Here is a 72,089-nt window from a genome sequence, read left to right as displayed (position 1 = left end):
ATAGTGATTCCAATTTTTTGGCATATACCCTGGAGAGAGATTGCTATATCATATAGTAATTCTATTTTTAATTTCTTGTGACACTTCCATAGTGTTTTCTAAAATGTCTGTACTAATTGACATTCCCACCTACAATGTACAAAGGTTGTCTTTTTTCATTTCCTCACCAACATTTGTTATATTTCATCATCCTGACAATTGCCAAAGTAGCAGGTGTGAGCCAATATCTCATTATGATTTTAATTTACACTTCTCAGATGATTAAAGATGTTGAAGAATTTTTTCATATGTCTGTTGGACATTTGTATGTCTTATTTTGAAGTCCTTTGCCCATTTTTTATGTTGTTACTTATACTCTTGTAATTAAGTAGTGCTGAGACCAGCTCAGTCGTGGAGACCATAACCCTGTGGCACTAGAGGAATTAAAGACACACACACAGAAATTTAGGGTGTGGAGTGGGAAATCAGGGGTCTCACAGCCTTTAGAGCTGAGAGCCTTGAACAGAGACTTACCCACGTATTTATTGACAGCAAGCCAGTGATGAGCATTGTTTCTATAGATTATGGATTAACTAAAAGTATTCCTTATGGGAAACAAAGGGATGGGCTGAAACGAAGGGATGGGTCTGGCTAGTTATCTGCAGCAAGAACATGTCCGTAAGACACAGATCACTCATGCCATTGTTTGTGGTTTAGGAACACCTTTAAGCGGTTTTCCAGGTGTTCCTTGCCCTCATCCCGGTAAACCCACAACCTTCAGCGTGGGCATCATGGCCATCACAAACATGTCACAGTGCTGCAGAGATTTTGTTTATGGCCAGTTTTGGGGCCAGTTTATGGCCAGATTTGGGGGCCTGTTCCCAACAAAATAGTTTGAGTCTTATATATTTTTTAAGCATGTCACAATTAAAATCTTATTTTAAAAGTGTTATTTTGGTACTAAAAAAAAACTACACAGACATAAACAAATAACCTCCATCAGGTGATGATGATTCATTGGGTGATGGTCATATACATAGGGAGAGAACAGGAAAGCATCTTCCTTATCTATTCACAATTCTAAATTCAAGTGCATCTGCTTCAGAAAGACACCATCAAGCTCCAGGAACTTTTCTCCTCTCTCTTTTTTCCCACTGGCTTCCCATTACATAGTCACCACTTTGAGTGTCAGTAATCACTTCTTCAAAGAAAGGTTCCTGTGTCTCACATATCACAGAAAACCTCATTTTTAGAAGTTGTCAGATAGTTTATCTACAAGATCCCACTAAAGCCTTTTTGGAAGGCAGGGATTCAAGACATTAGAAGGAAAGATTGAGAGACACCAATGACAAGGAACATAAGTCATATTTCTGCATTTAGGAGAGCGTTTCCATGTGCAAGGAATCCTTCTTTAAATTTTCACATGACAACTATACCTTCAAGACTTTGAGAGAACCCTGTGATAATGAAGTTATTTTATTCTATAGACTCCATCATGAATTTATTGGGAGCGTGTGTTCTGCTGGGATTTCGTTGTGGAATTATTGTTGTAACCGAGCGAGTTAGAGAGAAATGCCACACTTTGAGACAAATTCAGGAGTCCTTTATTAGCTGGCGATCGAGAGACAGCTAATGCTTGAAATTCTCTTGGCCCCGAAGAAGGGGCTTGATTTTCTTTTATACTTTGGTTTAGAAAGGAGAGTGGGGAGCTTAACTGTAGCAATCTTACAGAAGTAAAATGGGCAAAAAAGTTAAAAAGACAAATGGTTACAGAAAAGCAAACAGTTCCAGGTGCAGGGGCTTTAAATCCATCACAAGGTGATAGAGGCTGGGCTACCAACCAGACATGAACGCGGGGGCTTAGGGTGCTATCATCTGGACAAATTACTGGGAACTTTGGACCTAGCTTGCCATAGCATCTTATCAGTTATTTGCATTCTTTGATGTGCTGGAAGTCAGCTTGCAGAAGTTAAGTCCTTGAGGAAGGGGGTGGGTAAGGAGCCCTTGTTATCTTGCAAATGAAGGAGCCAAAAGGAATCCCTCCGCTTTCTCAGCTAAGAGGGAGTGATTCAGGTTAATATAAGTTAGGGTATCACATTATAGTGCTGAATGACAATTCCAACAGCCACAGAATAGATATCATCATGGTCATAGGTGGGCTGTGAAAAAAATAATAACTTTATATACCTGATAGATTAAGCCAATCTCTGCTGACACTGACCAAAAAAAGTCAGAATGGCAGTCCATTAAGGATACACAGTAGATGCGCACAAGGAGTGACCCACTGAAAAATGGCAAGCACGTTGATGAGCTCTAACGCCTCATGGTGAGAGACTCAAAATTGTTCTAACGTGATATTACAGGCACAGAGGACACAGTGCTGAGCAGCAAAACCCAAAATATTACTATGAAAGCATCACCTCCTAAACAACTTGTAAGCTGGTTTCACTGAGATTAGACTGCCCAGCAGATTTCTCAGAAAGATATCAATGTAAACATTTAAACTTCCCAAATAAGAGCACATAATGAGGCAAGAACCCAACACCCTGTTTCCACACAATAGTCTGAATAGAAGTTAGAATGCAATGACTACATAGCTTATATGTATGACATCCGAACATGCTATTAACTTAAATGAACCTCTACAACCTGAAAGTCTAGTTGCAAACACAGTCAACATCCAAAATTATAAATTACGCTTCTTCTTCACTTAATATATTCATGAAGAAACACAAAAAACCCATTCCATTTTTTAAGTAGCTAACAGCAGAGTTGACCAGAGTAACAAGTAATCCAAAGAACACATTTTATGAAAGCCACAAAACATCTACTTCTGCAGTGACTGATCAAGAATGATTTCTATGATCACTATCCATGAGATTAGAAAGAGGAGTGGAGGAAAAAAATGAATACTCAATTGTTCTGGATTAAAGAATTGGATGTGGAATGCAGCCTACAGAGACTATTGTTCATATTTCTAAGATAAGGGCAGAAATTCTCAAGTACACCTTTTTCTAAGTCTGTAGAAAGCAGCCAGTCTAGTGCAAACATTCAGCTACCTCTATGCCATACCTGACTTCCTTCTCAATAGTTTTTCTGAATTGTATCTTATAAAATTATTTCTCCACATATTTTGTATTTTTGTTATTTCTAGTTTGATCTTAAGGTATTCCTCTGGACAGTGTCTATAAACTCCAGCCCTGCCCAAAGGAGACTTAATACAATTTGGTCATGGATGTCTACTATGTACTTTTCACAGGATACTCCTTTATCCTCATAGATGGCCAAATGCATAAGTATCTGACCTGTGATCAGGTGTCCCTATCACAGGAAACTTGATTATATTGGAAGATTCCCTCATGGTTCTTGTGTGATCTGTGTATGCTTTACCCATGCCAAAGCTGCCATGCTGTCAGGGAGCTTTGGCTGGGAAAACACTTAGGCTCAAGTGTGTTCATCAAGATAAGACATAGAGGAGGCAACTCAGCAAAACACATGAAATAGCACGAGCAGTGCATTCCTTACACATCCCAGAGAGAAGAGGTCAGCATGCCTCACGTGACCAATGAGAAGGAGGGAGCCTTCCTGGACACACACTCACAACAAGCCAGTAGGGAGCAAAGAGAGAGAGTCAGAGGGAGGCCCAGGTGCTGAAGCCTTTATTGGGATCCACTGCATTACACATGCAGGTTTCTCATGGGGAGTTCTAATTTCTGGGTTTGCAGGAAACAAGCATGAGTTCCACAGAGTCACACTATGACTCACAGGGGGCTACTGCTGCATATCTGCTCAGTTCACATAGAGTAGGAGTACTGTGTGGGACAAGTCAATGTAACTGTATCAACAACTTTCAGGAACTGGGAGGAATTGAGGAAACTGAAAGTGTGTCAAGGATGACTGAGTCCTGCTTCTGGTATATGCAAGTTAAGTGTTATACAAAATAGATGCTGAGGCAAAGTAAAATTATCAGAATTTGAAACATATAAAATAGGAATTCCAGTAATCCACTATTAACTCCCTAAGAGCCATGCAGAAGGTAAAAGGACTTGGTTAATTTATATGAAAATATATTTGAGCATGTTTCCTCAATAAAAGAACAAACTATAGCAGATCAACAACCATAATATTCCACTGAGAAATAAGCAGTCACAGAGAAAAATAGTGTATCCACTAATGCTAAAATGCACGTTTTCACACCTTTCAAATAGAGATCCATCTAAAAGTTCATAGTATCAAAACACTGCTGGCCAGGACACAAACTTTATGTGATTGTCTTTGTATGTGTCACCTGAATCTGGTCTAAAAAGCTTCCTTGACAGCTTCCAATAATATCGTCAACATCAAAACTTGCAGAGTAGCAGTGGATTAGAAAGATAATCTCACAAAAAGTATCATAGGAATCTCACAAGGAATGCAGCATCACCAGATGCTCCTAATTAGCACAGACAATAAGGGGGGAAAAGTCAGGCAAGATGAGATTAAAAGTGACTCAGAAGAGTTTGATCCAAATGGAAGAAATTTAATAATACTTTTCTTAATGTATTTTGCATAATTTTTCATCTCCCTGAATAAGAATGATATAACACAAATATCCACATTTGTATAAGTTGAAAAGAGATATCATCGATAATTATGAGGTAAATATTCTAAGTTATAAGAAGTATTTGTGTCACAGTTTGTCAATGGTTTTATTCTTTCATTGTGACAAAAAATAATGGTGCATTTCACAATTGATGCAAATGATACACCTTTCACTTACATAGAAAACACTGTCAGTATTAGCAATACTGACTTTGCAGTTGGCGTATTGACCAGCCATTAGTCTACAAGTGTTATGTATCTTTAGTTCATTCAATTCTCACAACATCTTAAGAGTTAGGCCTATTACCCCTCCCATGATACTGAATCTGAGCTAAAGCCCTACAGGAAAAGAAGTACCTTGAGGTTGACTGTGTTTGTCTCTAGAGTCCAGATATTTATTCAGCTTGCTGACGAAGGACACGTTTTACAACTTCAAGCTTTCCTGGTAATATATAGTCTTGTTTTTGTTTTGGGTTTGTTTGTTCGTTTTGGCATAAAAATACCTTTAACATTTGTTTGCAGTTTTCATTTTTTAATCTCACATAAACATCATCTAAAAGCAAGTTAACATTTTTGCATTCTCTATTCATGCCTTTCTTTCCTTTATTTAAAAATGTATTCATAATTTTTAAATATACTTTCAATTATTTTCATCTTTTCAAGTATCGTTTTACTAATTGAATGGAAATATCACTTTTATTAGGAAAGACAAATGTTACACATTATTTATTTTAGTGTTCCACAGAAATTTGCTCTGAAATACCTCTGGTTGAAAAGGAGACAGATAGAGACTTTTCTGAAAATTACAAGTCAAAATTTGCTCAGAATCACATGCTTAAAAAGAGCTGTGATTGTTTTCATTACGTGGCTTCATTTGTTCTAATTATGAAAGGTACACAAGGAATTAATTTGTGTATACAGAACACTAAGATTATTATTCTGAATGCAGTGAAAGTCACTTTGCTGCTCTGGAAGTTAGAATGTCCTCATATTGTTTGCTTTTTGTCTTACTCAAACACTATAGACATTGGCTAAGTCTTTCTTTGATGCCTTCCAACTTGTTTTTGTGAATACATGTCTTTGTACAGATAATCCATAATATAGATATGTGTCCTTTTCCTACTCTTTGATGAGAGATTACCAAAAATTGTTTCTGGTTTGCCTTGAAATAAAAATGCCACTCAGGTGGTGCTGTCATCTATCTCCAGCCTGCATATAGTTTAATACTATGGTCTTGTAGGAAGAGAATTACAAACTTTATTGATTTTCTATTATCAACTAGCAAAATATTTTTAAAAGGTTTTCATGCTTAAAGTTTTTTACGTTTTTATTTTCCTTGATTCAATCAATATTTTACCCACCTTTGTATTTCACTTCTATGTTGTTGTTTATTGTTTTAAGCTGAACGTTTGATACTCCTCTGAGTGAATCGATGGCTGAGTGTCCTGAGTAGTGAATATGGGATTCCTCAACCTGGATTAAACAGGGATTGCCACCTGAAGAAACAATTCAGGGCTCCAGAAAGCAGTCTGGGACTTCTTTAGCACGTGAAATGTGGACTGTGCAAATACCAACAAGATTGTATTGAAAGGAACACATTTTCTAGTGAAGGATGCATTCCTGCAGGGTGAGTCTCCAAGACTCAGTAGCAAATGGCTGCTATACAAGTAACAAAAGACTCAATCTGATGATCTCTTTTTTTTTTAATTTTATTATTATTATAATTTAAGTTTTAGGGTACATGTGCACAACGTGCAGGTTAGTTATATATGTATACATGTGCCATGCTGGTGTGCTGCACCCATTAACTCGTCATTTAGCATTAGGTATAACTCCTAATGCTATCCCTCCCCCTTCCCCCACCCCACAACAGTCCCCAGAGTGTGATGTTCCCCTTCCTGTGTCCATGTGTTCTCATTGTTCAATTCCCACCTATGAGTCAGAATATGCAGTGTTTGGTTTTTTGTTCTTGCGATAGTTTACTGAGAATGATTATTTCCAATTTCACCCATGTCCCTACAAAGGACATGAATTCATCATTTTTTATGGCTGCATAATATTCCATGGTGTATATGTGCCACATTTTCTTAATCCAGTCTATTGTTAATCCAGTCTATTGTTGGACATTTGGGTTGGTTCCAAGTCTTTGCTATTGTGAATAGTGCCGCAATAAACATACGTGTGCATGTGTCTTTATAGCAGCATGATTTATAGTCCTTTGGGTATGTACCCAGTAATGGGATGGCTGGGTCAAATGGTATTTCTAGTTCTAGATCCCTAAGGAATCGTCACACTGACTTCCACAATGGTTGAACTAGTTTACAGTTCCACCAACAGTGTAAAAGTGTTCCTATTTCTCCACATCCTCTCCAGCACCTGTTGTTTCCTGACTTTTTAATGATTACCATTCTAACTGGTGTGAGATGGTATCTCATTGTGGTTTTGATTTGCATTTCTCTGATGGCCAGTGATGATGAGTATTTTTTCATGTGTCTTTTGGCTGCATAAATGTCTCTTTTTGAGAAGTGTCTGTTCATATCCTTTGCCTACTTGTTGATGGGGTTGTTTGTTTTTTTCTTGTAAATTTGTTTGAGTTCATTGTAGATTCTGGATATTAGCCCTTTGTCAGATGAGTAGGTTGCGAAAATGTTCTCCCATTCTGTAGGTTGCCTGTTCACTCTGATGGTAGTTTCTTTTGCTGTGCAGAAGCTCTTTAGTTTAATTAGATCCCATTTGCCAATTTTGGCTTTTGTTGCCATTGTTTTTGGTGTTTTAGACATGAAGTCCTTGCCCATGCCTATGTCCTGAATGGTAATGCCTAGGTTTTCTTCTAGGGTTTTTATGGTTTTAGGTCTAACGTTTAAGTCTTTAATCTATCTTGAATTAATTTTTGTATAAGGTGTAAAGAAGGGATCCAGTTTCAGCCTTCTACATATGGCTAGCCAGTTTTCCCAGCACCATTTATTAAATAGGGAATCATTTCCCCATTGCTTGTTTTTCTCAGGTTTGTCAAAGATCAGATAGTTGTAGATATGTGGCGTTATTTCTGAGGGCTCTATTCTGTTCCATTTATCTATATCTCTGTTTTGGTACCAGTACCATGCTGTTTTGGTTACTGTAGCCTTGTAGTATAGTTTGAAGTCAGGTAGCGTGATGCCTCCAGCTTTGTTCTTTTGGCTTAGGATTGACTTGGCAATGCAGGCTCTTTTTTGGTTCCATATGAACTTTAGTTTTTTCCAATTCTGTGAAGAAAGTCATTGGTAGCTTGATGGGGATGGCATTGAATCTGTAAATTACCTTGGGCAGTATGGCCATTTTCACGATATTGATTCTTCCTACCCATGAGCATGGAATGTTCTTCCATTTGTTTGTATTCTCTTTTATTTCATTGAGCATTGGTTTGTAGTTCTCCTTGAAGAGGTCCTTCACGTCCCTTGTAAGTTGGATTCCTAGATATTTTATTCTCTTTGAAGCAATTGTGAATGGGAGTTCTCTCATGATTTGGCTCTCTGTTTGTCTGTTATTGGTGTATAAGAATGCTTGTGATTTTTGTACATTGATTTTGTATCCTGAGACTTTGCTGAAGTTGCTTATCAGCTTAAGGAGATTTTGGGCTGAGACAATGGGGTTTTCTAGATATACAACCATGTCATCTGCAAACAGGGACAATTTGACTTCCTCTTTTCCTAATTGAATACCCTTTATTTCCTTCTCCTGCCTAATTGTCCTGGCCAGAACTTCCAACACTATGTTGAATAGGAGTGGTGAGAGAGGGCATCCCTGTCTTGTGCCAGTTTTCAAAGGGAATGCTTCCAGTTTTTGCCCATTCAGTATGATATTAGCCGTGGGTTTGTCATAGATAGTTCTTATTATTTTGAGATACGTCCCATCAATACCTAATTTATTGAGAGTTTTTAGCATGAAGGGTTTTTGAATTTTTTCAAAGGCCTTTTCTGCATCTATTGAGATAATCATGTGGTTTTTCTCTTTGGTTCTGTTTAAATGCTGGATTACATTTATTGATTTGCATATATTGAATCAGCCTTGCATCCCAGGGATGAAGCCCACTTGATCATGGTGGATAAGATTTTGATGTGCTGCTGGATTCTGTTTGCCAGTATTTTATTGAGGATTTTTGCATCAATGTTCATCAAGGATATTGGTCTAAAATTCTCTTTTTTGGTTGTGTCTCTGCTTGGCTTTGGTATCAGAATGATGCTGGCCTCATAAAATGAGTTAGGGAGGATTCCCTCTTTTTCTATTGATTGGAATAGTTTCAGAAGGAATGGTACCAGTTCCTCCTTATACCTCTGGTAGAATTGGGCTGTGAATCCATCTGGTCCTGGACTCTTTTTGGTTGGTAAGCTATAGATTATTGCCACAATTTCAGCTCCTGTTATTGGTCTATTCAGAGATTCAACTTCTTCCTGGTTTAGTCTTGGGAGGATGTATGTGTCAAGGAATTTATCCATTTCTTCTAGATTTTCTAGTTTATTTGTGTGGAGGTGTTTGTAGTATTCTCTGATGGTAGTTTGTATTTCTGTGGGATTGGTGGTGATATCCCCTTTATCATTTTTTATTGCATCTATTTGATTCTTCTCTCTTTTCTTCTTTATTAGTCTTGCTAGCAGTCTATCAATTCTGTTGATCCTTTCAAAAAACCAGCTCCTGTATTCATTAATTTTTTGAAGCGTTTTTTTTTATCTCTATTTCCTTCAGTTCTGCTCTGATTTTAGTTATTTCTTGCCTTCTGCTAGCTTTTGAATGTGTTTGCTCTTGCTTTTCTAGTTCTTTTAATTGTGATGTTAGGGTGTCAATTTTGGATCTTTCCTGCTTTCTCTTGTGGGCATTTAGTGCTATAAATTTCCCTCTACACACTGCTTTGAATGTGTCCCAGAGATTCTGGTATGTTGTGTCTTTGTTCTCATTGGTTTCAAAGAACATCTTTATTTCAGAATGATTATGGTGGGCAATTGTTTGAGATTTATGAGATGTGAGAAACCAAGAGACCAAGAGTATTGATACATTATGGATATTTTTTTCTGAATTAATAGATAGACATTTATTTGCCAGGCAATGTTGCAGGGACTCTAGTTTCAGTCTTCTATACAGAGAATTTAAAGGGCAGACTTTAGTTTTATCTACAGTACCCTTCACCTTTACTCTATTTAATAACCTGGCACCCCTAACCTTAATTTCCTTGCAAATTAAGAGTAACGCAGTGCTCCATGCAAATTGTATAGACTGTGGCATTTATTCAGTGAAGAACAGGCACAAGATGATTCTTAAGTTGGAAAGAAACTGGAAGTTTTCTAGGGAAACAAATAGAGGAAATAAGACATAACAGTTTTTCCTTGTTTGCATGAGAAATTTGTTCTGTTCTTATAATAGAAAACTCGGCCAAACGCAATGGCTTACCCATCTAATCCTAGCAGTTTGGGAGACAGAGGCAGGTGGATCACTTGAGGCCAGAAGTCCAAGACCAGCTTGGGCAATATAGTGGGACCTTATCCCTACAGAAAAAAATTAAAAATTAGCTAGGCATCATGGCACAAACCTATACTCCTGGCTACGCAGGAGGGTGAGGAAGGAGGATGACTTGAGCCCATGATTTGAAGGCTACAGTGAGCTATGATCACACCACAGCACTCCAGCCTGGGTGACAGAGTGAGACCCCTATTCCCCACAAAAAAGAAAACTCCCTTTAAATTACAGATGCTCTCTGAACTTACTTTGGGATGACATTTGCGTAAACCCATCATAAGTCGAAAATGCATTTAAATCACCTTACTAACCTAACATCATAGCTTAGCCTAGCCTACCTTAACGTATTCAGAACACTTACATTAGCCTATAGTGGGTCAAAATTGTCTAATATGAAACATATTATATAAGAAAGTATTAAATAATTCACGTAATTTAGTGAATAAATCTGTGAAAAACAGAATGGTTACGTGGGTAATTGAAACGCGGTTTCTATAGAAGGTGTATTGGTTTTCTGCCGTCCTACAGTCAAAATATCTTAAATCAAACCATTGCAAGCCAGAGAGCATTCATTTTAAAAAATGTAATCTTTGTCACCCACAAATGACAACATATGGTAAGAAATGTAGATTTGGGTCCAGATGTGGTGGTTCAACCTATTTATACACATTTCCTTCAATTCTAATCTTTCACTTTTCATATGGGCTTGTTGCAAGTGAATCATGCAACAAGTTGTGTTGCATGATTTTGTCATGTGAATGCCTCTTTCTGCAGACATTAATAAGATGAACAGGTGGAAGACCAGGTGTATTCAAATGTATTTTCAAGCATCTTTGTTTTTTTCTTGTGGACTGCTACCACAGTGAAATTAGGCAAACTTGCTTTTCCAGACCCTCAGTTTAATCGTATCAACACAAAAAGTCTCCAAACATCCTTGCCACATCACAGCAGGAAACTATCTTGAAGAAGTACCTTGAGGCGATAGTAGGTCTCATGTCACTATTTCATATCCCACAGGTATCACTGTCCTTCATTGCTTCATGCACAGTGTCTCACAAACCATTGTTCACATAATTTGTCCAGTTTTTTTGCATTTGTTAAGGCATATTAAACCCTATGAATTTTAATACAATATTTTGATTCCAGGCCGGGCGCGATGGCTTACACCTATAATCCCAGCACTTTGGGAGGCCAAGGCAGGCAGATTACGAGGTCAGGATATCAAGACCATCCTGGCCAACATGGTGAAACCCTGTCTCTACTAAAAATATGAAAATTAGCTGGGCATGGTGGCACGCACTTGTAATCACAGCTACTAAGGAGGCTGAGGCAGGAGAATTGCTTGAGCCCAGGAGGCGGAGGTTGCAGTGAGCCAAGATTGTGCCACTGCACTCCAGCCTGGGGACAGAGTGAGACTCTGTCTTTAAAAAAAAAAATTGATTCCTACCTTCTGCAATTACTCAGTGATTACTGTATCCCTGACTATTTGCTTCAATTTGCCAAGGTGAAAAAATAATGAAAGTGAAATGCTCAGAGAAAGATAATTGAACTGGCATTTGTGACACTAAAGGGGAGGTCAGATTGGTCTTGCACAGTATCAGCAAGAGTCTCAATGGGTGTCAGCCACTGTGTGTCAATGAATGAAATATTTAAGATGCACCTAAAAGAAAGGATAATGTCCCTGTTGATTTAAACTACAGTCATGTCTCACTTCATGAAGAGGATACATTATACATTCTTATAAATGTTTGTTAGGCAGTTTTGTCATTCTGGGACCATCATACAGTGTACTTACGCAAACTGTAGTAGGTTGTGCCATCTACTACACACTTAGGCTATATGGTATAGCCTATTGCTCACAGACTACAAATGTATGTAGCATGTTGCTATACTTAATACTGTATGCAGTGCTAACAAAATAAGTATTTGTATATCTAAACATACCTAGATGTTAGAAAAGTCACAGCAAAAAATACAGTACAAAATCATTTTTAGGGCCAGGCGCAGTGGCTCATGCCTGTAATTCCAGCACTTTGGGAGGCCAAGGCGCGGGGTATCACCTGAGGTCGGGAGTTCGAGACCAGCCTGACCAACATGGAGAAACCCCGTCTCCTCTAAAAATACAAAATTAGCCGGGTGTGGTGGCGCATGCCTGTAATCCCAGCTACTCGGGAGGATGAGGCAGGAGAATTGCTTGAACCGGGGAGGCAGAGGTTGCAGTGAGCAGAGATCACGCCATTGCACTCCAGTCTGGGCAACAAGAGCGAAACTCTGTCTCAAAAAAAGAAAAACTATATATTTTTTAAATTGTACACCTGTATAGGGCACTTATCATGAATGAAGTTCACAAGACCGGATGTTCCTCTGGGTTAGTCAGTGAGTATGAAAGTGAGGGCCTATGGGATACTTTACGCTACTGTAAACTATATAAACACTGTACACTTGGGCTTCATTAAATTTACTTTAAAAATAAAGTAATTGCCTCTCCCTCTCCCTCTCCCCCCTCTCCCTCTCCCCCCTCTCCCTCTCCCTCCTCTCCCTCTCCCTCTCCCTCTCCCTCTCCCTCTCCCTCTCCCTCTCCCCTCTCTCCCTGTCCCTCCTCTCCCTCTCCCTCTCCCTTCTTCGGTCTCCCTCTGTTGCCGAAGCTGGACTGTGCTGCCGTGATCTCAGCTCTCTGCAACCTCCCTGCCTCAGGCTCCTGTAACTCTCCTGCCTCGGCCTACCAAGTGCCTGGGATTGCAGGCGCGCACTGCCACGCCTGAATGGTTTTTGTATTTTTGGTGGAGACAGGGTTTTGCCGTGTTGACCGGGCTGGTCTCCAGCTCCTGGCCTGGAGTGATCTGCCTGCCTCGGCCTCCTGAGGTGCTGGGATTGCAGACGGAGTCTCGCTCACTCAATGCTCAATGGTGCTCAGGCTGGAGTGCAGTGGCGTCATCTCGGCTCGCTACGACCTCCACCTACCAGCCTCCTGCCTTGGCCTCTTAAAGTGCTAAGATTACAGCCTCTGCCCCGCCGCCACCCCATCTAGGAAGTGAGGAGCGTCTCTGCCTGGCCGCCCATCGTCTGGGATGTGAGGAGCCCCTCTGCCCGGCCGCCCCATCTGGGAAGTGAGGAGCGCCTCTGCCCAGTCGCCCAACGTCTGGGAAGTGAGGAGCGCCTCTGCCTGGCCGCCCCGTCTGGGAGGTGAGGAGTGCCTCTGCCCGGCCGCCCCATCTGGGAAGTGAGGAGTGCCTCTGCCCGGCCGCCCCATCTGGGAGGTGAGGAGTGCCTCTGCCCAGCTGCCACCCCATCTGGGAGGAAGTGAGGAGCACCTCTGCCCAGCTGTCCCGTCTGGGAGGTGAGGAACACCTCTGCCCGGCCGCCCCGTCTGGGAGGTGAGGAGCGCCTCTGCCTGGCCGCCACCCCGTCTGGGAGGAAGTGAGGAGCGCCTCTGCCTGGCTGCCCCATCTGGGAAGTGAGGAGCTCCTCTGCCCGGCCGCCCCGTCTGGGAAGTGAGGAGCGCCTCTGCCCGGCCGCCCCGTCTGGGAAGTGAGGAGCGCCTCTGCCCGGCCGCCCCGTCTGGGAGGTGAGGAGTGCCTCTGCCTGGCTGCCACCCCGTCTGGGAGGAAGTGAGGAGCACCTCTGCCCGGCTGCCCCGTCTGGGAGATAAGGAGCACCTCTGCCTGGCCGCCCCATCTGGGAGGTGAGGAGCACCTCTGCCTGGCTGCCACCCCGTCTGGGAGGAAGTGAGGAGTGCCTCTGCCCGGCCGCCCCATCTGGGAGGTGAGGAGTGCCTCTGCCCGGCCACCACCCCGTCTGGGAGGAAGTGAGGAGCACCTCTGCCCAGCTGCCCCGTCTGGGAGATGAGGAGCACCTCTGCCCGGCCGCCCCGTCTGGGAGGTGAGGAGCGCCTCTGCCTGGCCACCACCCCGTCTGGGAGGAAGTGAGGAGCGCCTCTGCCTGGCTGCCCCATCTGGGAAGTGAGGAGCGCCTCTGCCCAGCCGCCACACCGTCTGGGAAGTGAGGAGCGCCTCTGCCTGGTCGCCCAGTCTGGGAAGTGAGGAGCGCTGCTGCCCGGCCACCCTGTCTGGGAGGTGAGGAGCACCTCTGCCTGGCCGCCACCCCGTCTGGGAGGAAGTGAGGAGCGCCTCTGCCCGGCCGCCCCGTCTGGGAGGTGAGGAGCGTCTCTACCGGCCGCCCTGTCTGGGAAGTGAGGAGCGCATCTGCCCGGCCGCCCCGTCTGGGAAGTGAGGAGCGCCTCTGCCTGGCTGCCCTGTCTGGGAGGTGAGGAGCGCCTCTGCCCGGCCGCCCTGTCTGGGAGGTGTACCCAACAGCTCCGAAGAGACGGCGACCATCGGGAGCAGGCCATGAGGACGATGGTGGTTTTGTTGAAAAGAAAGGGGGGAAGTGTGGGGAAAGGAAGGAGAGATCAGATTGTTGCTGTGTCTGTGTAGAAGGAGGTGGGCATAGGAGACTCCATTTTGTTCTGACTAGGAGAAATTCTTCTGCCTTGGGATGCTGTTGATCTATGGCCTTTCCCCCAGCCCCGTGCTCTCTGAAACATGTGCTGTGTCAACTCAGGGTTAAATGGATTAAGGGCGGTGCAAGATGTGCTTTGTTAAACAGATGCTTGAAGGCAGCATGCTCTTTAAGAGTCATCATCACTCCCTAATCTCAAGTACCCAGGGGCACAAACACTGCAGAAGGCCGCAGGGGCCTCTGCCTAGGAAAACCAGAGACCTTTGTTCATGTGTTTATCTCCTGACCTTCTCTCCACTATTATCCTATGACCCTGCCATATCCCCCTCTCCCAGAAACACCCAAGAATGATCAATAAATACTTCATAAAAAAAAAGGTGGGGGTATTAAGAGTCATATTAAAAATAAAAGAGCAAACTGCTGTTAATGCCATAAAAACCTGCTGACTCCAGTCAGTCACTGGCTGCCTGGGGGAAATAACGGGCACCAGAACAGCTGAGCATTTGAACAAGAGGCAGCAAAATGTCTTTTATGAGGATATTAACATGCCTCTCAATTACAGAGTAACCTGAGAAACAGACTGCACTCAACTGCCAAAAGTGTGCATCGTCTCCCTTTATAAAACAACTTCTAAACCATATTTTTCTGCTCTCAAAAAACAAAGCAAAACAAAGCCCTCTATCAAGGAGAGCAAAGCTCCTCACCATATAACCATAACCCACTCCAAGGAAAGATAAAGTATTTAAATATAGGAACTATTCTTATTTTTTAATTTTCCTAATTCTTGTTTCCCAACCAACTACATCCTGCTGAAATGAGCTTGCCTATATAGAAGACCTTTTGATAGTTATAAAACAAATTTACCTAAAACTAACCTCAGTATTATCTTTGAGGACAGTTTCCCTTTTAATCCCAGTCTCAAAATGGCAATGTTTAAAAAGATGGCAGATCTTAAGTATAGGTGTATATATCATTTTCTCAAAAGCCACCAAATTTAAATAAAAGAACTCTCTATTAGAGCTCTCCCTCCTTTCTACTGGCCCCCATGCCTTCCTGGTATCTTATTCCACATCCAAAATCATGAAGAGTCAACAGGTGACCCAATGTGCACTCTTCACATAATTTCCTTTTATTCAGATGCCATGGATTTTATGGGCAATGCTGAGTGTTTATATCAGGATGTCTGACAAACTGAATAGATTTACAACGAAGATTAAGTTGCTGGCTGACTGCATCTGAATTTCAGCATGGTTATTTTTTCCACTACTTTCTTCATTACAGGAATTCTGATATGGCATAAAATAAACCGGTATAATTACAGCCAGCATTTACTGGGTGTTTACTATGTGCCAGGTATTCAACTAATCGCCTTACAAATGTGCTATTTTATCTAATGATATGAAATACATTTTCTGAAAGTTGTGCATTCCTACAAAAAATAAAAATAAAAAAATAAAGTAATTGGCCAGTTGCAGTGTCTCACGCTTGTAATCCCAGCATTTTGGGAGGCCCAGGTGGGCAGATCAGTTGAGGCCAGGAATTTGAGACCAGCCTGGCCAACATGGCAAAAACCCATCTCTACCAAAGATACAAAAAAAAAAAAACAAAAATTAGCTGGGCATCGTAGCACACAACTGTAATCTCAGCTACTCTGGAGGCTGAGGCATAAGAGTCACTTGAACTCAGGAGGTGGAGGTTGCAATGAGCCAAGATTGCACCAGTGCCCTCCAGCCTGGGTAATACAGCGAGACTGTCTCAAAAAAAAAAAAGTAATTTTACTACGACAAATGCCTACAACATCATTAGGAGATAGTACTTTTTTTTAGCTCCATAATAATCTTGTGGAACCACCATTGTATAAGCAGTCTCTCATTGAAAATTGCATTATACTTTGTAGCAGAAAAGTGTATTATACACAAAAGGGCCTATTTTACACTGCTGGAAAATGCCCCTCTAGAACTATAGAAACTTGAATTTTATTTACATAAAACTGAAAGCAATATTGAAATTAATTTATAAATGGGTTTGCAAATATCTTAAAATTCTGACTATGATGGTTCCAAATCAGATTTTAATCTAGGGCTATGAATATTTTAACATCACCCTCAGTGGCCTAAAGAGTAAAGGCAGGCTAGGTGTGGTGGCTCACACCTGCAATCCCAGCACTTTGGGAGGCGAAGGTGGGCAGATCACGAGGTCAGGAGTGTGAGACCAGCCTGGCCAATATGGTGAAACCCCGTCTCTACTAAAAACACAAAATCAGCCAGGCATGGTGGTGCATGCCTGTAATCTCAGCTACTCAGGAGGCTGAGGCAGGAGAATTGCTTGAACCCGGGAGGCAGAGGTTTCAGTGAGCCAAGTCGCTCCATTGCACTCCAGCCTGGGCAACAGAGCGAGACTCTGTCTCAAAACACACAAACACAAAAGTAAAGGTGATGAAACATTTTTTAACAAAAGAAGCTGCGTCATTGTGTGATTTCCACTTTTCCCATTGACACCCATTATGCAAATTCTGATGCACATGATCTTACAAGAAGATGACAGTGCAAAAGTTCAGGACAAATTCATCTATGTACAATGAAAATGAACAATGAAAATGAAAACCAAGTAATGACTGCCACCAGGATAACAGCTACTGTGATAAAATTTGAAGGAAAATTGGCAAAAATGGTGAAATACAGCAGCTAGCAAAAATTTGGAAATGTTTATCAAGGAAGTCATATTAATAGAGGTGAATCTTGGAGAACAAGACAATTTTCCTCGGTTTCTAAGAAGGCAACACTGTCCAGAAGCACAGAAGAGGGGCAGATGAGGAGGATAGAGTAAGCAACCTGGCCCATGAGAGGGGCTCTGCAGTGGATTGAGGCTGGAGAGGCTGGAGAAGAGGCTGAGGGTAAGTCAGGGATCACGTCCTGACCTGAGTACAGAAAGGGGCACAAGAAACAGGTTCATCTTCAAGTTCAAGTCATTTCAGATTGAAAGAGAGTTGTACTTTATTGTTAATTAGGTAAGAATGTAGTTAAGCATTTGACTGATCCATTAATTCATTTGTGAGATTTAATATAATGGAGAATGTTCTGTGTTGCTTTTTGTTTATCACATGTGAGGGACTCACAGAGGAGCAACATAGACAAAAGTTTCCATTTTCTCTGGTATTTCAGCAAGTAGTGATTCAGAAAATGTAACAGAAACTAAACTGTAGATGATAGATCAGCTCCTCAGAACTCAGGGGATAGGTGTCAGACCTGGGATGGGATGGACAAGGGAGGCCTCCAGGAGGAGGAGCATTGCAGGAGATTCTGGAGAGTGAGGAGCAGTGAGTACAACAGACAGGGGAGGGAAAGGGAAGAGGAAACAGTGTGTCCGTGGCACAGGCCAGGCCGTAAGAAGAGAGCAGTGGATTGGAAGGACCGCTGGGATGAGTAATGTGTGAGGAGGCAGAAGGGCAGACCATGGAGGGACTGGGCAGGGGAGGAAGGGCCGCTTCTTGAGGACTGCATTCTGTGGGGAGGGATTTGAATGACTCAGTTTTCTTCTTTGAAATGTTCCCATGCTGGGTGCGGTGGCTCACGCCTGTAATCCCAGCACTTTGGGAGGCCGAGGCAGGCGGATCACAAGGTCAGGAGATCGAGACCATCCTAGCTAACACAGTGAAACCCCATCTCTACTAAAAATACAAAAAATTAGCCGGGCATCGTGGCGGGTGCCTGTGGTCACAGCTGCTCGGGAGGCTGAGGCAGGAGAATGGTGTGAACCCAGGAGACGGAGCTTGCAGTGAGCTGAGATTGCACCACTCTACTCCAGCCTGGGCAACAGAGCGTGACTCCATCTCAAAAAAAAAAAAAAGAAAAGAAAAGGAAAGAAATATTCCCCCAAGTCCATGAGGTCATCCAATCAGAAAGACAGTCAGAACATGTGAGGATGGTCCCTGTCCACTGTGGAGAGGGGACCAGAGGAGTTGGTGCTGAGGAGGAGTGAGGGTGGAAAGGACAGAGAGGTTCCTGTCTGCTCAGTCATTTTGCAGGTGTCGGTGGGATCCAAGGATCTGAAAATTCACAGTGGCTGGTTCATGGCCACCTGGTATCAATACACTACAGGGTGAGAGCAACCTCACAGGCAGCTGGAAATAAGGGGGTCCACACCTGGCCCCAGAAGAAACCCAATGCAAGGCACACAGGCACTGCAGGAGGGGAAATGCAGAGAGGGTGGGGGTGGGTGGGGTGGGCAAGCCTTTATGGGACTTTCTCCAAGGACATGCACATGTTCACCCATCCATCAGTGCCTGCATGTCCCCTCACATGTTCTTCGATATTTTCCTACAAAATCTCATGATTTTTTCATGTTTCTTAGTGTGTCACATGTATTTTGACTCTCTTCTCACACCCTTTACTTTGTATACATAGCAATACTTACTTCAATTTATTTTTGGTGGGTTATTCATAATTAATGTATTTCCCAACTTTGGAACCAAATTAATTTGCCCTGCTTTGCATGCTTAGGTTGATCATAGATTCGTGTCTCCTAATTTCAGAGTGGATCACCTCTGCATGACCCTAAGCAAGTGTTCAGTTTGGGGTATTGCATTTTCTTAGGTAACATTCGACACGTTTATGCTCCATAAACTATTAAGCTGTCACTGGTCATTTAAAAATTCCAGTGGGCTTTATCTTTACTTTCGTTTTCTCTATATTGGCATATTATATTTTTCTTCCATTTACTTTGGATTTAACTCGATACACTTTTCTTTAAAGGTTTCTAAGGTGAAAATTTTGATGACTAATTTATATATATATATATAATTTTTTTTTTTTTTTGAGACGGAGTCTCGTTCTGCAGCCCAGGCTGGAGTGCAGTGTTACGATCTCAGCTCACTGCAAACTCCAACTCCTGGGGTCAAGCGATTCTCCCACCTCAGCCTCCTGATAGCTGGGATTACAGGCGCATGCCACCATGCCTGGCTAATTTTTGTATTTTTAGTAGAGATGGGGTTTCACCATGCTGGCCAGGCTGGTCTCAAACTCCTGACCTCATGATCCACTGGCCTCGGCCTCCCAAAGTGCTGGGATTTCAGGTGTGAGCCACCGCGCCCGGCCAGATTTCTTCTTTTCTAATATATATATTTGATGCTATAATATCCCTCCAAGCTCCCTGATCACACCCCATGAATTTTGATAAGTTGTGTTTTCCTTTAAATTTAGTTCAAAATATATTTTTAAATTTCTCTTGAGATTCCTTCTTTGACCCATGTGATAGTTAGAACTGTGTTATTGAATATCCATGTATTTTACCAGTTATCATCCCTTGATTAATTTCAATTTTAATTCTATTTTGACCTAAGTGCATATATTATATGATTCCTATTCTTTTACATTTGTTAAGGTGTGTTTTATGGAGGAGAATGTGGTCTCTCTTTTGATGAGCGGTTCATGTGGGCTTGAGAAGATTGTATGTTCTGCCATTGATATGGTTTGGCTGTGTCCCCACCCAAATCTCAACTTGAATTGCATCTCCCAGAATCCCCATGTATTGTGGAAGGGACCCAGGGAGAGGTAATTGAATCATGGGAGCCGGTCTTTCCTGTGCTATTCTCGTGATAATGAATAAGTCTCACGAGGTCTGATTGGTTTATCATGGGTTTCCGCTTTTGCTTCTTCCTCATTTTCTCTTACTTGCCACCATGTAAGATGTGCCTTTTGCCTCCCACCATGATTTTGAGGCCTCCTCAGTCATGTGAAACCGTAAGTCCAATTAAACCCCTTTTTCTTCCCTGTCTTGAGTATGTCTTCATCAGCAGCATCAAAATGAACGAATACACCAATCGTTGGGTAAAGTAGTCTGTAGATGTCAACTGTACCCCAGTACGTTGATGGTGCTGCTGAATTCAGCCAAATCCTACCAATTCTGCCTGTTGGATCTATTTCTGATAGAGGAGTGCTGAAGTCTCCAACAATAATGGTGGATTCATCTATTTCTTGTAGTTTTTAACAGTTTCTTCTTTACATAGATTGATGCTCTTTTGTGACTTACATACTTGTTAGGGATTGTTATACCTTCTTGAATAATTGACCTCTTTATCATTATGTAATGTTCTTCTTTATTCCTGATAATTTTCCTGGCCTAATAGTCCACCCTTTCAGAAATTAATATAGCTATTCATGCTTTCTTTTCATTCATGCTTTCTCCGCCCCCCTGGGTTCAAGCAATTCTCCTGCCTCAGCCTCCCAAGTAGCTGGGACTACAGGCGTGTACCACCATGCCCAGCAAATTTTTGTATTTTTAGTAAAGATAGGATTTCACCATGTTGGCCAGGCTGGTCTCAAACTACTGTTAGCATGGCATATTTTGTGTCATTCATATACTTTTAATTTAGGTGGGTCTTCACATTTTTTAATTGGCAGATATAATTGTATGTATTTACTGTATACAACATTATGTCTGAAGTATTATATACATTGTGGGATAATTCTAGCTAGTTACTATGTGCATTACCTCACCTATTATCTCAGAGATGTGAGATGATAGCTCACCATGGCTTTAATTTGAATTTTCTTTTATTTGTCTTTATATCTAAATGGGTTTCCTATATAAAACATACAGCTGGGTCTTTTTTTATTCACTTTGCTAATCTGTGTATTTTATTTTATTTTATTTTTGAGACAGTCTCACTCTATCATGCAGGGTGGAGTGGAATGATAGGATCTTGGTTCACTGCAGCCTCTGCTTCCTGGGTTCAAGCAAGTCTCATATCTTAGCCTTCCAAGTCACTAGGATTACAAGTGTGCGTCACCACTTCTGGCTAATTTTCGTATTTTTAGGAGAGACAGGGTTTCACCATGCTGGCCAGGCTGGTCTCAAACTCCCGACCTCAGGTGACAGTGCTTCGGCCTCACAGAATGCTGGGATCATAGGCATGAGCGACTGCTCCTGGCTGACAATCTGTGTATTTTAATTGTTTTATTTTTACAATTGGTATTCGAAGTGATTACTGATATAGTTGGATTGATATCTACCATATTTGTTACTGTTTTCCATTTGTTGCCCTTGTTCTTTGGTCCTATTTTTGTCTTCCACCCATTTCCTGCCTTTTGTGGTTTAAATTGAGAATTGTATATTATTCCATTTTCTCTTCTTTAACATTTTTTTTTTACATTTTTAGTGGTTGCCCTAGGGAAGAAAAGCTTTTATATTCCTAGTAAAATCTAACATAACAGTTTGATGAAAGAAATGACAGCAACAATGTATTTGATGATGTATTACTAGGTATATGTTTTGTGTGTGTGTGTGTGTGTGTGTGTGTGTGTACATATGAATGCTTATATACAAGTGAAATGTCATGACACTGGTGGGTGTTTGATTTAGTATGTCTCATTAGGTCTGGAGTAGGGCATGGGTCAAACCCAGCACCAGGTTGGACCCAGCCAGTCTCAGTGAACTTAGCCCATTAAAGTCTTATCAGCCTGGGCTTGCCCTTGTCCTTGCAGCTCATTTTAAAGCTCCTTTCTTGAAGTTATGTGAAATTACTGCTTGATATTTTCTTCTTTTTCCTATGACCACTCAGCCTTCCTATTTTATGCCTGTTTCTTTAACTAGGGGGTGGAATAATCATTAGGTATTCTGGAAAGGGAGGGGATTTCAGGGACCCCTGGTTACTGTACCCTTTATTCCTTACTTGGGTTTGCTGGGAAGGGTCATGGACATGTCACCCTGACAAGGATTTTGGTCATTTTCTCTCCCGTATTTTGGGGTTTCCCTCTGGTTTATTCGCCTCGTTCATGTTTTAGCTGTTATTTTGGTTTTTCGTCCTCTTGCCACAACCCAGTGCTATTCCTATATCAATGAGGCATCAACAATATTAATAATATTTTGTTCATTAAGTTGGGCAAAGACTTAAGAAAAAAATAAACTTTTTTAGAATAGTTTATATTCACACAACACTTGCCAAGGTAGTACAGTTTCCCGTATTAAACTCTTAGTTAACTATTTTTATTATTAGTGTGGGATAATAGTGGTAATTAATGAACAAATATTATACATTATACTTATCTGACTTATGTTTTATTTATTTCTTTATTTATTTATTGAGGCAGAGTCTCACCCTGTCACCCAGCCTGGAGAGCAGTGGTGCAGTCTTGGTTCACTGCAACCTCTGCCCCGCTGGGTTCAAGCGATTCTTCTGCCTCAGCCTCCCAAGTAGCTGGGACTACAGGTGTGTACCACCATGCCCTGCTAATTTTTGTATTTTTAGTAGAAATGGGGTTTCACCATGTTGGCCAGGCTGGTCTCGAACCACTGACCTCAGGTGATCCACCTGCCTTGGCCTCCCAAAATGTTGGAATTAGAGGCATGAGCCACTGCACCTGGCCCACATGCACATTTTATTTAGATGCCTTAGCTTTCACTTAATGTCCATGTTCCGTTTCAGAATCCCATCCAGGACCCCACATCACATTGAGATATCATGTGTCTCCTTGGGCTCCTATGCCTGTGACAGTTTCCCCTACTTTCCTTGTTGTTGAGGACACTGACATCCCTAATTGGGGATTTCTCTGATGTTTTCCTCATGATTTTACTGGATTTCTGGGTTTAAGGGAGGAAGAACACGGAAGGTAAGTGTCATTCTCATCATATCATGTCGAGGGTACACACTATCAACATGCTTTATCACTGTTGATAGTAATTTTGTTCCCCTTGGCAAGCAGTTGTAGTCAGATTTTCCCACTGTAAAATTATTTTTCCCCTTTATTTTTATATTTTTGAAAATAAGTCACTATACGTAGCACATATTAACAACTAGGATTCATGTTCCACTTCCTTATGAACGGAGTATCTTAAAAAATAGTTGGGAATTCTTCACCATGTACAATTTGTCGATTCTTTGCTATTTATCACATATTAATTCAATAATGTATCTATACCATAGGGAATATTATATGAAATTATGAATATTTATTTTATACTTTACTTATACTCATGTGTATTATTGCTCACATTGATCCATTCTTGACCATTGGAAAGTCTTTCAGTTGGCTACTGTATCATTTAAAATTGCCAACATCATTTTGGTTTTAGTTTGTTTGATTGATTGTGCTGCAGTTTCACGTTTTCTTACTTTCAGGCAGTAGAAGGTACTCCAGGCAAAATTTTGATCACTCCCTAACAAAGCCTAGTATCCATCATCTCTTCAAAGCATCCTAGTTTATTTCACTGGAAAGTGGAATTAGAAATGATCTGCCCACCAAGTATACTCATTGCTACTGGAGTGTCTGTAGATTCAAAGCCTTGTCAGCTGACACAAAAAAGAAATGTACATGTGTATACAAACCTGCCTATATAAACATCTGTGTAAATATTTCTACATTTTCCCATATATATCTACGTAAAGTTAAACATGAATTCCTACTGATATCTCCAGCACCACATGATTTCATCCTGCAACACATGAATCTCTCTACCCATTCCCACTATTTATGTGTAATCTCCTACTCTAGAGAAAGTTGGCCTCCTTTATGTAATAATCGAGTCCCATAATACATGCACGGTAGCTTCAGAATTGTCAATCTATACTCCCATAGGAAACAACATTACCAATTAAAATACACTGCTCATAGACAACTCCTTTGGCCATTAGACTCAGAATCTCCACTTATTTCCTAAGTTGCTTATATCAGCTCCTTTTTCCCCCATTCCATCCATGGGATTATTTTCATACATTTGTAATGCATTTTTCTTATCTTGCCTGCATTTCTTCATGGAATTCCCCCAACCTAAAAATAATGTGTTTTTTTTAAATTTTCATATATTTAGATTCACTCTTTGACTTATAAAATTCTGTAGGGTTTCAAAAACTATATGATGCGTGCATCGTTACAGGATCATGCAGAATGTCTTCACTGCTCTAAAAATATTCCATGTACTTCACCTATTGAGCCTTCTTCCTGCTTAGAAAGTTCCTAGTAAGCACTAATCCGTTTACTATCTCCATTGTTTTATCCTTTCCAGAGTATCATATTAATGGAGTTACATACTCTGCAATCTTTTCAAAGTGGCTTCCTTCACTTTAAAATACGCTTTAATTTTGTAAAGCGCTTTTTTTTTTTTTTTTTTTTTGTGAGACAGTATCTCACTCTATTGCCCACGCTGGAGTGCAGTGGTGTGATCTCACCTCACTACAACCTCCACCTCCCGGATTCAAGGGATTCTCCTGCCTTAGCCTCTCGAGTAGCTGGGATTACAGGCACCCACCATCATGCCTGGGTAATTTTTGAATTTTTGTAGAGACAGGGTTTCACCATGTGGGCCAGGCTGGTCTTGAACTCCTGACCTTAGGTGATCTGCCCACCTCGGCCTCCCAAAGTGCTGGGATTACAGGCGTGAGCCATCATGCCTGGCCATAAAGTGTATCTTATGGTGACTTTTTCCCTAAGAACTAATGGCATTAATCAACTTTTCATGTGTTCATTGGGCATGTGTATTGCTTATTTAGAGAAATGCTTATCCAAACAGTATACCCATTTTTAATTTGGATATTTGACCTTTATTTGGAATTGAGAGAATCATTTCTATATTCTGTACAGTGGACACTGATCAGCTACATAACTTGCAAATATTTTTTCCCATTCTTCCAGTTGTCTTTCAACTTTTTGGTAGTTTGTTGAATCACAACTTTTAACTGTGATGAAGACAAACTTACCTGTTTTTTCTGTCACTTTTATTTTTTGATGGTAACATCAAAAATGGTATCTTAGAAACCACTGTTTAACCTTGGCCATAAAAACATATTTCCATGCTATCTTCTAAAGGTTTTGTAGTTTTAGAGCCTGTGTTTAGGTGTATGATATATTTTCAGTAAGTCACGTATATGGCATGAGGGAAGAGTCCAATTTAAACGTGGATATTAGCTTGTCCCTGCAAAATTTGTTGAAAAAAATATTTTTCACCAATTAATTGCCTTGGCAACTTCTAAAATCATTGACGATAAATATCAGGGTTAATTTTTGGACATTTCTATTCTATTTCATTGATCTATGTGGCATTCCTTATGCCACAGGATTCTTGCGGTGTCACTTCACCAGCCGGAAACCTCTGTGGCCAGCAGCACCTTCTTCCTATTGCTGGCTCCTGCTAGACTCATTCCTCCTACTTGGCCCAACAGACTGAACTCAGCTCATGCTACCATCCCAGATCCCAAACCTGGCAAGTGTGAGCCAGGCACAGACTGGCGAGAGGTGTGTGCATCAGCAAGTGCAGTGTCTGGCCATTGTGCACAGCCAAACATGCTGGCTGCTGCAGAGAGACAGGCAGCTCCAGGTACCAGCACAGGCGCCAGCTCTATGCAAGGCTGTGGCTGGACCACAGCTACTACACGTGGCTTCTCCTGGCAGCACTTGCATCTGGATTAAGAAAAAAATGGTAGCATCTGGAAATTTCAGACACTGGGAATGAATGAGGTACACAACGTGGAAAAAAAGCATAATTGAGCAACAGAGCTGTTCCTAGGAGAGAACCTGCAATGCGCAGCACCTTTCTGCACGCAGATCATCCCCACGTCTCTGGGTCTTGCTGCGTCCAGCGTCTTTACGCGCCCAGTGGTGTCAAAGTGCGTCCTGATTAGTGCCCCAGAGTCCACGGACAAACTCTGACAAAGTTTTCAAACCTGGCTGCAGCCTCCACCCACAACTGGCAAGTAAGGCTTCAGGGTTCATAACATCCCGGGCTTAAATGTGCAGTTTCATGCAGAACCCATCTGATCCCTGGCTTGCAAGTTGGGTTCCGCGCAGATGCACCTTTTTCTCTCCAAAAACCCGTCTGCCTCCCCTCCTCCTCACCACCCCTGCATTTCACCCCAAACTCCCTTCAGCACCCCCCCACCCCGAGCTCCTTGCTACCCAGTTTCCAAAGGGGCCAAGACAGCAACAGGTGACAGCGTGGCAGAGCCATCACAAGCATGCACACACACCCAGCCGCGTCGAGATGTGTCCAGAGTTGGTTCCTTCCAGTAAATTCGCGGTCTCCCTGACTTCAAGAATTAAGCCAGGGACTTTCGTGGTGAATGTTACAGCTCTTAAAGGTGGCACAAACCCAATCCGTGAGCAACAGCAAAATTTATTGTGATCAGCAAAAAAACCAAGCAACTACAACTCAGGTCGAAGTGAGTTGCGGCTGCGGGCTGCGGGGCAGGGGCCAGCTTTTATTCCCTTATTAGTCCCCGCCCACATCCTGCTGATTGGTCCATTTTACAGAGTGCTGATTGGTCCATTTTACAGAGCGCTGATTGGTCCATTTTACAGAATGCTGATTGGTCCATTTTACAAACCTCTCACTAACTACAGAGTGCTGATTGGTGGATTTTACAATCCTCTCATAAGACAGAAAAGTTCTTCAAGTCCCCACGCGACCCAGAAGTCCAGCTGGCTTCACCTCTCAGTGATAGCTCCTGGGCTTGGCTTCAACTTTTTTCGGAAATCAGAGCTGGCGCCAGGAGTGGGGAGGAGCAGGAGCAGGGCCTTCTGAGCTTGTTGGGTTAGGAGAGCTTCACAGACACTTGAGAGTGCAGGGATGCCCTTATTTAGAGAAATGCTTATCCAAACAATATACCCATTTTTAATTTGGATATTTGACTTTTTGTCAAAAAGTTCGGAGCTGCAGCTGGGGGGCTGCAGCTGCACCTGGGAGCACGGGGTTCCCACCCTGCCAGCTCTGTGGAGCATGCAGCCCCAGCGGCACCTCCCCATGGGCAGCTGGCTTCCCCACAGTGGCAGCCACTGCCATCACCTATACTAGTACCAAAATCCCTTGATTACTACCAGTTTGTCACTTTGCATTAGGTATTGAAATCTGATAATCCAACTTTTTTTTTCAAGATTATTTTGGCTGTTCTGGATCTCATGGATTTTTATTGAAATTTTAGAAACAGCTTGCCAGTTACTACAGAAACACAGAGAGAGAGAGATTTCCATATCACAACCACAGCACTGTGCTCAGCAGCAGCAGAGGTTCCAGGAGCCATGCCTACAGCACCTACAAAGCTGTGGAGCTGCAAACTGCTCTCTCATAGACATCCACACAGCCAAGACTCTTCTTTTATGGTCTGTAATCATGGAGTATATTCTCTCTACCAGGTTCAAAGCTTCAGTGAGAGAACAGCTCCTGGGATCTTGAGACCTGGGATGACAGATACAGCTGACCTGGACCGTGTTTCTCACTTCTGTCATCAGAGTAGCATATTCTTGGGTACTTTTTATTTTGGCTTTTGTAAGCCAAGAAAGCTTCTCACTTCCCCAAGCTCACATTTCACTCCTTGAGGAAAAACAAACTCATTTAAATTCCTCATCTTCCGGAAAAATAATAATAATAAAGGGAAGAGTAATTGTAATAAGCCATAGATGAGGACAAGGAGGGACCCACCTCAAATGACAAGAGAGTCGATGAGCTCCAAGTGCTCACTGTAGGAGAGGACTGTTGATACATAGAGGACTGTGCTAACATGATGTCACAGGCACAGAGGACACAGTGCTGAGCACCAAGTCCCTAAACGTTGCTCTCTAATAGCATGGAAGATATTATTTTCTACAATTTACTAAACCATCAGATTTCACAAACCCTTGGTCTTGCCATCAGAAGTCTTGAAAGATGACATTGCTAATGTTCCAAAGTCTTGAACCACATTAGGCAAGAATCCACCACCCTGTCTTCACACTGTAGCTTAAACAGAAGGTAAATTCCAGAGGATGCATGGCTCATACACTGAGATCAGGGCTTCTTGTCCATTTAATTGTGCCTTCCTGGAGACAGAAAATCTAGGTGTAAATTCATTCAACATCCTTAATCATAAATTGCATGTGTTTTTCCTTCACCCAATATATACAAGAGGGGACACCAAAACCCATTTCAATATCAGTATCCAAAAGCAGAATTGACCAGAGTAGCAAGGAAGCAGACCAAAATGTTTTATGAAAACCATAACGAATCTACTTCTGCAGTGACTTATCGTGAAGTGATTTGTATAATCGCCACCCACATGATTAGAAAGATAAATGGGAAAGAAGAAGATAGATAGATATACAAAGATTAAGGATTAAAGAATTGAGGGTGGAATGTAGCTTACAGGGAGCATTGCTCATATTTCTATGGCAGAAATTCTCAAGACACACCTTTTTCCAAGTCTTTAGAGTGCTACTGCTGCAGCGCAAACTTCAAGTAAATTTTGAATTTATATCTCCTTCTCAATTGATTTCTTTTCTTTTCTTTTCTTTTTGAGTCAGGGTCTCACTCTGTCACCCAGGCTGGTTTTCAGTGGCACAATTACGGTTCACTGCAGCCTTGACTTCCCGAGCTCAGGTGACCTTAGCGCCTCAGCCTCCCAAGTAGTTGGGACCACAGATGCATGCCACTGCACCCAGCCAGTTCCTCGATGGGTTTCTTAAGCCACAGTTTACAAAGCCCTTACCTCTTCACACTTAAAATAAGAATTCCAGTACTCCACTAGTAAGTCTAATATCCATAATAGGTAGGTAGAAGAAAAATGGAGTTGGTCAACTTACATGAAAATATGCTTAAGCTTGTTTCATCAATAACCAATCAGAATATAGCTGAAGAGTCACCCTGATTTAACACTGATAAATGGATGGTCACAGTGGGAAAAGGTGTATTCCATTAATGTTGAAGTGCACATTTCCACATTTTTCAAAGGGTTGTGTTTAAATATGGGTATTGTGAGAAAACGACTGGCCAGACAGCATGATACGGTTGCCATCTTGTGCACAGGCCTGAAGTTGGTCTAGAAACCTATTATTGTCACCCTCTGGTAATATTATCATCAAAACTTTCAGAGTACCTGTCAGTAGGTTACAAATACAATCTCACAGAGAATAATATAGAACTCTCTAAAGATATGAGGCAAAGCCAAAACTTATGATAAGCACAGGTGATGATAATTTGAGGAAAGTCATGAAAAAGATGAGTTGAGAAGTGATTCAGAAGAGTTTGATCTCAGGAGAGCTATTTTAGGATTATCTTTGTTAATGTGTCCTGTTTTAATTTTTCATCTCATGTACTCATAGGAGTGATATAAGACAAATAACATGTTGAATACACTTCCTGTGTATATATTCCCAGAAGTGGAATAGCTGGATAATATGATAGTTCTATTTTTAGTTTTTTGAAACCTTCAGTTTTTTACCACAATGGCTGTACTAAATTGCATTCCCACCCACGGGGATTCCATTTTCCACATTTATTTAAGTTCAATAAAATCGTAATCAATAATATAAAAATTCTAAGTGATAATAAATATTTGTGTCACAGTTTTTCAGTGGTTTTATTTTTTGTGGCAAAAAAATAATGGTGCATTTTACCAATGATGCATCTTGTAATTACTTAGGAAAAGCTGTCAGTATTAGCAAATTCTAATTTAGTTGTTAGTATAGACCTGCATTAGTCTATGTGCTCCATGTATTACTAGTTCCTTTAAACCTCACAACATCCCAAGAGGTAGGCAATATTATCACTTCCATGCTCCAGTTCTGAATCTTAGCTAAAGCACTTCAGGAAAAAAACAAGAGATGCTGGAGCTTGACTGGGTCTGTCTCCAGAGTCCTTGCTCACATTAGCTATGTTACAACATATTTTGTGATAAGTACCTTCTAGATCTAGTATCAGAAATCTTATATACCCCATGGTCATGAAGCTATTCTCCTAAATTAGGTCCTAAATACTGTATTAATTTTTTTAAAAAAAAATCCAAGTCCGGCCAGGCACAGTGGCTCACGCCTATAATCCCAGCACTTTGGGAGGCCAAGGTGGGCGGATCACAAGGTCAGGAGTTCGAGACCAGCCTGACCAACATGGTGAAACCCATCTCTACTAAAAATACAAAAATTAGGCATGGTGGCGTGCACCTATAATCCCAGATACTCAGGAGGCTGAGGCAGGAGAATCATTTGATCCCGAGAGGCAGAGGTTGCAGTGAGCTGAGATTGTACCACTGCATGCCAGCTTGGGTGACAGAGCAAGACTCTGTCTCAAAAAATATATATATCTAGGTCAGTGATCCATCTGGAATTGATTAATTTTGAAATGTGAGATCAAATGTCTATTTTATTTTCTCCTATGGATATTTAATTTTTTGGAACATACATTGAAAAATCAATATTCCCTATTTATCTTTCTTTACACTATTTTCTTACATATTCTTTTGTCTGTTTTTGAGCTTTCTTTTTTCATTTGTTTATTTCTCTATTTTTCTGCAAATACCAAAGTAACTCAGTTACTGAGAGACTTCGTTTTACTCAAGAATTTTCCCTCCAGAGCCCATTCTCTTCATCACTGTGCTGTTCTAGAATGAAGAAATGAAAGAGTAGCATCCTGCATTCCTTGCACCCCAACCAAAAATACCAGCTGTAGTTTGTTTTTTTTTTTTCAATAGAGTTTAAGACTTCAGAACATTACTGCTGACACTAATGTCTCTAATGTCTTTGTGACTCTCAGACAACCCCAACCAACCTCACTACCACTTTATTTTTTAGTACAAAATCAGTGAATTTTATGTGATTTTGTGCCTTCTCTTCCACCACTCTGGGCTTTCTCTATCCTTAGAAACATTGGCAGGAACTTGGAGAGTCATCCCTGGGTGCATCCCACCCATGTGGATGACCCTCAATGGACTTGGTCTTACTCCTCTGGACCATGACCCATCAAAGTCCTGGCTGTGGCAGGCAAAGCTGAGCTGAGGGCTCTCTGTGAGGCCTGCATGGGCAAAACCAGCTGCTCCCAACACTCCCTAAGTGATCTGTTTGGGTATTCATTCTGTTTTTAATAAAGAATGAGTTTGTTCAACAATGAGTGAGCTTGCTGACCAAGGATAATTACCCTTCAGACCTTGTCTGATAATGTTGGTTCTTGCTTTTGCTTTGGCACACAGTTTTCAACACTTTGTATTAATTTTTATTTGTTTTGGTCACATAACAATTTCTGCAACCAAATTCATATTTTTGTCTTGTGTATTAATCATTATTGTATATAATAATGCACTTATACCCATTTTTCATAAAACCTTTTCAATTATTTTCATCTTTTCAGTCATAAAATTTTCCTAAATAGAATAGAAATATGACTTTTATTAGGAAAAGCAGATGCTACACACCCTTTTTTCATGTTTTCCAGGAATTTCCACTGAAGTACCTCTGGTTGAAAAGGAGAACAGAGACTTTTCTCACAGCCACAAGACAAAATTTGTTCAGAATTAAATGCTGAAAAAGGAGCTATTATTGTTTTCATTGTATGGCTTAGTTTGTTCTAATTGTGGAAGATGCACAAGGCATTAGTTTATATAGCCAGAATACTGAATCTTCCATTCTGAATGCAGAGAACAGCCACTTTGTCACTGAGCAAGCGTAAATATCATACTGTTACTCTTTATCCAAAAGCTATAGACATGGCTGAAGTCTTTGATTCCTTCTAACTTGTTGTAAATGTATGCATGTAATTTCCTTGTACACATGGACCATAATATAAATATCTATAGTTTTCTTGCAATTCAGTGAGTTACTACTAAAACTGTTTACAGTTTTCAGTAAAATAATAAATGTAACTCAAGAAATCTGTACATACATCTCCAGGAAGCACAAATTCTTGTAGAAAGGGAATTTCCATCTTTACTTATTTTTTTGGTTATCTCCTAGCAAAATATTTTTAAAGGTTTTCATGCTTATGAGTTTTTTAGATTTTTGTTTTCATTGGCTCAGTGAATAATTTTCCCATCCTTCGATTATTTAACTGGTCTGTTGATGTTTATTATTTTAGGCTAAACTTTTGACACTCTTCTGACATAATTTGTATGTGAATAGATTTGCTGAGTGTCCTGGATAGTGAAGATGGGATTCCTTGACATTCATTAAGTAGGAATTTTCCCACCGGTAACCAATAAGAAATACAAAAGTAAGAAGAGGACAGAAACAGTTCAGGACTCTAACAATTAAGAATAGATTTCCTTAATTTAAAGTTTACAACGTGGAGGGCACTAATGACAGCAAATTATGTGGAAAGGAAAACATTCACTAGTGAAAGTACCATTCCCACAAGGTAGGTCTCAGACTCAGTAGCATCTATTTGCTATGCAAGTAAAGAAATTCTGTAGTTGAATTCAAGATGGCTGACTAGACGTGCCAGGAGAAACTTCTGCCTCTGAGAGATAAGGACATCAGGAATACTGGCACACTCCGAGCAGATCTTCAGAGAGAAGGCATTGAGAGTGAACAGAGGGAGAATATAGATGCTGGGCTGAAGGGAAAGGAAGCTGGGAATATCACACAGGGCTGCCATGCCCTGGGACTCGTTTCTGACTCCCAATAACTCAACTCTTGGGGAAGGGGTGAGTTGAACAGGCAAGGAGCAAGGCACTTTCACCATGGGCCTCTGGAATCCTGGCAGCTGGAGACCCCACGACCCCCATGGACACTGGAGTTAGCAGACAAAGCGTCTTAGAGAGGTCGGAGGGGCAGGACTCCAGCCTGTGTGGAGCCCAGAGGCTTTGATAAGGGAATGTCTGCAGTGGAGCATGGCCAGGGATGCCAATCCCCGAAGCCTCACCATGCTGCTCTAGGAAACTTTAGCCTTAAGGAGACTGTCAGACCTGGATGGAGCAGGGTGGTCTTGCTCATGAGGCAGGGCCAGTCTGATCTGGGCTCCCTCTCTGTCTGCTGGCCTCCCCCAGGTCCCCAGGCTGGCCATGCCCACTTGCAGTGCAGCCTCAGATGCCCAACTGAGGTGCTTCCTGGGAGGTCTGCTCCTTCATCAGCAGACCATGCCTGTTAGAGAGCTCCAGCAGAGCGGCCCCCACCAATGCATGCCAGGCCACCAGCACTCTCCCTCTATTGCAGCTTCCCTCATGCCACTTTGACAAGGCTCAATAGCCCATGGCCACAACCCTACTGCTTTGTGGGCATGTGCACACAGACCTCACCTCCCCTACCCATCCAGTATGCGTGTGCAGATGCAACCCACTGTGCAAATGCTGCCAGTGTAAGTGGAGCCCAATCCACCATCCCTCATGCCACATTGCCATTGCAGACACAAATGGGCACATGGAGACCAGCAACCCCATCCCCCCGTGCCAACATTGCCAGCATTGTGAACACACATATGAATGCCAGGGCCTGGTGCCTCTCTCTGTGCCACCACTAGCACGGACACATGTACAGATGCCAAAAACTACCACCACTGCAAACACGCACTCAGAGGCTGGCAGCCCTGTGCCTGCCAGCAGTGCGACATGGTGCGCCACTTCTACTGGCGTGAGTGTGAGCAAGAACACTGAAAAAAGTATCTGATGATACTGCACCCCAGCCAACGTGAATGCACCCCAGCACACTGCCACTGCTGCTGGCATGTGCAAATGAACACATTCCACTGCCACCATCCTGAAAAGCGCTTTGGCTGGCACCACCTATTGAAGTATTGTGGCTAGTGGTCCAGGAACACATCAACCTCTCTGGCACAGCTGGTGGGAATGTAAATTACTTCAGCCAGAATGGAAAGCAGTTTGGTGATTTCTCAAAGAACTTAAAACAGAATTGCCATTCAACTCAGCAATCCCATTATTTGTTATCTACCCAAAGGAATACAAATGTTTCTGCCATAAAGACACATGCACGCATATGTTTATCACAGCACTATTCGCAGTAGCAAAGACATGGAATCAACCTAAATGCCCATCAACAGTAGACTTGATGAAGAAAATGTGCCACATATATACCATGGAATACTATGCAGCCATAAAAAAGAATGAGATCATGGCCTTTGCAGCAACATGGATGGAGCCAGAGGCCATTATCCCAAGCAGAGTAACACAGAAACAGACAAACAAATACTGCATGTTCTCACTTACAAGTGGGAGCCAAATATTGAGTGAAGATGAACACAAAGAAAGAAACAACCGACATGAGTTCTTACCTGAGCGTGGAGGGTGGGAGGATGGTGATGATCAAAAAACTACCAATCGTGTAGCATGCTTCTTACCTGAGTGACAAAATAGTCTGTACACAAAACACCTGTGACATTCAGTTTACCAGTATAACAAACCTATACATGTACCCTTAAAATTAAAATACAGGTTTTTAAAAATCCTCAATCTAATGGTCTAGAAACTATTGGGGAGGGGATTTGTTAAAGATTCCTGAAATGTTAGCAACCAACAGACCAAGAACATTGACACTTCATAGGTAGTTTTAGTTCAGATTAATAGATACACATTTGCTTCACCAGGTAAGTCTACAGTCAGGAGCTCTGGGAGTCAATGCTGTATGTTTCAAGATAATGTCAAGGACAGATTTTGGTTAAAAAGAAAACCTAAATAAAAAGCCAAGCATTCATCTTCTCTCTATTTTTGTATTAGAACCTGACACCATTATTCATAATTTCACTGTACATGAAGAGCAACCCTGTACTCCATGAAAACAACATAGACTGTGGAATTATGTTGTGAAATGTAAAGAGAAGATGATTCCCAAATTTAAAGGAAACTGGAGGTATTCTGGAGAAACAAATAGAGATGATTAGCCTTACTGATTTCTCCTCTTGATGATAATTGTTATTTGCACTATAAGTAAAAACTTCTACTTGAATTATTCTACAATGCTGTAAATCTGTCACTCACACATACAAAATACCATAGGAAAAAGGGGTAGTTCCACATGTGGTGGTTAAGCCTACTTATGTGCATAATTTTTTTCATCTCTAAAGAGTGTCCATTTGACAGGGTGTAGTGGCTCATGCCTGTAATCCCAGCACTTTGTGAGGCTGAGGTGGCCAATCACTTGAGGTCAGGAGTTCAAGACCAGTCTAGTCAATATGGTGAAATGCCATCTCTACCAAAAATATAAAAAATTTGCCAGGTGTGGTGGCTCACGCCTGTAATCCCAGCACTTTGCAAGGCCAAGGAGGGTAGATCACAAGGTCAGGAGTTCAAGACCAGCCTGGCCAATATGATGAAACCCTGTCTCTACTAAAAATACAAAAATTAGCTGGGCATGGTGGCACATGCCTGTAATCCCAGCCCTCAGGAGACTGAGGCAGAAGAATCACTTGAACCAAAGAGGTGGCGGTTGCAGTGAGCCGAGATTGCGCCACCGCAATCTAGCCTGGGTGACAGAGCTAGACTTCGTCTCAAAAACAAAGAGTGCATTCATCCCCGGGCTTCTTGAAAAATGGCCTTATCATATACAGGCCTCTGTTTTTGTTTTGGAGTTTGTTTGTTTGCTTGTTTGTTTGTTTTGCAGACAGTGATAAATCGAAAGGATTGAAGGCCAAGTGCACTAAATGGCTTCTCCTGGTACTGGGTTTTTCTTCTGAACTGTTCCCATAGTTCTGTGACCATGTCTCCATAGAATAAGGGTGGCACGTGGCAAACCTAAATGCATAGAAGTGGGCATGTTTACTCTCTCCCCATACTTAGCACTGGATGTGGAGAATGGCTTGATGAAACTGGGTCAAAGTGTTCTTCCAGAATCGCCATTCCATCTTCTTAACTCAGAAAGTCAGCCAAGGTTATTGCCACACCGTAGACTGAAAATCCAGCACAAAGCTGGAGCAATATGAGGGTTCACATCATGTTCAACATCTCTCAGCTATCACTGCTCTTCATCGTTTCAGGTACAATGTCTTGCAAATCATTGTTTAATATATTGTGTTGATTTTTTTCTTTTTGCATGTGGTGAGGCATATCAAATTTCTATTAGTGTTTCCATATCTTGATTCATTCCTCCTGCAATTGCTAAATTATTACTGTACCTTCAAGTTGTCAATATTAAAGTGAGTAAGTAACAATGTAATTCAAACTCACAGAGAAAGACAGAAAAGTAAACAGGTATTTGGAACTCTAAAGAGAAGGGAAGAAATGGTCTACCCACACAGTGTCTGCCAAAGTCTCCACCGTATGTCAATAACTCAAATACTTGGGGATCTAAAAGAAAGGATAATATCTCTGATAATGAATCTATTATACACTTATTTGCCTTATTTTATGATTACAACAAAGCTCTCATGTAATTATGCAGGCACATGATTTATTCACATAAAATGAAAGCAATATTGGAAGTAATATATAAATAATTCACAAATATCTTGATATTCTGAGTCTATATATTCAAATCAAGTATTGACCCAGAGTCATGGAAATCTTTATATCACCCTCTGTGTCATGAAGACTGATGTCAATAAAACATTTCTTCATAAAAGAGGCTGTACTATTCCCTGTATAATTTCCATCTTTCCTGTTCATACACATTCTACAAGTGTTGGTGCTGGTGATCCTACCTGAAGGTGACAGCAGATTTCAGGACTAGTTCATCCATGTATGGAAAATGAAAAGCAAGTCATGGTTTCTACCAGATTGATGCAATTGTGGTAAAACTTGAAAAAAAATCAAATTGATGAAATAGTGTAACCAATAGAGATTTTGAAATATTTATCAAGGGAGCCCTATTAGTAGAGCTGAAATTTGGAAAATAACAAGATTTTCACTGGTCCAAGAGGGCGATGCAATTCAGAAGGACAGAAAGGGGCAGATATGATAGAAACAGCATGGCCCATGGGAGGGACTCTACAGTGGATTGAGGATGAGGAGGCTGGAGAAGAGGCTGAGGGGAGTCAGGGCTCACATCCTGTCCTGAGAACAGAGAAGAGCACAAGAAACAGGTTCGTTTTCAAGCTCAAACTTTCTTCAGATTGAAAGAAAGTTAGTTTCTTGGGAAGCAGACAAGAATATAGGTGAAGAGTTTGAGAGATTCATTAATTTCTTTGGGAAAATCAACATAAAGGAAAATCTTTTATGTTGCTCTTTGTCCATTACATGTGTGGGGCTCACAGGGGAAAAATATAGACAAAGATTTCCTCTTCTTTGATATATCAGTTCAGTGGAGATTCAGAAAACTCAACGGAAACTAAATTGCAGGTGGAAGAGTTGCCATTGGGAACTGAGAGGACAGGCGTCAGATCTGGAATGGAATGGGCAAGAGAGGCCTCCAGCAGGAGGAGCATTGGAGGAGATTCTGGAGGATGAGGAGCAGTGAGTCCAGCAAACAGGGGAGGGAAAGGAAAGAGGAAACAGTGTGTCTGTGGCACAGACAAAGACATGAGAAGAGAGCAGGGAATTTAAAGGTCCACTAGAAATAATAATATGTGAAAAGTCCTGGAGCTGGAAGAGCAGGCCATGGAGGGACTAGGCCTTGGTTCAGTGGATGTTTTCCCCAGGACATGCACAGGTTCATACTTCTATGTCTGCACATCCTCTTACCTGTTCCTTGATATTTCACTACAAACCGGATAATTTTTTCATGTGTCTCAGAGTATAAAGTGTTACAATGATAGCAATAACACAAGATCTGGGAGGGATAAATTAGAATTCTTTTGTTAGCAATAACATAAGATCTGGGAGGGATAAATTAGTATTCTTTTGTTATTATACAGTACTCACACTCCCTGTATAGCAATACAGTGTTATTTGAAAGAAGCTTGGGTTACTTGTAAATAATATCACAAATTCTAGGAATGGTTATTGAATCAAGAGCCTTAGATCCTTTCTGATAATTGGACCCAGCCTACATTCAATTCCTTCCCATACCGACATTTCCCACGTGGCCAAACACTGCATCAAAGCAATCAGGGGATAAAATTTGCTAGTAAAACGGAAATCACAAGCATGTCTTATAGTCAGCCAAGTGACAACCCATTACCTTTGCAGTATCTGCTGTTTCAAAGCAAGCCACATGTGCTGTCCCTAGTCAAGAGTAGAGGGCTGTTCGGATTCCACATATAAGTGAGATCATACAGTATTTGTCACTCTGTTCTTGGCTTGTTTCCTCAGCATAATGTTCTCTAGGTTCCTCCATCTTGTTGCAAATGACAGATTTTTGTTTGTTTTTGTAAACCAAATAGTAGTCCATTGTGTATATATGCCACATTTTTAAAAACATTCGTCCCATTGATAGTCACTTTAGGAGTTTCCATAACCTGGCAACAGTCACTAATGCTGGAATAGACAGGGAAGTGGAAAGGACTCTTCAACACACTGATTTCAATTCATTTCGGCACATACCCAGACATTGAATTGCTTCATCATATGACAATACTATTTTTAGTGTTTTGAGGAACCTCCATGTTTTCTTCCAAATCAGCTGCACTATTTTGCAATATCACCAACAGGGCAAAATGGTTGTCTTTCTCCACACCCTCGCCAACACTTGTTATGTTTCATCTTTCTGACAATAGCCAATGTATCAGGTGTGAAATGATGCTCATTGTAATTTTAATTTGCACTTATCCAGTTATTAAAAATGTTGAGCAGTTTTTCATATATTGTTTGGCCATTTTTATGCCTTCATTAGGGAAATGTTTGTTTAGGTCCTTTGTCTATTTTTTTAAATACTGGGTCTTGTTCTGTTGTCCAGGCTGGAGTGCCGTGGCACAATTATGGTTCACCAGCCTCAACCTCCTGGGATCAAGCAATCGTCTCACCTCAGCCTCCTGAGTAGCTGGACTGCAGGTGAGCACCACTATGCCCAGCTAATTTTTGTATTTGTTGTAGAGATGGGGTCTTGCTATGTTGCTCAGGCAGGTCTTGAATTCTTGGGCTCAAGCAATCCTCCTTCCCAGGCCTCTCGAAGTGCTGGGATAATAAGGGTGAGTCACTACACCTGGCCCTTTGCTCAGTTTTTTTTTTTTTTCTTTTTGAGACACAGTCTAGCTCTGTTGCCTAGGCTGGAGTGCAGTGGCACAATCTCGGCTCACTGAAACCTCTGCCTCCCATGTTCAAGTGATTCTTCTGCCTCAGCTTCCTGAGTAGCTGGGACTACAGGCACGTGCCACCATGCCCAGCTGTATTTTTATTAGAGGCAGGGTTTCTCCATGTTGGCCAGGCTGGTCTTGAACTCCTGACCTCAGGTGATCCACCTGCCTCAGCCTTCCAAAGTGCTGGGATTACAGACATGAGCCACCGCAGCCAGCCCCCTTGCTTATTTTTTATGTTGTTGTTTGTAGTCCTGTTATTGAGAAGTCTGGGATTCTTATATATTCTTAAATCATTTTGTAATTAAAGTGTTGTTTAAAAAGTATTATTTTGGTACAGAAAAAAGAAACAATCCAAACACAGACATAAACAAATGACCTTTGGCTCAGGTGATGAATGGACACATGGGAGTGTGTGAAAAAGCAGCTTCCTTATTTATTCATGTTTCTAAACTCCTGGGCACCTACTTAAGAAAGACACCATCAAGCTCTAGGGACCCTTCTCCTTTGCCTTCTTCCCCTTTTTCTCTTTTTATACTCTTTTTCTTCAGTCACTACTTTAAGTGTCAGTAACCACTTCTTAAAAGATAGGTTCTTGTGTCTCACATGTCACAGAAAGCCCATATTCAAACATCCTATGGCAGTGTTATCTGCAGGATCCCACTAAAGCCATTTTGGATGATATGACCTGTGGACACTCAAAACCAAGAATGAGAAATACCACTGACAGGGAAAATAAACCATATTTCTTCATCTAGAAGAGTGATATAGTTTGGATGTTTGTCCTCTCCAAATCTCAAGTTGAAATGTGATTCCCAGTGTTGGAGGTGGGCCCTGGTGGGAGGTGATCCCTCATGATTCTTTAGCACCATCCTTTGATGATAAGTGAGTTTTCACTGAGTTAGTTAGTTCACCCAAGATCTGGCTGCTTAAAAGTCCTGGACCTACCCTTCTTCTCTTCCTTCCTTCTGCTTTTGCTAAAAGAAACACCTGCTCCTGCTTCACCTTCCCCCATGAGTATAAGCTTCCTGCACCTCCCCAGAAGCCAAGCAGATGTTGGTGCCATGCTTATACAGCCCTACAGAATGGGGAACCAGTTAAACCTCTTTTCTTTATGAATTATCCAGCCTCAGGTATTTTTTATAACAACACAAATGGCCTAACACAGATAGCATTTCCCTATTACAGGAATTACTTATTTAAGTTTTCAAATGACAACTGTACCTTCAAGTTTCTGAGGGCATCCTGTGATAATTAAGCTCTTTTCATTCTACTGACCCTACAGACTCCATCAGGAATTGACCGTGTATTCTGTTGACAATTACACTGTGGAATTTTATTGCCCATTGCAAGCCCAAAAGCCACAGAATAGATATTGTCATGGTCATAGGTGAGCTGTGTAAAAAATTAAAAAATGTTTATAAACCTGTTGGTTAAAGCCACTCCCTACTTACACCAAATTGCTTAAGGTTAAGATTAACCTTTTGATTTTTGGCAGGTGCAGGCTAGTAACTGATTCAGAATGTATTGTGCACAGGTGAAGAAAGCCTAGTAGAAAAAAAGAAAGACAACAATACAACAACCCGAAACAACACATCTTCAACATTCCTGCAGTGATACATAAGATAGACACAGGCTGACTCTGCATATGTGCTGGCTAAACAAAGAATCCCCACAGCAGGTAGAACTGTCCACTCATCCCCTGCACAGCTCCCTATTCACAGACCACAGCACTGTGCTGGGTAGCACCAGGGTTTTGTCCAAGAACCACGTCTACAAAGCCTACAGTGACATGAGAATGCATACTGCACTCACATAGACATCCACAAAGTCCAGATTTTTTTTTCTTTTTCAGGTCATTATCATTCTCCACACAACATTCATAGCTTCAGTGAGGAAACTGGCTTCTGCAGGCTTGCAGGTCTGAAGTGAGAGATACAGTTGACCTGACCACATTTATCACTTCCGAGATTAAAAGAACAGTTAACTTAAGGGCTGTTATTTTGTGCACTTGCAAATTAAGAAAACTTTGGCTGGGCGAGGTGGCTCACACCTGTAATCCTATCACTTTGGGAGGCGGAGGCGGGTGGATCACGAGGTCAGGAGATCGAGACCATCCTGGCCAACACGGTGAAACCCTGTCTCTACTAAAAATACAAAAATTAGCTGGGCGTGGTGGCGTGTGCCTGTAATCTCAGCTACTCAGGAGGCTGAGGCAGGAGAATAGTTTGAACCAGGGAGTCAGAGGTTGCAGTGAGCCGAGATCGTGCCACCGCACTCCAGCCTGGCAACAGAGTGAGACTCCGTCTCAAAAAAAAAAAAAAAAAAAAAAAGAAAAGAAAACTTTGCAGTCCTCTGAGTTCATGCTTCATGCCATAAAAAAGCAGGCTCATTTAAATTTGTCGTCTTAAAACATGGATTTTTCTTCCATTTATTTTATTATAATGGGAGTTCTGCTAACAGAGAAATGTCTTGTCAAATTCACTTTTCATCTTCATTTCAATGCATGCATTACAGTCTATCATGATTTATACTGGGAATAGCATATAGATCACCGAATTCTTCCTAAAAGCTGGGGGAAGAGAATGGCAAGCCACGAAAGAGACATAAGTACGTATGGACAAGAGGGACCCATCTCGAATGACAAGAGGGTCAATGAGCTCCAAGTGCCCAGAGCAGGAGAAGAGTGGTGATACATATAGGACTGTGCTAACGTGATATCACAGGCACAGAGGACACCATGCTGAGCACCGAGTTCCCAAATACTGCTCTCTCATGGAATGGAAGACATGGTTTCCCAAAACCTACTAAGCAACCTATAACCAGGTTTCACTGAAGTTAGACTCTACCAGAATTCTCAGAAAGATGCCATTGCAAACATCCCAAATACAGAGCACATGGTGAGGCCAGAACCCAATGCCCTTTCTCCACATTCAAGCCTGAATAGAAGAAATTAGAATTCAAAGAATGCATGACTAACATATATTACATCAGATATTGATGTTAATTTTATTGAGCCTTCCTGGAAACTGAAAGTCTATTTTCAAATACAAACAACATTCTAAATTATATGTGTTTCTTCTTTATTCAATATATTCATCAAAGAATACCAAAACCCAGGCCCGGCGCAGTGTCCCACGCCTGTAATCCCAGTACTTTGGGAGGCCAAGCAGGCGGATCACCTGAGGTTGGGAGTTCGAGGCCAGCCTGACCAACATGGAGAAACCCCATCTCTACTAAAAATACAAAATTAGCCAGGCGTGGTGGCACATGCCCAATCCTACCTACTCGGGAGGCTGAGGCAGGAGAATCGCTTGAACTCGGGAGGCAGAGATTGCAGTGAGCCGAGATCATGCCATTGTCCTCCAGCCTGGACAACAAGAGCAAAATTCTCAAAATAAATAAATAAATAACCAAGACCCACTCCATTTTTCAGGTACCCACAAGTAGGGTTGACCACAGTAACAAGTAAGCAGAACAAAACATTTTGTGAAAACCGTGAAGCATCTTCCTCTGCAGTGACTTATCAAAAGGGGTTTGTATGATCACCATCCACAGAATTAGAAAGTAGAATGGGAGAAAATTAGATACACAGTTGTTCTGGATTGAAGCACTGGATTTAGAAGACAGATTACAGGGAAAATTGCTCTTATTTCTAATATTAGGGCAGAAATTCTCAATTACATTTTTTTCTAACTCTACAGAATACTACAACTCCAGCACAAACATTGAACTACCTCTTTGCCATTTCTACCTTCCCCTTTAATGGATTTCCTGAACCATTGCTTATAAAATTATCTCTGTAGTTTAATACAAAGATATCAATATGCTATATTTTTCTTATTTCTATTTTACTCTTCAGGTATTCCTCTGGACAATGTAATGCTAACCTAGCCCAATGAGAATTGATAGAATTTGGTCATAAGGGTTTAAAATGTGCCTCTGTTTATTCTGTTAGATAGCCAAATGCATAACTGTATGACCCATGACCAGGGGTTCCTCTCACAGAAAACGTGTTTATACTGGAAAACAACCTTGTGGCTCTGAACTGCATCTGGTTTACTTCTACTAAAATAACCAGTCTCTGGGAAAGTCTTGACTTGAAAAAAAGTTCAGGTATATTAGTCAGATGAGACATAGAGGAGTCAACAAAACACATGAAATAACAGATTCAGTGTATTACTTACAGATCCCAGAGAGAGCAGAGCAGAATGCCTCAGATGGCCAAAGCGGGAGGCATTCTGGACACACACTCACAGGGCTGAGGGAGGGGCCCATAGTTGAGGCCTTTATTGGGGTCCAGTGTGTTATTCAAGCAACTTTTCACAGGGGGTTCTAACTGCTGGGTTTACGGGAAGCAAGCATGAATCCTATAGAGTCACACTGTGACAAAGAGGTGGTCACTGCAGCATATTCACACAGCCCACATGAGATATGGATGGTCGGGGGCAAAGTCAGATGCCAGATGCTTCATCTAGCTATCTCATAAGGAGTGGCTGTATAAAGTCTATATCTAGAACAACTGCATAGAGAAAGTGGGAGGGATTAGAGAACTGGAAAATGAGTGAAACGTGTTAAGTCCTGCTTCTGGTATGACCAAGATAAACATAATTCAAAATAGATGCTGAGGCAACATAAAACTATAAAATTATAAAAATTAAAATCATGTAAAGTAGAAATTACAATAGTACTCTAATAATTCACATATATTATAGCTAGGTAGAAGGTAAATGAAGTGGGCTAATTTATATAAAATTACGTTTGAAAAAGTCTTCTTGAGCCAGGCTCAGTGGCTCACGCCTGTAATCCCAGCACTTTGGGAGGCCTAGGCAGGCAGGTCAGACCAGCCTGACCAACATAGTGAAACCCCGTCTCTGCTAAAAATACAAAAATTAGCCAGGCATGGTGGCGTGAGCCTGTAATCCCAGCTACTCAGGAGGCTGAGGCAGGAGAATTACTTGAACCCGGGAGGTGGAGGTTGCAGTGAGCCTGAGCCAAGATCATGCCATTGCACTCCAGCCTGGGCAACAAGAGCAAAATTTCATCTCAAAAAAAAAAAAAAAAAGAAAAGAAAAAGAAAAAATCTTCTTAGCTAGGCATGGTGACTCATGCCTATAATCAGAGGAATTTGGAAAGCTGAGATGGGAGGATTGTCAGGAGTTCAAGACCAGCCTAGGCAACACAGCAAGACCCCAACTCTCCAAAAAAACTTTTTTTTCAAAGTGGCTGGGCATGGTGGCACATGCCTGTAGTCCCAGCTACTCAGGAGGCTAAAGCAAAAGGATCCCTCGAGACCAGGCATTGGAAGCTGCTGTAAGATATGATCACACCACTACATTCCAGCCAAGGTAATACAGCAAGACCCTATCTCTTAAATAATAATAATAGACCAGAATTCAGCAGACAAGTCACTATGATATCACACTGTGAAGTGAGCAGTCACAGAAAAAATATAGTGTGTTCCATTATTGCTAGAGTACATATTTTCACGTCTTTCAAACACATATGTACTATAGTTTAGATGTTTGGCCCCCCAGACCTCCTGTTATAATTTGATCCCCAATGTTGGAAGTAGGGTCTGATAGGAGGTACTTGAGTTTTGGGGGAAATCCCTCAAGAATGGCTTGGTGTTGTTCTCATGGCAATGAGTGAGTACTTACTCTGCTAATTTTGAGGAGAGCTGGTTGTTGAAAAGAGCCCAGCATTTGCCCCCTCTCTTGCTTCCTCTCTCACCATGTGATCTCTGCACACACAAGCTCCCCTTTTCTTTCTGTCATGAGTAGAACCAGCTTGAGACCTCAGTCAGAAGAAGTGTTGGTGCCATGCTTCTTGTGCAGTCTATAGAACTGTGAGCTAAATAAATTTCTTTTCTTTATAAATTACCCAGACTCAAGTATTCCTTCCTAGCAATACAAATGAACTAAGACAAAATGCTTCTTAAAATTGATAGTGTCAAAACACTATTGGTCAAAATGCAGACTTTTTGTGGTTGTCCTTATATGAATGCACATGAACCTGTCCTAGAAACCTTCCATTGACCCTTTCTTTTAATATCATCAACACAAAACTTGCAGAGGAGCTGTCAGCAGGTTGGAAAGATAATCTCACAGAGTGTTGCATAGGAATCTCACAAGAAATGAAATATCACCAAAGCTTCTGGTTAACAGAGAAGATGATAATGAGGAGAAAATCATAAGAAAGATGAATAGTAACTCAGAAGAGGTACATCTGGATGAGAGAAATTTATCAATACCTTTATTTTTCTTTTTTTTGAGACAGAGTCTTGCTCTGTCACCCAAGCTGGAGTGCAGTGGCACAATCTTGGCCCACTGCAACTTCCACCTCCCAGGTTCAAGCAATTATCCTGCCTCAGCCTCCCAAGTAGCTGGGATTACAGGCACACACTACCACACTCGGCTAATTTTTGTATTTTTAGTAGAGTTTTGATTTTTTTTTTAAGATGGAGTCTCACTCTGTTGCCGAGGCTGGAGTGCAGTGGCACAATCTCGGCTCACTGCAAGCTCCGCCTCCCAGGTTCACGCCATTCTCCTGCCTCAGCCTCCCAAGTAGCTGGGACTACAGGTGCCCGCCACCACACCTGGCTAATTTTTTGTATTTTTAGTAGAGACAGGGTTTCACCATGTTAGCCAGGATGGTCTCGATCTCCTGACCTCGTGATCCTCCTGCCTCGGCCTCCCAAAGTGCTGGGATTACAGGCGTGAGCCACCGTGCCCGACAGAAATGGGGTTTCACCATGTTGGCCAGGCTGATCTCGAACTCCTGACCTCAAGTGATCTTCCCAAAGTGCTGGGATTACAGGTGTGAGCCACCGCGCCGAGCAGTAATACCTTTTTTAACGTGATTTGCTTATATTTGCATCTCATTGAATAAGAGTGATATAAAACAAATATCCACATTTATATACGTTGAAAAGAGTTATTGCCATTAATTGTGAGGTAAAAATTATAAGGCGTAGGAAGTATTTGTACCATATCTTGTCAATGATTTTATTCCTTTACTGTGGCGTAAAATAGTGATGTATTTTACAATTGATACAAAAAATACATTTAAATTACTTAGAAAACACTGTCAATATTAGCATACTGATGTTGTGATTGCTATAGACCTGATATTTATCTACAGGCGTTATGTATCATTAGTTCATTCATTTCTCCCAAAATATCAAAAGGTAGGTTCTATTACCACTCCTAAGTACAAGTTCTGAATTTGAGCTAAAGCCCGCAAAAAAAGGAATAGAACCTGCTCCAATCTGTCTCCATAGTCCTTGCTCCCATAAACTATGTTAGAAAATGTTTTTCTGTTAAATTGTGAATACATTGTAGGTCTAATTTAATAAATCTTATGCTAGACTATAGTCATGAAGATATTTTCCTAATGTAGGTTGTAAATACTGTATTAAAAGGTATTTATATTTGGGTCTATGATGCACCTGCAATTAATTTTATGTGTAATGTGAAGTTAAAGGTACATTTAACTTCCCCCAATGAATATTAATTTCCTAGAAGATTGATTGTAAAAGCCATCTTTCTACTAATAATTGCTTTTATTAATTATTTGCATTTATATTATTTTGTCTGTTTTGAGCTTTCCTTTATTTCATTGGTTCACCTTTCTATCTGTGCAAATATTACATTGTCTTAATTACTAAGAGTCTTCATTTAATACAAGAATTTTCCATCCACAGCCCTTTAGCCTATCTACTGTGGTGTTCTAAAAGGAAGAAAGAGGCGAGTAAATCCTGGATACTTTGCTCCTACACCAATATTCCCAGCTGTACCTTGAAATAAAAGGATTTAGAACTTTAGAACATTTCTGTTGTTGCTTATGTCTCTAATGTTCTCATGAATCTTAGACAATCCCCGAACACTGCTCGCCACTTTATTTGTTTAGTACAGTCCCAGTGAAATAAATTAGATGTCAAGGCTCCTCATTATGGTTGCCTGGTTTTTGGAACCTGGGGTACTTTGTACTCCTCCAGCAACAGCCAGAGGTGGCAGAGACCTGTCAGTCATCCTTGGGTGCCTCCTGCGCAAGCGCAGTTGCCCTCCTGCTGCCGACCTCGAATGCGGTCCTCCTGCTGCAGACCACGCCCACCAAGGGCTGGCCGCAGCCACTGTAGCTGAGCTCAGAGCCTTCTGTGGGGTTTGCGGGGGCAAGGTCAGCTGCCCCCTGCCCTCCTTCTGGGGCTATTTGAGGAATGCGGCCTTTTTGCATAAGAAAGGCTTTTCTCTGCAATAACTGTGTTCGCTGATCAATGACACCTTCCTGGTAACATTTCATATTGCTTTTATGGAGGTGGGGGTGCAGATATCTTTAAAACTTGCATGCGGTTGTCTTTTTTTTAATCGCATAAACATCATTTAAAACCAATTCATATTTTGTATTGTGTATTAATGCCTTTCATTCCTGTATTTTAAAATGCTATCATAATTTTTCGAAATACATATTTAATTATTTTCATCTTTCAATCATCTTTCTTTAGTAATTAAATGAAAATAGCACTTTATTAGGAAAGACAAATGTTACATATTCTCTGTTTTAGTGTTTTCCAGAAATTTGCTATGAAATACGACTGGTTGAAAAGGAGAGGGACAGAGACTTTCCTGAGAGCCACAGGACAAAATTTACTTATGATCGCAGGCTTAAAGAAGCTATGATAGTTTAAATTACGTGGCTTAGTTTGTTCTTATTGTGGAAGGTGCACAAGGAATTAATTTGTGTAGACAGAACACTGAGACTCCCATTTTGAATGCAGAGACAGCTACTTTGCTACCGTGCAAATGAGTGTCGTCATATTGTTTGTTTTTCTCCTTACCCAAAAGCAATAGATGTTGGCTTGCATATTTGAGTATTTTCACTTTGGTTTTGTAAATGGCTGCTTGACTTGCCTTCCTACAGAAAATCCATAATATAGAGATGTATTATTTTCTTACTCCTTGATGAGTGATTAGTTTGCACCGAAATAAAAATGCCACTCAGGAAATGTCATACATCTTCAAGCAGCATATATTTTAACAGTATCGTCTTGTAGAAAGGGAATTACAATCTTTATTTCTTCTATATCAAAGAGCAAACTACTTTTTTAATTTTTATATGTTCATTTTTATTGACTCAGTCTATAGTTTACCTGCTTTTTAGGTTTTCTATGCTCCGTTAATGTCCATTGTTTTAGGCTGAACCTTTGACACTCCTCATATATCGTTTGTATGTGACTAGATGGCAAGTAAAGATAGGATTCCTCACCCGAGGTTAAACACTGACTTCCTCTTGAAGAAACAACTTAGGGGTCCAAAAAGCAGGCTAAGAATTGCTTAGGTTCTGCAATATGAATTGTGCAAATGCCAACAGGATTGAATTGAGAGAAACACATTCTCTAATGAAGGACTCATTCCTGCAGGGTGGATCTATGAGATTCAATAGCAAATGGCTGTTATACAAGTAATGAAATCCTCAATCTTATGGTCTAAAAGCGATTCTGGGGGGCACTTATTTAAGATACATGAGATGTGAAAAAGCAATGGACCAAGAGCATTGATAGTTTATGGATATTTTTATTCCAAATTATTGATAGAGCTTTGTTTGCCAGGCAGTGCTGCAGTCAGGCACTTGGGGTTTCAATACTCTATACAGAAAACTTTAAGAGCAGATCTTGGTTAATTTTTTTAAGTAACCCTCATCTTCATTCTTTTATTGTATTATGACCTCACACCATTAACCTTAAATTTCACCACAAATTTAGAAGAACCTAATAGTCATTGCAAACTAGATAGATAATGGTATTTATGTAATGAAGGAAAAGGGAAAGATGATTCCCAAATCTGAAAGAAACTAGTTTTCTGGGGAAACAAATAGAGGAGATAAGATTTACTGGTTTATTCTTCATTGATGAGAGTTGTGTTCTGTTCTGATAAATGGAAAGCTCCACTGAAATTACAGATGCTCCTCAACTTAAGTTGGGGCTACTTCCCAATAAACCATATTGAAAATGGTTTCATAAATTGAAAATATCACCATAAATTGAAATATCATAAATTGAAAATATCACCAGTCAAAATGTGTTTAACATGCCTACCTTACTGAACATCATACCTTAGTCTAGCCTGTCTTAAGAGTGTTCAGAACACTTATATTTGCCTACATTTGTACAAAATCATCTAACAGAAACCATATTTTATAATAAAGTGTTAAATATCTCATGTAATTTATTGAATACTGCAATGAAAATGAAAAACAGAATGGTTGTATGGGTACTCGAAGTACAATTTCTACTGAATGTGTATTGCTTTCTCACAATTATAAAGTTGAGAAATCTGAGGTCGTACCTCAGGGAGTGCTTTTATTACACAATACAGGTTTATTGGACGCATATACCAACAAATCATAGGAAATTCAGGTTTGGGTCAAGGGGGAGTGGTTCAACCTACTTGTACATATTTCCTTCCTCTCTATTGGGCTGCCTTTATCCTTGGGATTGTTGCAAGACGGCCGTGTTATGTAAAGGGCTGTGTCTTTTAGCATCATGAATAAGATGAAAGAGTTGAAGGCCAACTTCATTCAAATGTCTTCTCGATGTGTCTTTCCCTTTTTCTCCTGGACTGCTACTACAGTTCTGTGATCCATGTCTCTGTAGAAAATGGCTGGCATAAGTCAAACCTTTCTGAATGGGAGCTGTCATGATTACTTTCTCCCACTGTTAACACTGTACTTGGAGGTCTTGATGGAATTGGGCAAACTTGTTCTTTCAGACCCTCAGTTTCATCTCAACACAAATATCTCCAAAAGTCCTTGCTACTCCACAGCAGGGAACTCTCTTCAAGCAATAACATGAGGAAATAGTGGGCTTGCATGGCTGCCTCACATCCCTCAGGTATCACTGTGCTCATTGCCTGATGTACTCTGTCTTGCCAACCATCATTCCACATAATTTACCCATTCTTAGTTTTTACATTGGTTAAGGCATGTACAAACTCTGCTAGTTTTTCTGCAGTATTTGGATTAATACCGTCTGAAATTACTTGACGATTACTGTGTCTCTGGTTGTTTGCTTCTAGTTGGCAATACAAAGGAGCAATGTGAATGAAACTCATAAAGAAAAATCTATGATTGAATGGGCGTGTGTAACACTAGAGGGAAGGTCAGAGTTAGTCTATGCATGGGTATAGGTAGGAGTCTCAGTGGGTGTCAGCCACTGCATGTCAACGAATCAAATATTTAAGGTGGATCTAAAAGAAAGGTAATATCTCTGCCAATTAAACTACAGTCATGCATTGATTAATGACAGATACAGTCTAAGAAGTGCATTTTTAGGCAATTTTGTCATTATGAGAACAACGTAGAGAGTACTTATACAAACTTAGATGGTATAGCCTACTACATGGCTAGGGTATATGGTAAAGCATGTTGCTTCTAGACTACAAACCTTTACTGAACTGTAAGCAATGATAACACGATGGTAAATATATATGTGTATGTGTGTGTATATACATATATATATATACATACCATATATATATACACATACACACACATATATATATATACATATACTATAGTAAAAATATGATATAAAACATTTTTTAACTGGTACTGCTGTTTAAAGCAGATTTCATGAGTGGATTTTGCAGGACCGGAAGTTCCTCCAGGTGAGTGAGTGAGTGAGTGAGTTGGGAGTCAAGGTGAAGGTCTAGGGCATTATTGTACACTACTGTAGATTTAAGAAACACTGTATGCAGCTGGGTGCGGTGGCTCACGCCTGTAATCCCAGCACTTTGGGAGGCCGAGGCAGGCGGATTACGAGGTCAGGAGATGGAGACCAGCCTGGCTAACACAGTGAAAACCTGTCTCTACTAAAAATACAAAAAAATTAGTCGGGCGCGGTGGCGGGCGCCGTAGTCCTAGCTACTCAGGAGGCTGAAGCAGGAGAATGGGGTGAACCCGGGAGGCAGAGCTTCCAGTGAGCTGAGATCGCGCCACTGCACTCTGGCCTGGGCGAAAGAGCGAGACTCTGTCTCAAAAAAAAAAAAAAAAAAAGAAACACTTTATGCTTATGCTATACTAAATTTATTTTAAAAACCTGAAGTAGACCAGGCACAGTAGCTCACGTCTGTAATCCCAGCACTTTGGGAGGTTAAGGCAGGAGGATCACGAGGTCAGGAGTTCGAGACCAGCCTGACCAAGATGGTGAAACCCTGTCTCTACTAAAAATACAAAAATTAGCCAGACATGGTGGCGCATGCCTATAATCCCAGCTACTCAGGAGGCTGAGGCAGGAGAATCACTTGAACCCAGGAGGCAGAGGTTACAGTGAGCCAAGACTGCACCACTGCACTCCAGACTGGGTGACAAAGCGAGACTCCATCTCAAAAAAAAAAAAAAAAAAACCTGAAGTAATAATGACATTATGATTGCTACAACGTCACAAGATAAGATAAATTTTCAACTCCATTGCAATCTTATGGGACCAGAAACATGCATATTGTCTGTTGTTGACCAAAACGGCCCTTATGTGGTACATGACCCTATACATGTAACAGCATATTTTATATTTATGGAAAAAGCCCTTCTAGAATTATAAAATCACAAGTTTTACTCACACAAAATTTAACACAATATTGAGATTCACTCATAAATGAAATTACAAAAATCTTAAAATTTTGATTATGATAGTTCTAAACAAGATTTTAATCCAGAGAAATGGATGTCTTCACATAATCCTCTGTGGTATAAAGAGTAATGGCAATGAAACATTTCTTAATAAAAGAGGCTGCATCATTGTCAGTGCGATTTGCACCTTCCCGTTGACATCCATTCTGTAAGTATTGAATGTAGGTGATCTTACCTGAAGGACACAACAGAAGATTTTATTACAAGATCACGCATGTGCCCTCAATAACGCCATGTCATTGATGCCACCAGGGTAACAGCTATTGTGATAAAATTTGAAAAATAAACATATGTGGCTTGAACCTGAGAGGCGGAGCTTGCTGTGAGCCGAGATCGCGCTACTGCACTCCAGCCTGGATGACAGAGCGAGACTCTGTCTCAAAAAAAAAAAAGAAAGAAAAATAAACATATGCTGAAAATTTAGAAAGATAGTAAGTAATAAGCATTTGATTGCTTGAGCCCAGGAATTGGAGGCTGCTATGCTCTGTGATCACAACTATGAATATCCATTGCACTGCAGCCTGAGAAATATAGCTAGGCTCCATCTCTAAAAAATTAAATAACTAAATAAGTGTTTGAAAATATTTAGCAAGGAAGCCATATTAATGTAACTAAATCTTGGAAATCAAGAAAAAAAATTGTTGGTTTAAAAGGGCAAAACTGTCCAGATAGAAAGAATAGGTGCAGATGATAGAGCAGTGTGGCCCAGGAGAGGGGCTAAGCAGTGGACTAAGGATAAGGAGGCTGGAGAAGAGGCTGAGGGGAGTCACATGTTGTCCTGAGATGAGAAGGGGAAAAAAAGAAACATGTTCATCTTCAAGCGCAAACTCTCTTCAGATCAAAAGAAAGTTTTTAGTTTCTTGGGAAGCAGAAAAGAATATAGGTGAGGAGTTTGAGAGATTCATTAATTTCTTTGTGAAATTCAACATAAAGGAAGATATTCTGTGTTGCTCTTTGCTCACTATATGTGTGGGGCTCACAGGGAAGCAACATAGACAAAGTTTCCAAATTCTCAGATGTTAAAGGCCAATGGGGATTCAGAAAACTCAACAGAAACTAAACCGCAAGTGGAAGAGCTGCCCTTGGGAGCCCAGAGGACAAGTTTCAGGCCTGGACTGGGATGGGCAAGGGAGGCCTCCAGGAGGAGCAGCGTTGGAGGAGATTCTGGAGAGTGAGGAGCAGTGAGTCCAGCAAACAGGGCAGGGAAAAGGAAGAGGAAACAGTGTGTCCGTGGCACAGTCCAGGGCATGAGAAGAGGGTGGTGGGGTGGAAGGACCACTGGGATGAGTAATACATGAGGACACAGGAGCAGGAAGGGCAGACCATGGAGGGACTGGGCGTAGGGGTGAGGGTGCTGGGCAGCTCAGAAAGTGATGCAGGAGCCACTCTCTGAAGACTGCATTCTGTGGGGAGGGATTTGAATGTCTCAGTTCTTTTATGAAATGTTATCCCCAATCCATGAGGTCTTTTGATTCAGGAACCAGTCAGAACAGGTGAGGGTGGCCCTGGTCCACTGTGTAGGACCATTAGCATTGCCAGGAGGGGTTGGTGCTGAGGACAAAAGAGAGTGAAAAGGGGCAAAGAACTTTCTTTCCCGTCTGTCATTTTGCAGATGTAAGCGGGATCCGTGGATCTGAAAATTCACAGCGGCCAGCTCACCACCACCTGACGAAAAACACACCACAGGGTGAGAGCATCCTAACAGCAAACTGCAAATGAGGTGGGTTTGCAGCCGCACAGAGAAGGGACCCCAGGCAAGCTACACGGGCAAGGCGGGCAGGGGACTTCAGAGGTGGTAGCAGCGGGTGTTTATGAAATTATTCTCTGAGGATATACACGTTTGTCAGTGTATGTGCATGACCCCTTACATGTTGATGTTCGCATACAAACCCCACAATTTTCTCATGTTTCTCAGAGTATAGCATGTATTTTGACTTTATTCTTTCTACCACGTATAACCATGCCTTGTATACCTACCTATACTTAATGTTTATTTTTGGTGGATTATTCATGGTTAATGCATTTCCTGACTTAGTAGCCAAATGAAATTACCTTGCTTTACATGCCTTTGGTTGATCATTTCTGAAGATTCGTGTCACCTGAATTCAGTGGGAGTCACCTCTCCATGATCTTAAGCAACAGTCCTGTTGGGACTGTTATGTTATCCTACTTAACTTTGGACTTGTATATCCAGGAAAATATGAAACTATCGATATTCACTTGAAAATTCCAGGTGCTTTACCTTTTACTTTTTTTTTGCCATGTTTCCAATATTATATATTTTCTCCCACTTATTTTGGATTCAATTGCTCTGCTTCCTTTTACAGTAAAAATTTAGATGTTTGAATTTTGGGTTTCAACTTTTCTAATATATACACACTCAATACTGTAATTTTCCTCTAAGCTTCCCTAAAATTTGTTGTAGCTGACAAATTTTGATGAGGTGTGTTTTCCTTTAAATTTAGTTCAAATTTTTTTTAAAAAATTTCTCTTGAGATTTCTTTGACCCATGTGTTATTTGGAAATGAATTATTTAATCTCCATGTATTTTGCAATTCACCAGTTTTTAAAAATTGATTTCTAGCTGAATTCTGTTGTGGTTTGAGTGCATACATTGTATTATTCTGATTCTTTTAAATGGTTTCAGGTGTGTTTTATGGAGGAGAATGTGGTGCATCTTGATGAGTGGTCCTGTGGGCTGGAGTTCAATGTGTATTCTGCCCGTTGTTGGATAAAGTAGTCTGTAGATATCAATTATATCCAATTGATTGATGATACCGTTGAGTTCAACTATGTCCTTACTGATTTTTTCTGCTTGGTGGATCTGTCTATTTCTGATAGAGGAGCGTTGAAAGTCCCCAACGATAATAGTGGATTCATCTATTTCTTATTGTGGTTTTAACAGTTTCTGCCTCACGTAGATTGATGCTCTGTTGCTCTGTTGTTACATGCATACATATTAAGGATCATTATATTTTCTTGGGAAATTGATCCCTTTATTATCACATAAGGTCTTTATCCCTGATAATTTTCCTGTATTTACATTACATTCTTTCTGAAGCTAATAAGGCTATGCCTGCTTTCTTCTGGTTATTGTTAGCAAGGTACATTTTGTTTCATTAATTTACTTTTATATGTCTTTTATTAATTGACAAAATTTGGGGTATTTACAATGTAAAATCTTCACATCATCTTCAAACATGATGTTTGAAGAACAATATGTATCATGAAGTGATAAATTCTTGCTAAGAACATATGTGTTACCTCACACAGTTATTTTTTGTGGCAAGAACACTTTACATCCACTCTTTCTTCATTTTTCGTAATGCAATTTATTGTTAACTATAGTTACCATGTTGTACAATACATCTCTTGATCTTTTTCTTCCTATCTAACTGAAATTCTGTACCCATTCACAATCATCTACCCAACCTCATCCTCAACCACCCTTAGGCCCTAGTACTCACCATTCTACTTTGTATTTATATAAATGGGCTTTTTCAGATTCCACTTACACATGGGTTCATGTGGTATTTGTCTTTCTCTTCCTGGCTTATTCCATTTAACATATTGTCATGCAGATACATTCATGCTGCTTCCAATGACAGTATTTCTCCCTTTTTAAGGCTGATAATATCCTGTTTTGCATATACACTGCATTCTTTTTATCCTTTCATCTGTTGATGGGCACTTAGGTTGATCCCACATTTGGCTATTGTGACTAATTCTGGAATGAACGTGGGGGTGCAGATATCTATCCAACACACTGGATAGTCATGAAATCTCCCAAGGCAGATGTTATTACCTTTGGATATATACCCAGTAATAAGACTGCTGGATCAAAGGGTAATTCTATTGTTATTTTTTTTAGGATCCTTCACACTTTTTTCCATAATTACTATATTGTAATAATTTACATTCCCACCGACAGTATGCAAGTGTTCCCTTTTCTCCCCATCATTATCAACACTAACTTTTGTCTTTTAAAAGAGGAATTCTAACAAGTGTGAGATGATATCTCATTGATTTAAATTTGCAATTGTCTATGTATGTCTTCATATTTATACAGATTTCCAATATACAAGATATAATGGGGTCTTGTTTTTAGATCTACTCTGACAATGTGTCTTTAATTGGTGCATTTCAACCATTGCTACTCAAAGTGATTACTGACATGGTTGTGAGAGGTGAGGCCAGCTGGACTTCCTAGGTCGAGTGGGGACTTGGGGAACTTTCCTGTCTTACAGAGGATTTTAAAACGCACTAATCAGCGCTCTGTAAAATGCACCAATCAGCAGGATTCTAAAAGTAGCCAATCGAGGGGAGGATTGAAAAAAGGGCACTCTGATAGGACAGAAATGGAACATGGGTGGGGACGATAAAGGATTTAAAGCTGGCAACCCCAGCCAGCAGCCACAACCCGCTGGGGTCCCTTTCCACGCCGTGGAGGGTTTGTCTTTTTGCTCTTCACAATAAGCCTTGCTACCGGTCGCTCTTTGGGTCCATGGCATCTTGGACTAAAAGTCCAAGGTCAGTTCAACTTGGTGGAACAAGCTGGCAGTTAGATGAAAAATATACGCAGACTTGCTGCAGCTGTACAGATGATGAACATAGCAACTCAAAAGATGATGGAGGCCGGGCGCGGTGGCTCACGCCTGTAATCCCAGCACTTTGGGAGGCCAAGGCGGGCAGATCACGAGGTCAGGAGATCGAGACCATCCTGGCTAACACGGTGAAACACCGTCTCAACTAAAAATACAAAAAAAATTAGCTGGGCTTGGTGCCAGGCGCCTGTAGTCCCAGCTACTCGGGAGGCTGAGGCAAGAGAATGGCGTGAACCCGGGAGGCGGAGCTTGCAGTGAGCCAAGATTGCGCCACTGCATTCCAGCTTGGGCGACAGAGCGAGACTCCGTCTCAAAAAAAAAAAAAAAAGATGATAGAAACAGTAGAAATGATGCGAATGATGCCTGGAGCTTTGTTCCTGGGTTGCTGTGGTGTTAGGTGGTCACAGAGCAGCTTTTTGAGAGCTTATGTCCATGTCTCCTGCTAACAGTAGATACTTGATTAGAATGTGAACAGAATGTTTACTTGATTTTTACTTATAGCACCTGGAATGCTAGTACTAAAATGTAAGCCCTTTGGAGATAGAAAATTCTTCAATTCTGTGTTTTCAGAGCCTAGGATAACTCCTCTGACCTCACTGGTGAGAATACGTAGGTGTTAAACTAATGCACGGATTAAACTATAAGACCAAAGAAAAAAGTTCCCCTTTGTCCTCTGAAGGTTCACTGAAAAATCAACTGGCAAAAGGAAGATTAATAGAAGAAAAGGTATGTAAAATTTTATTTTAAATTGCATAGGGAAGGAACCACAAAAGAATGATGACCCAATGAGGTATACAGGTTTATATATCTGTTTTCATAGAGGCAGGGGGTGATGTGTAACGTAGACTATTATTTTAAGAGGCAATAGACCATCAAGGAGAATGAACAGACCCAGGAGGCAGGAAGCAGACATTAGGGGAAGGTGAGGTGCAGAGCTACACAGGAAGAGAGGTTGTTGTTTAATGCAAATTAAGTCCTCCAGATAATCTCTTGGAGCTGACCTCAAAAGAACAGATGGTAAGTGAATCTGGGCTGGTGAGGAGTCCCAGCCTCTTGATCTTTCCTGGTTACTTGATGAGATCCCTGGGGAGGGTATTCAAGACCACTGCATTTCTTTATTTTATTTTATTTTCAGAGGGAGTCTCGCTCTGTCGCCCAGGCTGGAGTGCAGTGGCATGATGTTGGCTCACTGCAACCTCCACCTACCAGATTCAAGCGATTCTCTTGCCTCAGCCTCCTGAGTAGCTGGGATTACAGGCGCCTGCCACCATGCCTGGCTCATTTTTGTATTTTTAGTAGAGACGGGGTTTCACCATCTTGGTCAGGCTGGTCTCAAACACTTGACCTTGTGATCCACCCGCCTTGGCCTCCCAAAGTTCTGGGATTACAGGCGTGAGCCACCGTGCCCGGCCTGTAAATGCCCAGCCCATTATATTTCTTTTGTAAAGAAGCTTGCTTGGTCAGATAAGGAAATTTCAGAGAGAAGCTCTTCCTGGACTTGGGAGTGGGAGACAAGATTAGAGAGACCTTCATTCTGAGGCAAATTCTAATACTGCTCAGCATGACAAAGCACCAGTCTTTGGTATATCTGAGCCCCAACAAAATAAACTGATTTTTGTATGAAGAATGGAGCTTACAGCTCAGACAGCAAATCAATCCTTATTGACTCAGTTCTCAACTTCATCTGGATTACCAGATGCACAGTGTGAAAATAAGTCATTTGCCAGCCTGAGCAACATAGCGAGAGCCCATCTCTATAAAAAGTGTAAAAATCTAGCTGGGCATGGTAGTGAGCGTCTGTTGTCCTAGCTACTCTGCAGCCTGAGATGGGAGCATCACTTGTTACAGTGAGCTGTGATCATGATCAGGTCACTGCACTCCAGTCTAGCTACTGAGTGAGACCTTGTTTCTCTCTCTCTCTCTGTCTCTCTCTCTCTCTCTATATATATATATATAGCCAGGCGTGGTGGCAATCACCTGTAATCCCAGCTACTCAGGAGGCTGAGGCAGGAGAATCACTTGAATCTGGTAGGTGGAGGTTGAAGTGAGCCGAGAGTGCCACTGCACTCCAGCCTGGGTGACAGAGCGAGACTCCATCTGAAAAAAAAAAAAAAGAAATGCATATAATATATATAGTATATATATATACTATATATAAAATATATAGATACATATGTGAAAATAAGTTATTTGTATTCAAAACATCAAATAAAATTTTGTTTTAGTTTTCGAAAAAAATACAAGTAACGTATATAGGCGTGCTGTTTTTCTTCTTATATGTGACTACATTACTTTTAGTATGTAGCAAATATCATTTGCTAGCTGTAGTAAGTGTGCATTGTCACATTTTGTCCAATTTCGTCCAAACTTTAATCAAATGCCTAAGAATTTAAAATTACCTTAATTTTGTAGAAGCAAATCACAGCTTATCATTTTAGATGTTTTACTTACTTACGAGTCTACTATTTCCCACATTACTGCTGTTTCTGGCCTGCCTGTGGCAGCATTGCCATTCACTGGAACCTGCTTCCATAGGAGGAGCATCCTGATGTGTTTAGGAATACTAAAATTCAGATCATTCCCCATCAGAGTTGTCTATTCTGTTTCTCCCTCTCATCCCCATAATGAATGCATACATTCTTTCTGTTTGTTTGGTAATTATTGGGTCATTTAAAATGAAGACTATGAAATGAGAACAGAACCACTGACCAAAATGTACAACTTTTTAAACGTACCATGGGGAAGAAAGGTCCAGAACCTAAGTGCGGAGTATGTTACTAATCCAGAGAGAAAGTATATTTAAAAACAACCTGAGTGGTCAGGAAGTCAATTTCTTTTTTCTTTTTTTTCTTTTTTTTTTAAGAGAGACAGGGTCTTGCTTTGTTGCCCAGGCTGGTCTCTAACTCCTGGGTTCAAGCAATCTTCCCTCTTTGGCCTCCTAAAGGGATCAGTTTCTGAAGTGAGATGAGTGAGTTGATTCCTTGAGCGTTGTCTTAATATGCTACAGCTACCATAACAAAGTACCAGAGACTGGGTGGCTTAAGCAACAGAAGTTAACGTTCTGGAGGCTGTAACTTCAAGGGAAAGTTTGGCAAGGTTGTATTCTTTGTGACCTCTCTACGTGGCTGGCAGATGGCCACCTTCTCTCTGTGCTCTCACCTCTTCCTTCCCCTGTGCTTGCACATCCCTGGTTCTCTCATCCAAGCATTCTATTCTTACAGGGACACCAGGCAGATTGGATTCGGCCCACCTTAATGACCTCATTTACCTTAATCACCTCCTTGAAGGCCCTATGTCCAAACAGTCACATTCTGAGACACTGGGGGTTAGGGCTTTGCAGGGGAGAAAAATAATACCTTTCCTTCACCTGCTGCAAGGTTCATGGCTGAATCCTCATAACAAAATCCAGATTAACAAAAGAAAAGTATACAAATGCATTTTTTTTTTTTTTTTGAGACAGAGCCTCGCTTCTGTTGCTCAGGCTGGAGTGCAGTGGTGTGATCTCTGCTAACCGCAACCTCTGCGTCCCGGGTTCAAGCGATTCTCCTGCCTCAGTCTCCCGAATAGCTGGGACTACAGGCACCCACCACCACACCCAGCTAATTAGTGTATTTTTAGTAAAGATGGGGTTTCACCATGTTGGCCAGGCTGGTCTCAAACTCCTGATCTCAGGTGATCTGCCCTTCTCGGCCTCCCAGAGTGCTGGGATTACAGGCATGATCCACCACACCCAGCCATAAATGCATTTAATGTAAGTTTTATGTGACACAGGAGACTACGGAAATGAAAACTCAAACATCTAGGGAGAACTGTGCATTTTTATGGACAGTCATTTGGAAGTATGATTGGAGGACAAAAGGGTATGATCTAATGGTAATAAACTGGGAGGAACTTAACAAGGCCTGACTGTTCAGGTTCTTCTTGGCCTCCAAGTTTGATATTCCTTCCCTTCGGGCATAGGGCAGAATACCTGTCACATGAGGGTCCTCAGGAGAGAAGAGGTGGGAGCAGGTCATTTCAAACCTTTCTCCCTCTGGAGTTTTCTGTCTCCTCCAGCTTAAAATCCTCAGTGTGCCAGAGTGCCATACATTAGGGTAGTATTTCCTGTACTCCAGTAGCTTCAATGTATAAATCTTAGCCACAACAAGCATGAATAGAGATTTCAAGCTACAGAAGGAAGCAAAGGACTACCGAGAGGTAAAGATGTCTAAGGGTAACTCTGGCGAAAAGAATGAACTCCTTGTACAGCTGTGAGTGGGAGTTTGGGCAAGCGATAAGTCTGAACCTACCTATAGGCAGGACTCTTAACCATTTTATATTTATGCAGAACGAGTAAATGGAAAAATCCCGTGGAAAAACACTAATCATATATTGCAACTTGGGGGGCTACAGTTTTTTTTTTTTTTTTTGAGATGGAGTCTCGCTGTGTCGCCCAGGCTGGAGTGCAGTGGCTGCAATCTCGGCTCACTGCAAGCTCCGCCTCCCGGGTTCCGGCCATTCTCCTGCCTCAGCCTCCCGAGTAGTTGGGACTACAGGCGCCCACCACCACACCTGGCTAATTTTTTGTATTTTTGGTAGAGACGGGGTTTCACCGTGTTAGCCAGGATGGTCTCGATCTCCTGACCTCGTGATCCACCTGCCTCGGCCACCCAAAGTGCTGGGATTACAGGCGTGAGCCACCATGCCCAGCTTGGGGAGCTGCTGATTTAAAGAAAGAAAGATTAAAAGGATTTTGATGCAATAACTCTTTAATTTTTTTTTTTTTTTTTTTGAGTTGGAGTCTCACTGTGTCACCCAGGCCGGAATGCAGTGGTACGATCTTGGCTCACTGTAACCTCCGCCTCCTGGTTCAAGTGATTCTCCAGCCTCAGCCTTCCAAGTAGCTGGGATTATAGGCATGTGCCACAATGCCCGGCTAATTTTTGTATTTTTAGTAGAGACGGGGTTTCACCATGTTGGCCGGGCTGGTCTTGAACTCCTGACCTCAGAAGATCTGCCTGCCTCGGCCTCCCAAAGTGCTGAGATTACAGGCATGAGCCACTGTGCCCGGCCAACTCTTTAATTTTTTTTTTTTTTTTTTTTTTGAGACGGAGTCTCACTCTGTCACCTAGGCTGGAGTACAGTGGTGCAATCTCGGCTCGCTGCAGGCTCCACCTCCCTGGTTCAAGTGATTCTCCAGCCTCAGCCTCCCGAGTAGCTGGGACTACAGGCACCCGCCACCACACGCAGGTAAATTTTTTGTATTTTTAGTAGAGATGGGGTTTCACTGTGTTAGCCAGGATGGTCTCAATCTCCTGACCTCGTGATCTGCCTGCCTCGGCCTCCCAAAGTGCTGGGATTACAGGGGTGAGTCACCACGCCCGGCACCAACTCTTTAATTTTTAAAGTTGGGTTTCTGGAGGTGATATCCATCCTTTTCCAGTACACAGTTTGTAGAGTTTCAACAAATACATACTGTCATGAAATTACCACCATAATCAAGGTTTCCCATAGTGGCCACAGCTTGGGAAATCCTAACAAAGGCTTTAGGCTTTCTGGCCTCTGCTGCCATGACCCTGTAGAAAGAATGGATTATGAGATTTGTTCCCACCTTCCCCTCCCTGGGTCTCAGATCTTCCCTGTCTATCAGATAAGGATTGGGCTGAGCTGGTGTAGCCAGTTTGTCTGTCCCTGTACTGAGGTTACTACTTCTGCTGGCACCCAAAGCACTTGTTATAGACCTAAACAAGTTGATTTCAGTCATCCAGTCCAGCAAGGGAGGTCATGTCCTATATAAACTTGATGTGCCTGATAACATAAGCCACCCCACTGAAAGCATCAGATGTTTCCAGCACCACTAGAGGGTTCCTAGCACCCTGGTCCTCTCTGATCCTGTCCCCCAACACTGTGAGATCCCATAGAAAGTGGGGGTCACCTTGGGGAACACTGCCATAAAATTAGAGTTAGGGAGTCCTTTCTGGGGTTCTATGGTGGCCTGAACCACAAACCACCCCCAAGAACATGCACTTTGAAAAGAAAAGAAAAAGAATGGTAGGGAACATTAAGGTTGGAATTTCACAGGAACAGCCTAATTAGCCGGCTGCCTGGTCCACCTCCATCCACATCAGGCTCAGTGTTTCCCAACATGTGCTGCAGTGTCCCATTTCCCATGCATTGGAGTGTAGTGTTTAGTGTTCATACTACTAGATAGAAGTACTGCCTCATGTGCAGGCCTTCTTGATGTCCTATCTTCAGTTGCTTTGGCTGTTCCATTGTTCAGTAGCTCCATTGGCTTGCAGATGACAGGGTGCATACAAAGCCCATCATATTCCATGAGCGCATGGCCATTGTTTTGCTGGTCGTGTAGTGAAGGATGCTTCTTGGTGAGACTGAGGTCCTCTGGGGTGTTCAAAATCATGGCATAAGTTCTCCTCAATAACAGCAATGGTAGTATCGGCATCCACAAGAGTGCATATTTTTTGTCCTTTCCAAGTAGCAAGCTGTTTTGATAGTCTTTGTTCCCACACGGAGGCTCTTTAAATAGTCTAGTCACTCAATTGCCATTCCCTGTTGAGGTATGTAGGCTGTTAGCAAAGGCCCACACATTGGTGAAATGCAGGAAGACCTGGTGGTAGGGGTGGCCTGCATGGTCATCTCAAATGTGTGTTGTTTGGTCCACTGGGCAAATTCCCGAGGTTTATTCTGACAAATGATGATGACAAGCACAGCCTAACAGACCCCATCTGCTCTGTTGTTTCACTGAGACATCAGTAAACCATGCCACACCATCAGCAGGCTTGTCTTGGAGCCTTAGGCTCCAGGCAGCCATGGGAGGAGCCAAAGCACACCCAGTGGTTCTCTTGGTGTCTTCTAATTAGCTAGCCATTTGTTCATGGAGCCTGCTGGTCACATGTGGTCCTAGCTGGGCCTGAACTTGAATGCACCACTTCCATTTGATAATTGAAGTCTGTCGAGCCTGTCTAATTTTATTGGTTGAGCTTGTGAGCCATCCAGAGAGAAATGGCAGTTCAGGTTGCAGAGTTTCATCTGGCATTCTGGCCACGAGGTGCCCAGTCCAAAACAGTACCCAATATCAAGTAAGGATTGCCATTTAAAAGAGGGATATAGGCCGGGCGCGGTGGCTCATGCCTGTAATCCCAGCAGTTTGGGAGGCCAAGGCGGGTGGATCACCTGAGGTCAGGAGTTCGAGACCAGCCTGACCAATGTGATGAAACCCCATCTCTACTAAAAACAGAAAAATTAGCCAGACATGGTGGCATGCGCCTGTAATCCCAGCTATTCAGGGGGCTGAGACAGGAGAATTGCTTGAACCCGGGAGGCAGAGGTTGCAATGAGCCGAGATCACACCATTGCACTCTAGCCTGGGCAACAAAAGTGAAACTCCATCTCAAAAAAATAAAATAAAATAAAGAGGGATATTTAATGGCTGCCTGAGGCAACTTATGTGTCCAAGATCTGAGAGGCTGGTACACCCCAGTGTCAGTTTTCTATTGCCAGAGACATCCATCACTGTGCATCAGGTTGCACACAACTGTGATTTCATCTGGCTAGCAGATTTAAGGTTTAAAAGGAAGTGCCTGAGACACAAATTGTTGTAAACCTGCTGCTGCAAAGGGTTCCATTCAAAGTGTGTGGCTTTATTGGTTACCTTGACTCTGGGTGCCAGAAGAACCCACATGTGGGATGCATGTTGTCTCCAGTACCCAAAGCGACCTAACCAGCTGCCAGGCCTCCTTTGTATCCATGAGTGCAGCCAGGGGCTTGCCTGTATCTGGGACACTGTTTTGGCTTCTTGCTCAAGTAGCTTTGGCATTCATTGTGCCCATGGCCTTTTTGACCAGCTAAACTGGGCTGTTACATTGTGACAGGTGGGTTGTCACTTTTTTCTTTTTTTCGAGACGGAGTCTTGCTCTGTCACCCAGGCTGACCTGGTGCGATCTTGGCTCACTCTAACCTCTGCCTCCCGGGTTCAAGCACTTCTCCTGCCTCAGCCTCCTGAGTAGCTGGGATTATAGGCGCCCACCACCGCGCCCTGCTAATTTTTATATTTTAGTAGAGACGGGGTTTCACCATGTTGGCCAGGCTGGGCTTGAACTCCTGACCTCGTAATCCACCCACTTCAGCCTCCCAAAGTGCTGTGATTACAGGCATGAGCCACCACGGCCAGCCGGTTGTCACATTTTTATCTGTAACAAGTAAATCCAGAATTAATAAAATAATGTCATTGTTCCATTTAGTACGCAGTACCACTTTTTTAAATGACTCAGTGCGGCTTGGGTAGCTTAGGTAACAGGCAGGAGTGGATACGGCCCACTATTGTGTCTTAGTTCTTAGCTGTGAGGGGGCATAATCTTCCAGGACATCAATGCCTATAATGCACTCAGGGTGGGAACCACAGCCACCTGCATAAAAAATTGCTCACAGGGCCCTACCCACAAGTACATAAGCATTGTATGCAGATAAGCATCACGGGCCACCAGTTTGTTCCCAAACCTCCCAATGTCATTCGTTTAATTATTCTCCTAAAAGGACCCAGAAACATTGTCATGTGGGTTCCGGTATCCAAGAACCTGAGAAAAAACTGAAGTCCTCTCTTTTCTCCTCTTATCATAACAAGAGTATAAGGCCAGAGGGCTTCAGCAGGGACCTAGAGGCCTTGGCCCCATTCTTAACTGTGTCAATCAGACCAAGACACTTAGGTGGCAGTGTTTCTTTATCAAACACTCACAATAGCCACACTGCATAAGATTTCCCTGGTCTTCCGCCTTATCCTTTAGAGCCTGACTCTTCCCATCTTCTGGGCTGACATTGTATGTGTTAGTTCCTCTCATGCCTCAGGAACCTTACAAGGACCTCTCTCTAGTTTCTTCTCGGGTGCCTCAGGGTCTGTCTGAATACTCACCATCCAAGCTCTTGGGCCCTGACAATAAGGGATCACATAAGTGCCCAGCACCTAGGGGATCTTGAGCTATGATCTGCTGTTTCCACATTCCTTTCTCTCTGTCTCAGTCCATGCAGCCAGCTCACTTACATCTGTGGGGAGGAGAGTGACATATGTCCCATTTACTACCCATCCTTATCCATAACTCATCCAGGTGCATGTCCAGCCCCTGTGCTCCTGGGCTGATGTCTGTGCCTTGGGCTGAGTACTGGATGGTATTGCCTCTCCCACTTTGCCAGAAAGCCATGTTTCTCTGACTGAACCTTACCCACTGCACCAATTTTTCGAAGCAGGTTCACCAATTACCAATCCCAAGGGAGGACTCCACCGCACAGAGGACAGCAAAGGTCATCACTATACCAGCCATCAGGAATAGGAGTCCAGACACTTCTACCCACTGCATCCTCCGCTGCAGTGCTACAACTGCCTGAGAGCAGTGAGACAGAACACATTCTCAGGCAATAAGTTAAAGGATGCAGATTTATTATTTACAGATAGGGAGAAAGTCTTCTTTCAAAAGAAGCCTAGGCTCCTTTCTGAGCTCATCCCCAAGGGCTCAAGAAGGGTTCCCAGGGCAGATGAAGTCTGGATTGCAAATGCCCGCCTTTCACACAGCTGAGGAAGCCCAAAAGGCAGCCCACCCTGGGTTACATATCTCAGGGCAGACATGGTGCACTGAGCAAAGCTTTAAGGAAATGCTGCTTTCAGGGCAGAGAGGAACAAACCCCAGCTCTCCTGGACAGTCCCTCCCTAACTAAAGATGTGACATTCCTTAGGAAGGGCCAGAACAAGGCCAGGATTGTTCCAGACAGTCCCTCCCTAGCTCAGAATATTGCATTCCAGGCTGATGCTACACTTATTCTTGGCAAATTAAAACTGAGAAAATGGGAAGAATTGAATCCATCCAAGGCCACCTGGAGGACTGTTTTGCATTTTCACCCCAAAAGTTCCTTGTAGTAGTCTTCCCACCATATTTAGTTTTGGAAATTATTGATATCTATCTCTATAACTTTGCCTTTTACAGAATGTCATATAAATGAAATCATTCTGTATGTAATCTTTCAGTAACACTTTCGAGATATGTCATCTGTATCAATGGTTTGTTTCTTTTTGAAACTAACTTGTGCTATATTCAATGAATGTACCACAATTTACTCAATTTTTTATGTTTCTTTTTGAGACAGAGTTTCGCTCCTGTTGCCCAGGTTGGAGTGCAATCCCGCGACCTCGGCTCACTGCAACCTCCACCTCCTGGGCTCAATGATTCTCCTGCCTCAGCCTCTGGAGTACTCATCATTTTTATTAATATAAAATGTTATAAATATGGATAACTTGATGGATATTTGTGTTGGGCTATTATATGGTTACTACAAGCCTATGGTTTCATTCATCTTGGGAAAATAGATCTTAGTGCTGAGATGCTGGATCATAAAACAAAAGTATGATCCAGAAGCCTGGTTGTGGTGGCTCATGCCTGTAATCCCAACACTTTGGGAGGCCAAGATGGGAGGATCACTTGAGGCCAACAGTTCAAGAGCAGCTTCGCCAACATAGTGAAACCCCATCTCTACTAAAAATACAAAACTTGGCCGGGTGCAGTGGCTCATGCCTGTAATCCCAGCACTTTGGGAGGCCGAGGCAGGTGGATCACCTGAGATCAGGAGTTCAAGACCAGCCTGGTCAACATGGTGAAACCCCGTCTCTACTAAAAATACAAAAGAAAATTCGCCAGGTGTGGTGGTGCATGCCTATAATCCCAGCTACTCAGGAAACTGAGACAGGAGAATCACTTGAACCCAGGAGGCAGAGGTTGCAGTGAGCCGAGATCGTACCACTGCACTCCAGCCTGGATGACAGAGTGAGACTGCATCACAAACACACACACACACACACACACACACAAAACTTAGCTAGGCATGGTGGCACATGCCTGTAATCCCAGCTCCTCATGTGGCTGGGGCATGAGAATAGCTTGAACCTGGGAGGCAGAGGTTGCAGTGAGCTGAGATGGTGCCACTGCACTCCAACCTGGGTGATAGAGCGGACTCTATCTTGGAAAAAAAACGTATGATTCACTTTACAAGAAACTGCCAAAATGTTTTCCAAAGTGGCTATCATTTTGCATCCTAACAGAAAATGTGGGAATCCCAGTTACTCCACATCCTTACCAGCACTTGGTTTGGACTCTGTGTGTTTGTGTGTGTCTGTAGTGTGTGTGTGTGTGCGTGTGTTTGTGTGTGCACGTGAGGAAATGTATGTATATATATGTATACATATCGACTCTTAATAATTCCAGTAGATACATAGTGGCACCTTACTGTGGTTTCAATAATTTACATCTTCCTACTGATAATGGCATTGAACAAGACTCCTTGTTTGTCATCCATATCTACTGTTTGACTGTCACTTTTCTAATTTCAAAAAATGTTTATTGTTATATTATTAAATTTAACTATGTATATGTATAATTTTGATATGAGTACATCTGTTAAGTACCGAAAATATTTTTTTCTGAGCCTGTGCCATCTCGTCTTTCTCTTAACAGTGTCTGTCAAAGAGCAGCATTTATTTTTAATTTTGACTAAGAATAATTTGTCCTTTTTTGTTTTTTTTTTTGAGACAGAGTCTGGCGCTGTCACCCAGGTTGGAGTGCAATGGCACAATCTTGGCTCACTGCAACCTCCGCCTCCTGGGTTGAAGCGACTCTCCTGCCTCAGCCTCTTGAGTAGCTGGGATTACAGGCACCTGCCATCATGCCCGGCTAATTTTTATACTTTTGTAGAGGTGGGGTTTCACCATGTTGGCCAGGCTGGTCTTGAACTCCTGACCTCAGGTGATCCACCCGCCTCGGCTTCCCAGTGCTGGGATTACAGGCGCGAGCCACCGTGCCCAGCCAATTTGTCCGTTTTTAAATTTTGTGCTTGATATTTATTCCCTACCATTATATATTGCTTAACACAAGGTCATAAAGATTACCTACAGTATTTTCCTTAGAAATTTTATGTGTTAAGGATTTACATTTATATCTGTGGTATTTTGAATTAATTTTATATCTAATGCAAAAAAGGGTGAAGAGTTTTGTTTTGTATTTTGGCATATGAATGCTCTGTTGTTTTAGGAGCATTTGCTACAAGTACTCCCCTTTCTTCAATTCAAGAAAATTGAATTTCCTTGGCACATGAGTCAAAAACCTACCAACCATATATGTATATGCTATAATGTTCCAGTTATCTAAATATTTATCCTTATACATATCCATATATGTATATGTATATGCTATACATACATACATATATGTATTTGCTATACTGTTCCATTTATCTATTTATCCTTACACCATTACCACACTATCTTGACTAATACCACATTATATTAAACTTGAAATAATGGCCAGGCACGGTGGCTCACGCCTGTAATCCAGCACTTTGGGAGGCCAAGGCAGGCGGATTACCTGAGGTCGGGAGTTCGAGACCAGCCTGACCAACATGGAGAAACCCCATCTCTACTAAAAATACAAAAATTAGCCGAGTGTGGTGGCACATGCCTGTAATCTCAGCTACTCGGGAGTCTGAGGCAGGAGAATCTCTTGAACCTGGGAGACGGAAGTTGCAGTGAGCCGAGATCGTGCAGTTGCACTCCAGCCTGGGCAACAAGAGCAAAACTCCATCTCAAAAAAAAAAAAGAAAAGAAAAGAAAACGTGAAATAAGTAGTGAGTCCCCCAATAGTGTTCCTTTTCTTCTAAATTGGTTTGGCTGTACTAATTATATAGTTTCTTACATAAATTTTGGAATCTACTTCTCAGTTTCTAAAAAAAAAAAAAAAAAAAAAAAAAATCGGCTGAGGATTCTACTGAATGTATAGATAAATATGTAAGAATTGACCCTTGGTCAGGGGCGGTGGCTCAAGACTGTAATCCCAGCACTTTGGGAGGCTGAGGTGGGTGGATCACGAGGTCAGGAGCTTGAGACCAGCCTGACCAAGGCATGGTGAACCCCGTCTCTACTAAAAATACAAATTAGCCGGGCGTGGTGGCAAGCACCTGTAATCCCAGCTACTCAGGAGGCTGAGGCAGGGGAATCTCTTGAACTTGGGAAGTGGAGGTTGCAGTAAGCCAAGATCGTGCCACTGCACTCCAGCCAGGGTGACAGAACAAGACTCCGTCTCAAAAAAAAAAAAAAAAAGTTCATCCTTAATATTGAGCTTTCCAATCCATTAAATTGGTGTATCTTTATATTTATTTAGATTTTTTGAATATCAATCTGATCAGCGTTTTCTAATTCCCAGAGCACACATTTTGCACACATCTTGTCAGGTTTATCTCTAAGTATATCATGTTTTTATGCTATTATAAAATACATTTTAACTTCTATACTCAATTTTTCATTATCAGTATAAAGGAAGTCAACTGATTTTCACACACTCACTTTTACAAACTAAGCAAATCTAGTGGCAGCCATGTGGCATATACATTGCTACTTGTGAGGGATGGATAAATGAAAAACATTTCTCCTTTATTTGAGGCATCTGTCAAGCAGAGATATGAACAAATAGGCAATGCAAATCAGGGGGGTTGTAGTAGGGAATGTGCATTATTCTGTGGAAATCCACAAAATGCATGGGCATACAAACCAAATTTAAATAGTCATAGAAGGAATCCTGCAGGAAGTAATTTATGATTGTAGCTGAAAACACCATGCAAATTAGAATTAGACAAGACAAAAGAAGGATTAGTATTCAGGTAGAGACCAGGGTGTGTCTACAAGTCAACATATTTGAGACATCACAGGGAGAGTAACAATTTCAGTACACTGAAGGAAGTTAGAAATCGATGTCAGGGCTAGATTTTTAAGAAATTTTGTTCTGTGTCAATACGTTAGGATTTTTATAGTTTTGTAATGTTCTATTCAGCTACTATGGGGTGGACTCAATAATACAGCTGTTGTAATTGTTAAAATGGGAATTTGGGAGTCTTGTGAATTTGAAAGAAAAAAAATATGTGGGGTTGAGGCTCAGACCCTGTACAGGCAAAGAAAAAGTTAAAAGTGAGGAAAATGAGAGACAACATAAAGTCTGGGAAAAGTGTCCACAAAAAATTTTAGTATTTTCAGGGTAGAAGCTCCTCTTGATTGAGTCATACTTTCCTGCGAAAGATACAAAGTCAGAAAAGAAATCCTCTACCTAGAAAACGACATTTCGGCACCAAGGATAGCTTACTTTCATGCCTTAATTTCACCTTACCAGCATTTCAAAATACCTGCTACACTGTGGTTTGAGGCATGAGACTACTGTGCTCACAGCGCCACCTAGCATCAACAGAAAGGGAGGCCCATGGTAAACTTAATAACAAGAGGCGGGAAAAAAAAAGATGAGGCCCAGGAACCGGAAACTTAATTTGAGCAGGATTTTTTTTATATTTATTTAAAAACTAAAATATTGGCCGGGCACTGTGGCTCATGCCTGTAATCCCAGCACTTTGGGAGGCCGAGGCGGGGGGATCACTTGAGGCCAGGAGTTCAAGACCAGCCTGGGTAACACGGTGAAACCCCGTCTCTACTAAAAATACAAAAATTAGTGGGCATGGTGGCGGGTGCCTGTAATCCCAACTACTTGGGAGGCTGAGGCAGGAGAATTGCTTGAACCTAGGAGGTGGAGGTTGTAGTGAGCCGAGATCGCGCCACTGCACTCCAGCCTGGGTGATAGAGTGAGACTGTCCCTCAAAATAATAAAATAATATTGCTGCAGGAGTCAGTGGTGAAATGCAATCCATAACCATTCCCAGTAAACACTCAGCGAGTCCTGGCCCATGCCCACTTTTCCTGTCATTTAACTCAAGGGTTAAATGTCAAAGTGAATCCCCTTATGCTAATTGATTTACAAATACGGATGTATAGGAGTGTGATGCCCTGAGCGCAATCATACTTCAGATGTAACTGTAAAACGACTTCAGCTGACTTTGCAGTGTTGCAGTGTCACATTAAACCCTAAGCTGTTTGTGTTTCCCTACACATCACTCTCCAGGAGCATTATAGTTCAGAAGATTAATTTCTTAGACTAAAGCCTTGATGGGTTATTATTCCATAAAACGTTTTCCACTCTGATAGAGAAGTCAGGTGCATTCGCTCATGTTTCCGTGGCAGGGCCGGGACTCCTGGTCCCGCGATTCTGAGCGGTGCCTCACAGCCTAGGTCCTCTAACGTCACAGGGCGGCCCGCAGGAAATGCGCCACTGTCCGGCGCGGCCAACCAGCTCGTGGTGCGCTGTGGGAAGGTTACAGGACGGAGGGGGGATGGCGGCGGCGGCGGCGGCGGCGGCGGGCAGGGGAGGCGGGAGAGGGGGCCAGGGTGGGCAGATCCTGTTTGCGCCTGCGCGGGACGGGAGGATTTGGTGGTGCCCTTTCCGTCTGCTATTTCCGTTTCCGCGCTTCCAGCGGATCTGTTCCGCTTATGGCGCCCGCTGGGAGTGTCTTATCAGCCGCTTATACCGCGGAAACTTTAACCTGCGTTTTCCCGTAGAAATTTTCGTCTCTAGGTTTTGTATCATTGTCTTGGTTCTTTCTCTTGTATTAACTTTGTTTTAACCT

At 41.8% G+C, this 72,089-nt stretch overlaps 1 long non-coding RNA gene across 1 annotated transcript; it reads left to right on the top strand.

The window, feature by feature from the left end:
* The first annotated feature begins 47,411 nt into the window (after positions 1-47,411).
* Positions 47,412-57,593, top strand: LOC129013560 (uncharacterized). Its single transcript, XR_010123917.1, has 3 exons — positions 47,412-47,568; positions 53,576-53,683; positions 57,138-57,593. It is a non-coding gene; the product is annotated as an uncharacterized LOC129013560 (long non-coding RNA).
* Positions 57,594-72,089: the final 14,496 nt, after the last annotated feature.

This window comes from Pongo pygmaeus, chromosome 16 (genome assembly GCF_028885625.2).
Source record: "Pongo pygmaeus isolate AG05252 chromosome 16, NHGRI_mPonPyg2-v2.0_pri, whole genome shotgun sequence".
Classification (NCBI taxonomy): Eukaryota; Metazoa; Chordata; class Mammalia; order Primates; family Hominidae; genus Pongo; species Pongo pygmaeus.
This window is presented reverse-complemented; position numbering and strand designations above follow the sequence as displayed.